General features: G+C 40.1%; 2 protein-coding genes across 2 annotated transcripts; both read left to right on the forward strand.

Annotated features, from left to right (window-relative positions):
• The first annotated feature begins 4,394 nt into the window (after positions 1-4,394).
• Positions 4,395-9,487, forward strand: IL22 (interleukin 22). The gene is made up of 6 exons (XM_045555239.1): positions 4,395-4,416; positions 4,524-4,755; positions 5,157-5,222; positions 5,347-5,490; positions 6,400-6,465; positions 8,864-9,487. Exons 2-6 carry the CDS (start codon positions 4,570-4,572, stop codon positions 8,939-8,941), a joined length of 540 nt encoding a protein of 179 aa, XP_045411195.1. The 5' UTR covers positions 4,395-4,416; positions 4,524-4,569; the 3' UTR covers positions 8,942-9,487.
• Positions 9,488-27,123: 17,636 nt separating this feature from the next.
• IL26 (interleukin 26) lies at positions 27,124-44,920 on the forward strand. Its single transcript, XM_045555240.1, has 5 exons — positions 27,124-27,324; positions 27,410-27,466; positions 27,637-27,771; positions 44,677-44,742; positions 44,833-44,920. The coding sequence occupies exons 1-5, from the start codon at positions 27,154-27,156 to the stop codon at positions 44,917-44,919; spliced, it is 516 nt and encodes a 171-aa protein (XP_045411196.1). The 5' UTR covers positions 27,124-27,153; the 3' UTR covers position 44,920.
• The last annotated feature ends 27,169 nt before the right edge of the window (positions 44,921-72,089 follow it).

Here is a 72,089-nt window from a genome sequence, read left to right on the forward strand (position 1 = left end):
AAGGCTGGCAAAGTTAAAGCTGGCTAATACCAAGTGTGGGTGGGGAAGTAAGGAAACAGAAAAAGCTTTATTCACCGATGTGAGAGAGTAGATTAATGCTGTCTTTCTGGGGAGCAATCAGGCAGTATTTAGTAAATGTTAATACACTTACCCCTATGACCCAGTGGGTCTACTCCTGGGTAACTATTCCAAAAAGATTCTCAAACAATACCATTACAATGATTCAAGTGAGGCTGCTTAGTGCTGTGATGTCTGTAGAATGGGCACTTGGAGGCAGTGGAGGTGCCCATCACTGGAGGATGAATAAGTAAAATGTGATGGGGACACACTCCAGAATGCCATGCTAGAAGCAAGGGCTACACACTGCTACACCGACAGATTGCAAGACCATCATGCTGAGTAAAAAAGTAAGAAAGAGAACTAGTTCTATAAAATAAAAATACGTATACACAGTAAATAGCACTTCCTGTTTCACAAACATGCATACGTATTCAGAAATATATATCCAACATTATAGCCGTGGCCTATGACGGGGTGGTAGGGATGGTGATGAGTGTTTGGTGGGGAGGGAAGGAGAATAATGAGGGTGGGATCTCACACACACACACACACACACACACACACACACACACACACACACTCTCATATGGAACAATGATCATGTGTATTGGACTGAGGAGTATGATGAATACAAACCTTTTTGCTTGAGATACAAAAGGTCTTCCTTCTCCTAAGGAGATATGTATTTTAAAGAATGCATTTCCAGTCATGGATTTTCAAGCATCAGCCAACAAATTGGGAAGTAGTTTTATTCAAGCAGTCAAGGAATATTTATTTTGCTGCTATATGCCAGGCACTGTTCTAGGTGCCAGGGGTAGCATAGTGAATGAGACAGCTAAAGCCCACCTCCTGGCTGGGGATTCTTGTTAGCCTTTCCTGGCATTAGACCAGGTAAATTGTTGCATATATCTAAGATCAACCATGGGTACAATCTGTCTGGGTCCTGGGAGGATGGTGCTAGGGTTACCCTTCATCTGAGATGGCTTTGGGAGACACTTGGAAATTCACAAGGAAACCACTAAAGAGAAGGCCCGTTATGATCTGAAATTATTTAGCACACATATGTCTCTAGTTGCTTTTTCCCAGGAGCAGCTTTATGCTATATCCATAATCTCTCTTTTGAGACTTCTGATATGACTGTTCAGAAATCCACTCATGGTCCCAGAGCGGGTTTTCACTTTAGTGAGTTTTAGTCAAGATCACTAAAACCTAAGATCGTGGTTTGGTTAACACTATCTTATTAATAGTTGGTCCATCAGGAGCACGTATTGAGTAAGAGACATAGTGTTGCCTTGAAAGACTACTTTGCACTTCTCTGGCATTCTGTTTTTATTTCACAGATATTTATGTCCTGTTCAGGAACAATAATGAAACTGGTAAGTAGGACTGGATCAAACTGCAGCTTTAGAAGTATTATGAATGCAGTCCCCAAATTACCTCCATCCATGTTCCCCAAGATAACAAATTATTTATCTATTTACCTATTCATTCAGCATGCTTTTATTGAATCCTTTCTAGTGTGTACTACCGTTTTACATGCTAGAATGACAAAGATGAAAGAGACAGAGACTCTTCCTACAAAAGCATATAATTCGTGATGTTAAAACTTATTTTTCCATGGGAACAAAATTATGTATGCTTGTCAGGTTTCCAGGCAAAGCAACAAAAGCCATTTAATCTATAGAATAGCTTAAGTTTAGTGCTGGACAAAAATGGCCATATCTCATATAATAGAAAATCGGGGCCAGGCACAGTGGCTCATGCCCATAATCCCAGCACTTTGGGAGGCCTAGGCAGAAGGATCTCTTGAGGCCAGGAGTTTGATACCAGTCTAGGCAACATAGTAAGACCCCCCCTCCGCCCCCATCTCTACAAAAATTAAAAAAAAATTAGCCAGGCTTAGAGGCATATGCCTATACTCCTACCCTGAGCCCAGGAGTTCCAGCCTGGGCATCAGAGCCAGACCCTGTGTCAAAAAAAAAAAAAAAAAAGAGGAAAAAAAAGAACTTGGATAAAGAAGAGTTTCCTCATCTTTTCTTGGGCTTATGAACAACCCCAAGTAAACATTTGAAATAGGTCATTTTTTTTTTCATTTAGAAAAAATTTCTTTATTTTTAATTGGCAAATAAAAATCATATATATAGCATTTATGTTGTACAACATGATCTTTAAAAATTTATTTAATTGACACATTGTATTATAATAGTACATATTCATAGGGTTCAGTTTGTTGTTTTGATACATAACAGTGTAGTTATTGTATCCATCATCTCATGCATTTATCATTTCTTTGAAAGATTTCTTTCCTTGTAAGAACATTCAAAAGCCTCTCTTCTAGCTACTTTTTAATATGCAATATTTTATTGTTAACTATAGTCACCCTACTATGCAACAGAACACCAACATTTATTCCTCCTATCCAGTTATAACTTTGTATCCATTGACCAACCAACCTCTCCCCATCCTCCTCTCCCTCCTCCCATCCCCTGTCTCTGGTAACCACTATTCTACTCTCTGCTCCTATAATAATCCATTTTTTATTTTTTTGTTTCCACATATGGGTGAGATGATGTGGTATTTGTGTTTCTATGTCTGGCTTATTTCACTCAACATGATGTCCTCTAAGTTCATCCATCTCACCTCAAATGACAGGATTTTCTTCTTTCTTATGCCTGAATAGTATTCTGTTGCATATATATATATCACACCTTCTTTATCCATCCATCCATTTTTGGACACTTAGGTTGATTTCATATATGTTTTGATGTATGCATATGTCATAGAATGGCAAAATCAAGCTAATTAATGTATGCATTACCTCACATACTTATTTTTTGTGATGAGGACAGTTAAAATGTAGGCCCTTAGCAATTTTTAAGTATGCAATATATTGTTATTAACTATAATCACCATGATGTACAGTAGATCTCTTGAACTTATCCTTCCTGAGAGCTTGTGTCCACATTTCCCCAACCTCCCCACCTCCCTAGCCCCCGACAGCCACCATTCTCCTCTTTGCCTCTGTGAGTTCAATTTTTTTAGATTTCACATATAAGGATGATTATGTGGTTTTATTTAGTCTCTCTAATCTCCTCTTTTGAAGCTTTCTCCATCTTCCCAAATGCTCAGTGTCTTCACACAGTTCTGATCCTTTATTGTGGCACCTCTTTTATGTCTGTGCCATCTCATAAAATGGTTCAGGTTCTGTGATTATTCACATTCCTTCTCCCAGTTCCTCAACACCCCTGATCTTAACTAGCTGTGAGAAGAAAAATCTGATCAGACAAATTTGCACTAACTCATATTCCTTCCCCCAGAAATAGATATTTGCATTTTGATAGTTGCACTTGCTCTCTGCCCCCACTCTTTGGGAGGGTTTCCAGTTTAGTTTTTAAGTGTTTTTAAAAGATTCAAGGCATTTTTAATAATTTAAAGGCATACAGCCGCTATATTTCTAGATTCTCTTCTTCAGATATCCATATGTATCATAAAATTGTTATGAAATTATTTGGAAATATTATTTTGAGATTTTTATGTTGTTTAGAGTTAGATAAAATTTCAAGATGAATTACTGTCTTCACAGAATTCTTTTATTTAAAAAAAAGCTTGCATGTTAAGAAAAATGATGATCAGGTTGTTTATCATTAGTATTTCCAAACTTAAATTGATATTCATTATAATTCATGAACAAAAATTTTAAAATATATTTGCTTCTATCACAATTATTAATACCACTTAAGAATAGTCCCAGAATGGGAAGAAAACAATAATTAGGTTAGCCAAGATTGTTATTTTTAAAACATAAATCTGGTTTAGGATTCAGCATGTTTTAAAAAATGAGCTTAAAATTATTTTAAAAAATAGTATGCTCTCTAAGTCATAATTACCATTTATTTTAAAGTGGAGGATATGGGACAAGGGTCCTTTATTTCTCTGATCACCTCTCGTGAGATAAGAATCTATGAAGCTGGTAGGAAAATGAGTCCGTGACCAAAATGCTTACTCAGTTACTCTGGGAGATCAAAGAATATTATACCAAATCTGGACTCTACTTAGACAAAGCAATTGTTTTCTTTGAAAAATATGTAGGGTTTAGAAAATTTCTGGGATTTGTCTGCAAAAGCACCCTCGGCCCTAACAGTGACGTTTTAGGAAAACGCATGCATCTCAAGGTAGGAAGGACAGGAGGTGGTGCTTGTGGGCTCCTGTGGTGGTTAGGTAGTTCTCAGAAGATAGTACTGGAAATTAGATAATTGCTGATGTCATATTTTTCACAATAAAAAAAAATTGGTATACTGGGGGCTATAAAAGCAGCAGCTTCTATCTTTCCCATCACAAGCAGAATCATCCGAACAGGTAAGTGTTTCGGCAAACTTGGTAGAATTAGTTTGTTTGGTGTGATGCTTCTCGACTAATTTTTTTCCCCCTCGTATTGTCTTTGCCTCTTGTTTTCTTGATACCAGATTCTCCTTTCTCAGTTGCCACTTGCTCGAGTTAGAGTTGTTTGCAATGGCCGCCCTGCAGAAATCTGTGAGCTCCTTGCTCCTAGGGACTCTGGCCGCCAGCTGCCTCCTTCTCCTGGCCCTGTCGGTGCAGGGGGGAGCAGCCGCGCCCATCGGCTCCCACTGCAAGCTTGACAAGTCCAACTTCCAGCAGCCTTATATCGCCAACCGCACCTTCATGCTGGCTAAGGAGGTACTCATCTCGATCTCATTGCATCTACTTGTTCTTAAACTTTTCTTCAGAGCACCTCTAAGGTCTTTAGGAACCCATCATTTATGCCCACAGGTGGATAAATCTTCTAGGTCTCTTCAGAGACTCACTGGAGATTGGGTTTTTACCAAAACTCCTTTCTTCCATTTTGGCCTTTACAATGCATATGTTGAGCTTTATCCAAAGAGCAGCCATTCAGTAGCCCATCTGATTATTTTTTCTTTCTCCCATTGGGCATTATTCTAAACTCATGTGTGCATCTGAATTCTGTCTTTGGCCTTTATGAGGTTGCTCTGGGGAGAGGGGCTGGAGTACATCTCCACTTACAGTGTTTGCTTCTATCTCCTCGATGTCCAGGCACTTAGCCTTTTCTTCTGTTCCAGGCTAGTTTGGCAGATAACAACACAGATGTCCGTCTCATTGGGGAGAAACTGTTCCGTGGAGTCAATGTAAGCTATAGCCATGATGAGCAGGCAGCGTGCCATTTGTGGTTCCTTGGAGTGGTGGTGATGCTGGTTTAGGTCTTCTGGAGGTCCCCTCATGTGACCCCTGCTGTTTCCCTTCCACCTGCAGGTGAGAGAGCGCTGCTATCTGATGAAGCAGGTGCTGAACTTTACCGTTGAAGAAGTGCTGCTCCCCCAGTCTGATAGGTTCCAGCCCTACATGCAGGAGGTGGTGCCCTTCCTGGCCAGGCTCAGCACCAAGCTAAGCCCATGCGTGAGTTCTTCCCTCGGCCCACGCCCACCCACCTGATTCCCTCCTTCTTCCCTTGAGATCAGGTTCCCCCAACCTTCACTTCTTCCCCCTACACCTATGCTGGCCGTAAGAACTGCCTCTGCAATGCCATTATTGGGAGGCATTTGGAGTCGCAGGGTGTTGGTTTTTGCTATAACTGAGTCACACCTTGAGTTTATGGTGGTGAATGGGCTCTGGAAGCCTCATTTGTTTGTTCCTAGAAAAAAAAGCAACTCAGCGTATGCAGGATGAGAAAGTTGTTGGGAGCTGTGAGGAAAAATGCCTAGCTGTGGAAATGGTGGAGAGGAGAGAAAGACAAAGAGAGAAAAGTGAAAGAGAAAGAAGGAAATGGGAAGGGTTAATGTCGGTGGTGGGTGGGAAGAGACTGCTGCTCCTTTGATGTCATGGGAAGTGACAAAATCAGAGGTGTGTGGAGTCAATGCCTCTGAATATTTGAAACCATGAAGAAAGGTTTGAGTGGAGTGAGGCAGAGTGAAAGCGACCTAGTATTTGCTGAGGCTGAGGAGGGCTTACTTTTCAAGTGAGGGGTTTTAGGTATGTTTCTTGTTCTGAACAAGCAATTTCGATGAGGGTTTTATTCCTGACAGAATTTGCATAAACCACCCTACTCTTTCCACAAGTGCAGACCTCAGTAGGATTTCTCAAAGATGAAGACAGGTCCCCTGTAAGGGAAGTGACTGGATTTTGGTGTCCCAGGGAATTCAAGAGCTTGGGAAATCTAGGTCACTGGTGAAATCTAGGTCATTGTGGGCAAAATTGCTAAGAGCTTTAATTTCAGGTGCGTTCGTAACATAACTCAGATGGGCCCTGAGGTTCATGAAGCTTCAGCACAACAACGTTAAACTAGTTACTCTTGTTTTTATTTTGTAGCACATTGAGGGTGATGACCAGCATATCCAGAGGAATGTACAACAGCTGAAAGACACAGTGAAAAAGGTATACTGAGAACTATTAAATAAATATTAATGCTAAGTCATTCAATAGGAAAGACGAATGTTTTTCTTTCCTTTCCTTTCTTTTTATTCCTCCCACTTTGTGATGTTTCACTTGATTCTCCTACCATTGGGTTGATTACTTAGGTGCATGTGTATGTAGATGTGTCTACATATCTATAAATCAATTTCCACATTTTGGAAATCATAGAATTCTAGAACTAGCCGGGAACTTAGGTCATCTAATCACATTACCCCACCGTCTGGGGATGGCCGGTGGCAGAGCTAGGGCTAGAATGCAGGTCTCCTGAATCCCAGGCCTCTACTTTTTCCAGCAGTAATACATATTAATTTTGGTATTACTAATTATTAGGCAAATTTCAGATCCCTATTGACTCATGTTAATCTGAAGAAGCACTTGTTCAAAAACAGAAAAGTGCCTGGGGATGAATTTATTTGAACTGATTTTTGAAGCCTTTAATTTGATACTTTAAAACTAGGAGAAATAAACTCAGAACAACAACAAAAGAGCTGGACTTGCATATAGGGTGAACTTCTGGAATGACTGATACTTATATTTAATCATCATGATATAATACCCAATGGCTATTGAATTTAGTTTAAAAGCAAGAGCAATCACTGACTTCTTTTACACAGTGTCAGATAGAGTGAAAATATTAATAATGTTTTTGTTATAGTGAAGTGGAGTCTGAATTGTTAATCTTCTTCTCTTCTTTTCTCCCTTCATCTTCCTCTCTAATTTCCGCCTTCTCTCCCTCAACAAATCCTTAGTGGGCATCTGTTTATTGTAAACTAGGGTACATTTCTACAGTGAATGATACCATTATGTGGCCTATCTGGTGGAAAGAACAACAGTGGAAGGCTCAGACTAGCAATTGTGACTCACCCCAAAACCAGAGGAATGATTAATAGCAGTGAAAGTGATGCTCTTGCAAGCAGGTGCAATGAAATACTCAAACACAAAGGCTCTTGTTCATTGAAGGAATTTTCAGTAACAAGCTTAACCTCATTTCCTGCTTTTTTATATCTTGATTTTTTAAAAAAGTGTTTCTTCCTTGGCATAATTTAATGAACGCGACCATTTCTTCCTTTGATAATTGAAGGCTTTGGATTTTTTTTTTTTATTGTGAAGTTCAATTTCCTTGTTATAGAACTATTACCTAGAGGCGCAGGGCTGGATGTTAGCATGCCATAGACAAGATGTGCTTTGCACTTCTTTACAAGATTCCTGATGTCAGCTTACTTTGTTGTCTTTAGAAAAGTAAAGAGTGAGAGAGAAAAATCTCATGGTGATCTGTGTGGGAAGACAGAGATTTTTAAAGTCTTTAATCCGTGTTGAGAGAATCCACTGTCATGTTTGCGATGGGTTGCCACGTGGAAGAGTGATGACGCTTTTTTCTCTGTAGGACAGGCAAGAGAGGGATGTTATTCAGAGGCAGCTCCGCAGGAGGAAGCATTGGCTGAGCTGTCTGAAGCAGGAGGGCAGTCTTGGGAGGTGTGAGTTCCCTGTGGCTGTAGCAGAATACACGACAGACAATAGGGCAACATAAGCCTTAAAATTCTTTAGAGTCTTGGGAGTCATTGAGAGATATAAAAAAATCTTTTCCACATTATGTTAAGAGAACAGAAAGGTGGGAGTGTGGAAGAAAGCAGGAAGAGAAAGGAGAACAACGCACTGCATAGAAGATGATGATGACAGGATTTTTCCTGAAATAATGCCAATGTAATAGATTAGATGAATTTCAGTGGGTGATGATTTGGGCTTGTATGTGGGTTTTCTCTCCCACTGAGTTTGAGAGCCTCCGCTGTGAACTACTTGGAAGGAGGAGAAAAAATGAAGGTTTGGAGTTTATCTGGCGTTCTATTAATTAAAGCAAGTGGAAAGGACTTAATTTGGTATTTTTCTCACAAAAGTGACAATCTGTTCTTTTTTCCTCTTTTGTTGAAAACGTGGGAACAGAAAAAGCCCCAATGTATCGGTAATTATATGGTTCAAGCCTACGTGAGCTGAGTTGCTGTAAATAATTGCTCATAGTCATGGGGCTATGAAGCCCTAATGGGTGGCACTTGGGACCCCCCAGATCCTAGCATTGCTTCAATCCGCTTGCTCTAGTTAGGGAGGGTGGTCAACGCTCCGCCCAGCCGTTAAACAGCTTCATTAGTCTGAGGTACACCTGAGACTGATGCCTGCAGGTGCCCAGGTAGCCATCGTTTTAAGGTCTTTGGCAAAATCATATTATACTCTTGCTAAAAGGATATTATTAATCTTTCGCAAATGGCTAAAACTGGGTTTCTCTCTCTAGTAACCTTATTATGCCATTTCTCTTCTTTATAAAACACATTATAAATGCTCAAATTCTTTTGTGTCCTTATTTTCACAGCTTGGAGAGAGTGGAGAGATCAAAGCAATTGGAGAACTGGATTTGCTGTTCATGGCCCTGAGAAATGCCTGCATTTGACCAGAGCACAGCGGGAAAATGAATAACTGAAACTTCTTGCCTGTTAGAAATCACAATAAGATCCCTGAAGGGTTTTTTTTACCAAAAGGAAAATGGGAAGCCAAACTCCACCATCATGAGTGGATTCCAAATAAGCCCCTGCTTACCTTAAAAAGGAAACTGATGTCACTTCTGTTTATGAGACCAGAAGGTAGACCTTCTAAGTATAAAGATATTTATAACATTTTATTGTACCTAGTGTTTGATGCACAGAAAATAATTTATTTTTTAAGCAATTGTCTATTTCCATAAAAAAGATTACCTCCCATTCCTTTCGGGGGAAAAAAACCTAAATAACTTCATGCTTTTATAATCAATACCTTATATTTATAAATTTATTTATTGTTATAAGTACTCATTTTATTTATGCTATTTTATTAATATAGATTTATTTATAGAAACATTATTTGATATTGCTACTTGAGTATAAGTCTAATGTTAATATTTATAACAATAATTATGGAGCTATAACATGTTTATTTGACCTCAATAAACACTTCGATATCCTAAGTCTTGTAGCTTTGTGATTTTTCTCCTTCGATATCATCATCATCATCTTCATTGTCATGTAATCATTCCCATGACTTTATTCTTGACTCTAAGCCAATGAGGTAGCTATTAGTATTATCCTATTTTATAAATGAGAAAACTGAATTAGAGACATGTTAAGAAACCTTTTATAGCTATAATTTGTTGACCACTATTGAGTCAAGCCTATCTGATTTCGAGGCTCTCTGCTATGCTGCCTATACTGATTTATTAGATTGGTTCAGCACACATGTAATTCTGAAAGAAAAAAAGGTAAGAAATTGAAAAGAATCCATCTGCATCATTAGCAGTTTATGAATAAAAGAAAGGAGAGTATTGCTGGGGAGAAATACATGTGGCCTCTCTATCGCTGTACATGAACTATTTTAGTTTCAGTTCAAGCCTATTAGAAAGTGCATTTTCCAGTCTTCCTGTAAGTAAGGCAATAGAATATCAGGGAAGCTGTGTTTCGGGAGTCTTTCTTATGAGATGAGTTTAGCACTGATAGAAAAGTCTTATAGGTGGAAGATGGCAAAATATGAAACACACACACACATACACACACAGAGGGAAAGTTGTACATCTTTAAAATCTGTACAGTGCTAAAGAGAAGAGAGAGCAGAGGTAAAGGCTGGATTTGTTCTACTGAGAAACATGAACAAAAGGATGCCAGCACTGAAGGCCCATTCCTTGCGGGGAAGGGATTTCGAGAGATTGTAAAAGTCTTTTCATAGAAGTTCAAAGTCAATGATCAGAAGAAGTCAGTGGTCAGCTGTTTAAAGTGTTTCCTTCTCCAATCAGAAGCCATGGCTTTATTCTGCAGGTCACTCACCAGTTGTTTGCCAAGTTCCTACAGGATTAGGTCACGCCTAGTGGTGAGAGGTGAGAACACATGTGAAACTGCAGGTTCATGCACGGATAAAGTGGAGTCGATATTATACTCTCGGGTTTGGTCTCTAAGTGCTGAGAGGTACCAACGTTGAGTTCCAGGATGATAGAATTATTATTTCTGGGGTTAGCTGGGGTTTAGGACTCTTTCCTGTCTTCTTCCAAATGTGTCTCAATGTAATGACTTAAGCAAAATTTGATATTGTACTTGTTTTTGGCCAATCTTCTAGAAATTGAGCCATAAAGTGGAAGACTACCCCTAAAATTGGAAGATTTTTCTAAGAGACATTATAGGTTTTCCATCATGTCAGATATATTTCAGAAGCAGGTAGAGTCAGCCTTGGGTTCTTCCCCAACCCTGTACACTGAATGTGTCAGAAATCCCCTCCGCTTTAACTCCAAAATATTGGCTTAATCTGATCAATTCTCATTCCCTCAATGGCTAAAGCCAACCCAAGCCACTGTCCTCTTTCTTCAGAATTACCATAATATTGTTTCAAAACATCCTCCTACTGTCTGTTTTTAACTCAGGAGCCAAAGTTAACTTAAAAATCAAAAACATTAGGTTGGGCACTTCCCTGCTTCCCCCAGTGGCTTCCTTCACATTGAGAATGAAATCTGAGGCTTGGTCACAGTCCTGCCTCCTGCCCAGCCTCCCAGAGGGCCCTTCCCTGCGCTGACACAGCCACAGCCCTCCTGGCCGGGCCACTGACACACCAGCCTGGCTCCTGCCTCAGGGCCTTTGCACTTGCTGTTTCCGATGCCCAGAACAATCTTCCCACAAGTATTCCATGATCATTCCCTCCCTTCAGTCAGGTCCGTGCTCAAATGTTACTGTCTCAGAAAGACCTACTCTGGCCACCCTGTCAAATATAGCCTCCTCCCCGCCCTCCACACCCTCCCCTCTCCCTCGCCCTCTACCACTTAATTTTTCTTTGTTGTACTTACGATACATGGTGGACATTATTTATGTACTTTGGCCATTGATTTAATTTTCAGTGTGTACTCTCTGGGTGTTAACTTTGTGCCGGGGGACATGGTGGTACACGCCGTGCAGACAGAGCCCCTGGCCTCATGGGACTCACATTCTCACGGAAACAGAGCAGAGGACATGCAGTACAGTAACAGGTGCCGATAAGTGAAGAGAAACAAAGGAGGCCTGGGTAGAACTCCATGGGGGTTATTTCAGGTAAGGAGACCAGAGAAGGCCTCTGGGAGGGGCAGATATCTGACTGGAGTGAGGGTGTGAGGCGAGTGAACACCTGGGGATCCTGCCCTGAGACGGGGCAAGTTTGGGGTGTTCAAGAAGCAGTGGGGAGCTTGGGACTGGAGCAGACGGGGTGAGGGGCAAAGCTGGAGATGAGCCAGAGAGCTGGCTGGGACCAGGCCTGGGGGGCTTTGCAGGCCAGAGCGGGACTTTGGAGCCTGTTCTAGGCTGAGGAGAAGCCACCGGAGGGTTTGGGGCATGGGGAGACTTGATATGGCTCGTGCTTTATGCAGCTCGCTCTGGCTGAGGGTGGAGCGTGAATCCAGGAGGGGTGAGGGCAGAAGCAAGGCCAGGGCGAGGGTCTAGGACAGAAGTGACGGTTGCGCTGGAGTGGACGGGAGCAGAGCCAGAGCAGCCGCGTGTGACTGTCACAGTGGTGCCCCGCGTGGGTTGCCTGGGAAATAGCAGCTATGTGTGGATCATACATAACAGCAAAAGGAATCATTTGGTTTTTCGTCTGGTTCTCCATTTATACTGTGTTATTTCCTAGCAGAAAATGCTTCATATAGGAATTGAAGTAAGACAGGAGGCTTTGTTCTGAAGGGAGGTGAAGATTTGAAGATTTGAATGAAGACACGTCAGATAAGGAAAATGACACGACACCAATGGTTGAAGGCTGAGGTCTTCTTATCTCAGAGGCAACCACAGCCACAGTGAATTTATCTTTAAACTCTATTTTCAAGGAATGTTTATTATTGAGAACAGGTGGGGGAGACTGAGATGGCTGATCTCAATCAGCAAGAGGAGCAGGTACCACGGCTGCACCAGGAGGGCTGGGGGGACCGAAACCGGCCAAAGGGGACTGCTGGGGTGTCTTACAAACCCGCTGGCCCAGGGGTCTTGTCAGTGGAAAACCGCATCAACTCAGAGGGGCGGGGTCGTCAAGCACTCCATGTCTGTGGGAACGAGGGTTTAAGTCGCTTTACCAGGTAAGGGACTTCATCCGACTGAGATGCAGGCAGAGGCTGGGGGGCGGGGGAGGAAATGGAAGGGGTGGTGGAAAAGGAAGACCGTGATTCTTAAATTAGATCTTGTGAACAGCTACAGAAGTCAGAATCGCAGCAGATCTGATTTCTGTCCATTAGTCGTTTGTCCTCTCTTCTCCCCCACCCCCCCGCCCCCTTGTATGAAGAGCACTTGTGGTGGCTGATATTGCATCTTCCAGGTGGGAACACAAACCTGTCATGGCAGCCGGTGAGATGCTATGTGTTTCCTATGTTGGGGACACACATTTTCACCTGGACAAACACAAGAGTGGATACTGAGGACAAAAGGGATGGAGGCTGCCCATCCGGCCCTCCAGACCCATGCTCTGTCCTTTCCCACTCTACTGTGTGCCCAGAGAGGCTGACATACATGGATTGCCCCACACACATGTTTGCTTTCTGGTTTTGTTTTGTTTTTTTATACAGAGTCTTGCTCTGATGCCCTGGCTAGAGTGCCGTAGTGTCAGCCTAGCTCACAGCAACCGCAAACTCCCAGGCTCAAGCAATCCTCTTGCCTCAGCCTCCTGAGTATCTGGGACTACAGGTGCACACCACCACGCCTGACTAATTTTTTTTTTTTCCATTTTTAGTTGCCCAGCTAATTTTTTCTGTTTTTAGTAGAGACAGGATCTTGCTCTTGCTCAGGCTGACCTCAAGCAGTCCTCCTACCTCGGCCTTCCAGAGTTGCTCTCTGGCTTTTGATAGCATTGGGCTAATGGGAGAAATTAGCTGGAGATTGAAGGATGGGAGGAGAATAAGGTCAGAGGGTTTGTTCCCGCGAGCGCCCTGCCAGGTTTTCGCGGGCTTGGCTGTAAACCTCTCTTAGAAACTCCTTGCAGACAGCCCTTCTCCATCTAGGCCCCTTTCCTAGTTGTGAAAACTGCTTTTAACCCTGGCCTCAACAGGCTACCAGCTAATGTCTTTCTTAGCCAGTTACACTATTTTTTGTTGGCTTCCTTAAACTCTTTTCCAAACCTGTTATGGTTTGAATGTTTGTGTCCCCTCCAAGATTCCTGTTGAAATTTAATCTCCCATGAGATGGTATTGAGATGTGGGTCTTTAGGAGGTGAGGAATGGGAGTAAGGTCCTCCTAATAGAAGCTTCACACAGCTGTAGGTACCCTTTTTGCCCCTCTACCTTCTGCCTTGTGAGGACACGGCATTTGTCCCCTCTGGAGGACACAGCAACAAGCTGCCATTTGGGAAGCAGAGAGAGTATCAGACACTAACCCTGCTGGTGCCCTGATCTCGGATTTCCTAGCCACCAGCACTCTGAGACATAAATTTACCTTCTTTACAAATTACCTAGTCTGTGGTATTTTGCTATAGTAGCTTACGTAGACTAAGACAACACCTTTAAAGAAATCAATCTCTAATTAGACTCTTCTCCATTGCCCAGTTTGCGTGTGCCATGTGCTTTCTACGGGGATTCTGACCTATTTACCCTTCTTTCCCCCTCTGCCCCCCCACCCCCCCCCCCGGCCAGCACCAGGATGGAGTCTGGGAATTTAGATGAGATCATTTATGGAGAAAAAAATAAAGTCAGTTTTTGGTATGTCTGAGTTGTAAATTTTTGACCTTGTAATCAAACAAATTCAGAAACAACAATATTTTGGTTTCTAAAATTAAAACACCTTGTTTAACATAATTTTTTTTTTCTGATTTCTCCAACAGGTTTTTCCACTGAGAGGTAGAGGTGCTTAGGCCAGTGTGCACTAGCACCCAAAGGAAGCGCGAGGTTTCTTCTCCCCTTTGGTCCCAGAAGCGCCCTCGGTCCTTTCTGCAGTTTCTTTTTCCTTCCTGCTTCTTCCATACGCAGGAATCTGTGTTTAAATTGGGCCACTACGTCAGCTAAAGCATGGGAGAATTATTACACCTGAAGAACTCGGACTCCTCTCAATCTTGCATGTTGGCCGATTCTCTTGTGTGCGGCCCTTTTTTCCTTGTAACAGCTGCTAAAAATATTCAGGGCAACCCAGCATGTTCCTATGAGTCACAGTCCTTTCGTTATGTCTATGGGGGCTTAATCATCTGGGGCCGTTCTCTGCATCTTGTGTCTTATTTCAGCAACATACGTGCAGTTTAACCTCAATAGCACCTAGACGTTGGCCAGCTGTGTCCTTACTAGTAGGCACTGTTTCCTTTTGAAGTCCACGTGCTGTGAGATGCTTTTGTGAGCTGCTGTTTCATCTGTGACATTTTCATCTTGCCATCCCTGCAGATGCTATATTTAGGCACAAAGACTTCCCAGGAATTTTATACATCATATTGCTGCTCGCCTCAACGACACGCGTAGAAATTTCAATTCAATTTAATTCATAAACAGCTATTTAGATCATAGGGTATAAGAGATCCTGTGCAAGGGGCCGTGAAAACACAAGGTCAGGTTTTATTTGGGTGCTGTTCTTAAGGACCCTGCAGTCTTGTGAGGAAGACAAACACACAACAGCCTAGGGCACAAGTGGACTGACAGGCACCGACTGTGACAACAATCACCCTTGGGATTTGAGCTGATCTTTTGAAGGACAAGAAGGATTTCAACAGGTTCAAATTTCCTCCTGTGAAATTTCTCCCTTTTCTTCCCCTTTGCCACTTAGGCATAGTTAATCCCTCCATCTTCAGCACTCGCAAAGCATAATTGCATCTTTCTTGGCGTTTATCACACTGAAGTTTAATTCCTTGTTGTGTCTATCTAGAGAGCCTGTCAAGGACAGAAACTGTCGTTCACATTTGTCCTCCCAGGGTCTAAAGATGCCTCACACTTTATAGGTGCTCAGTAGATGCTGGGGATGGATGCACAGAGATTGAACGACATTCCGGGACAAGGAGCCAGTTGAGCAAAGGGTTGACCGTGAAAGGGGACAGAGTGCTCAGGGGAAGGCCAGAGGTCCAGGGTGGCCGGAACTCTGTGTGGGCTGATGCAGTGGGAAACAGGGGGCAGCAGGTAACATTAATTCTATACAATCCCCTATTCCCTGCCTCTGGAAACGCAGTCGTCCCTGGCACTTACGAAAAGGGAGCTCAGTGGACAACAGGATTTGCGTTCACATTGTGCCCCCCGCCTAACCTGCTACAGACCAATACGACAACGACGTCAACACTCTGGACTTTGACTTTCTCTTTCGTGAGTTTGGGCGGCTGATGCCCACTGACCCTTCCTGCCACCCAATGCCTCACAAGAATTACGGGAAAGCGATGCTGCCGATAGTATAGAGTCACATTCATTCAAAAAGCTAAATACAAAACAAGCAGTTTTCGACACAGCTGGACAAGAGCTGCTACCACAAGGGGGACATTCACACAGTAGGAGACCCCTCCACAGCCTACTTGGACCACGTGTGGTGATGACCACTGACGTCCGAAGGCTGCGGGAGCCGCCTGGGCTAAAGTCGCGGCAGCTTCATCCTGAGTTCTCTTCCCACGGTTTGGCCAAACCGCTTTCATCTTCAGCAAGTGTTTCCAGTGTCTCTGGGCTTGTCCCTACAGTGCATATGACCTGCTCTTCCCTGCCTTGTCATCTTGGAATGGCAGATTCCTTGTCCTTAAGAGGAGGAGAATGACACCTATCCTCATGGAAGAATTAGATCACTCGATGTTGTCTAGCAGCAGAATTTTCTGCACTGAATTTTAATGATGTTCAGAAAAGGAAAGTAAGGTGCAGCACCCCAAGCCTCTCCCCTCTCCCCAAATGTGGAGCCCAGGGAGGTGCCTGCTTGCCTTACCCCCAAACTGCACCTGCCCCAGGCGGGATTCCTCTCACATCTTTTTGGCCAGAAATGGCTCATGACAATTATTAGCTTAGATTAGGGATGGGAAAATTTTTTTGTAGAGGGCAAAGTAGTAAATATTTAGGTTTTGCGGGCCACATATGGTCTCTGTTGTATATTTCTTTTCCTTTCCCTCTTCTTTCTCCTCCTCCTTCCCTTTCTTCTTCCCTGTCCCCTTCTCCTTCTCTTTCTCTTCATTCCTTTCTCTCCCCTCCTCCTCTCCTTCGCAACCCTTTAAAAGTATAAAAACCCTTCTTAGCTCACAGGGCCTTACAAAAACAGGCTGTGGGCCAGATTTGGGTCACCATTTGCCGACTTAGATCATTCGCAGTTCATTTTCTGGCACTGGGCATATCGACACCCAAACAAAATTTTGTGAGCAAAATGAAAAGCGAATGGTTTTGCGGGCAACTAATAAGATCTTCCCTGGGTGGCAGAGTGGCAAATGTACTCAGCACCCAGTGTGGCTCAGCGTTAACAAGCACTGTATTACAGTTCCCGATCGACCCCAGTTGTTACTGCAGAACAATGAACTATAACCATGACTATAGTACCATTTTATCTCGTTAGCAATTTTAAAAACAAACCTTATTTTTTAGAGCAGTTTTAGGTTTACAGCAAAATCGAACAGCAAATACAGAAACTTCCCACGTACCCTCTGCCCCCACACAGGCATAGCCTCCTCCATCATCAGCATCCCTCATCAGGGTGGTATGTTTGTTACACGGACGGACCTACATTGCTGTTAGCCATTTTTTGACAATAATATTTTTATTACAGTGGAAAATAAATCTCTGTATTATCACAGGAGCCATGCCAGATTCTCTTGCTCTGTCTTGCTCCCTTCTGCCACTGCAGTGATCTTCTCTGGCTCCTTCTGCCACTCTGGACTCAGATAAAATGCTGTGGAGTAGGTTATGGAATCCGTCTTCCTCTTGGCTGCTGAAAGGGCCAGGTAATACCCAGCGGTGAGAGAAGTTAACACCCCCTGGGGCAAACCTTCACGGGAGGAAGCTGGTATATAGCTTTCATCCCCTCTCCCCTTCCCTTGGGCTGACCCAAGGCATGGTGTCTCTGCACAGCCTGTCTGGAGACTGGCTGTCTCTCTGCACAAAGCACCAGCCGGATCACTCATGCAACTGCCATGAATTTGCCTCCCATCCTGGTTGGCCTCATTTCTCTTTTCTGTCACTCTCACTGTTCCCTAATGGAGTGTTAGCCTACAAGCTTATCCTTACGCTTGATTTTCTGGGGAACCGAGGGTCAGCCAACGTCCTACACAAATCTAAGTTCCATGAAGGTAAGGATTATTGAGTAGACTAAAACAGATTTCATCTATTTTTCTCACTGCTTAGAATATCTCCTGGCACCTAGCAGATGCTCAGTAAATATATATACATATTTTGCATTTTGAAAGACTTAATGAATGCATTGATTCAGGGCAGAACCCTTGGAAGACATGAACACCGAAACAAGTTTGCAGGAAGAATAGGAGACTCCTTCTGAGTTGATTCCTGCCATCAGAGAGCACCCTAGGCCTCCAAGATAAAGAAACACAGATGTATTTAATTGAAGCGAAGAGAAACGCTGGTGTGTAGGAAGATAGGAGAGAAAAGATACAGAACAAAAAAACAGTAGTCAGCATCAGCCAACGCAGAGGTGCATTAGAGAGGTTCCTATTTAGCCCAGATGCTCAGCTGATCTGACCCTCCTACCCTTCTGCTTTGGTTTGTAATGCAGCGGAGAGACAGGAAAAGGTGAAGACGGCAGGGGAAGGGATGCCCACTGTGGGTGCTATTGATCTCTTAGGCAAAATCAGAAGATAAAGAGCTGCTTGCTTGTGGCTGCCCAACATAGCTCAGAAGTGGGTTGAGAAGAAACTTGCAGAGGCCCTCTCAAAGCGGAGGTTATCATCTGCATGTCAAATGCCCCCACATTTCTTCCTCCCCCTCATCTGAGCCCTGACTGCCCTCTGGTCTGTGCTCACCCCACAGGGCACCCTGTGCTGATTACAGGGCAGTATCTCCAGTCATCCAGCAGTATTTGTTGTGCACGTACCACATGCCCCTCACTGTTTGTAACTGGGGTAACAGCAGTGAACAAGCAGACAAAAGTCTCTGCCCTGACAGAGCTCAGAGTTTAGCAAATGGAGATAAATAGCAAACAAAATGCATGAGTAACATTGCTTCAATTCTTGTTAGATAATGCTAAGGGCTTTGGAAAAAATGAAACAGAAAAGAGAGAGAGAGGGAGCAGGAGTGGGGTTAATTCTAATTAGAGCATTGTATTAGATTGCTAGGCTGTCATAGTAAAGCACCACAGACTCAAACGACAGAAATGCATTTTCTCACAGTTCCAGAGGCTAGAAGTCTGACAGCAAGGTGTCAGCAGGCTGGATTCCTTCTGAGGACTCTCTCCCTTTGTTTGCAGATGGCTGCCTCCTTGCATCTTCACATGGTCTTCCCTCTGTGCCTGTGTCCTAATCTCATCTTCTTATAAGGACACCAGTCATGTTGGATTAGGGTCCACCCTAGTGACCTCACTGTAACCTCTTTACAGATCCTATCTCCAAATACAGTCACAGTCACATTCTGAAGTGCTGAGGGTTAGGACTCCAATATATAAATTTGGGGCAGGGATGATGCAATTCAGCCCCTAACAGGCATCCAGCAAAAGCCTTCCTGGGAAGGTGGTACTTGAGCAAAGACTTGCGAGCTGAAAGAGCTTGCCATGCAGATATCGGGGGGAAAAGCATTTCAGGCAGAGGGAACAGCAAGTGCAAAGACTCTGACGCCTGCTTGATGGGTTTGAGAAGCAGCGAGGAGGCTTGTGGCTGGAAGAGGTGTAGGACAACAGGCCAGGGGGTAAGGAGAATAGGCATGGTAAGGTATAATAGGTCCTTAGGTCACGGAAAGGACTTTGGCTTTTACTCTGAGTTGGAGGGGGATCCTTAAGGGAGAATTCAAGTTCAGACTCAAATGCATTGCTCAGCCCCAGTGAGTCTATCAGGTGCTTATGCTGACTGCCCCAGGGACACAAGGCTGAAGAGAAGGACCAAAAATTAATACATTTGGAAGACAAGATATATCTATTTCTAGGGTTCTCACTATTGTGACCTCTAAACATTGCCTCAATTCATGATGTTATTACTGTGAACCTTGTGATGCACCTAGAAGATGAGATAGAAAGGTTATTTTTAAGTCACATGTGCTTTGGAGTATGCTTGGATTTGTGCATTTTCTCCTTTTCCTTTTGCTAGGCTAAGAGTCAAAAGGAGAACAACAGAGGTCTATTTTATGTCCCCCTTTGTGGGGGCTATTCTGGGAAATCTGCTTCTGACTTCTTATTTTTGAAATTATGGTGAGGGTACCATTTTCTTTGCAGGTTTTGCAGATGATGCACTTTTCCTTTCCAGAGAATGAATGGCCAATACGTACTATAGCAATTTGTCCAACCTGAAAATGCTAAAATAACCAAAACCTAGAAAGCTATGAAGAGTGTTGATATTGCATAATAAATATTGAAATGTATAAAACTTTTTTTAAAGGTAGATTTATTCTCACACTGTCCATAAGAATATTTTGGAATCATACACAAATTATGTTTATTTATTAACTAAGAGGCAAGAGGGTACAGTGGTAATACCGCTGGGTTTGTTGTTCTGAGATGTGGGTCAAGGCCCAGGGTGCTATTTTCTGGTTTTGTGCCTTCGAGCAAAGTCATTTAACTTCTTTCAGTATCAGCTCTCCTACCCGTGAACTGGAGAAAACAAGATCTCGCCTAACACTTACAGAAGTATTGGGAAGACTGAGTAAAGTATCTTTGTGAAGTACTATATAAAGTGAGATATTATAATGTATATGCAAGAGCCATCGAATACCAGGGAACATTTAAGTTGTGCTATTTCCTAGGTTTTTCCTTCTTGTTCCATTTCTCCCTTTTTCTTTAGGCCATTGTCCCGTCTTTTCTTTTCTGCTGTCTGCCACAGCTGCAGACATTCCTTGCGTCCTGCTCCCCCACGTGGTGGCAGGCTGCTCAGAGAGTGGGAAACTCCTGGACTCTGCAGTCCCACAGACGCAGACTGGAATCCGCTGCCTCCTGCGGGCTGTGCGCTGCAGGGCATGCAATGAGTCTTCCCTCCGCGGAATGAAGCAATACCAGCTGCTTTGAGGACTCACCACATTCTCATTAGAACAGGAAGCCCTTGGTTATGCCTGTATTTTAGGATATAAAATTGTCTCCTTCCAGCTGCCTGTGGAACATCAAGTTGTCACACAGGATGCTCAAGGCCTCTCTTAATTCCCCTGATTGCTGGTTCAACAGACAAACAAGGTCATGATTTCACCTCTTAAGAATGCATTTAAATGGATTTAAATATATTTTAAAAGTTGGATGAGGTAGGATCCTTTTCTTAAAAATGTTTTTCTAGAGCTACTAAAAAGCTTATGTTTACAACAGTTGAGAAAATACTTTTCTGGATTGTACAAGAAGGGAAGTACCAGGACCACAGATGACGCTCGATACAGATGGCACTAAGATATGGCTTCTTCCTCTTCTGCTGCAGCAGTGGCTGGGCTCGCTCGCCTGCCTGCCTGCCTTCCTTCCCCTGTCCTTCCTTCCTTCCTTCCTTCCTTCCTTCCTTCCTTCCTTCCTTCCTTCCTTCCTTCCTTCCTTCTTTCCTCTTTCTCTCTCTCTGTTTCCTTCCTTCCTTCCTTCTTTCCTTCCTTCCTTCCTCTTTCTCTTTCTCTCTCTTTCCCTTCCTTCCTTTCCTTTTCTTTCTTCTTTCTCTCCCTTTCTCTTTCTTTCTTTCTCTCTCTTTCTTTTCTTTCTTTCTTTCTTTCTTTCTCTTTCCTTCCTTCCTTCCTTCCTTCCTTTCCTTCCTTCCTTCTTTATTTCTCTCTCTTTCCTTCCTTCTTTCTTTCTTTCTTTCTTTCTTTCTTTCTTTCTTTCTTTCTTTCTTTCTTTCTTTCTCTTTCTTTCTTTCTTTTCTTTCTCTCTCTCTCTTTCCTTCCTTTTTCCTTCCTCCTTTCCCCTTTCCTCCTCCTCTTTTCTTTTTTTTTCTTATTGAGGTGAAATTCACATAATATGAAATTAACCATTTTAAAGTGAGCAGTTGATTGGCATTTAGTACTTTCATAATGTTGTACAACCACCACCTCTATCTAGCTCCAAAACATTTCTGTTGCTCCTAAAAAAAACCCCTAAAGAAAACCCCAACCCATTAAGCAGTTTCTCCCCATTCCCCACTTCTCCCAGCCTCTGGCAACCATCTGTCTGTTTTCTGTCTGTTTTCTGCCTATTCTGGATATTTCATATAAATGAAACATAGAACATGTGATCTTTTGTGTCTGATGTCCTTCATTTAGCATACTGTTTTCAAAGTTTACCCATGCTGTAGCCTGTATCTGCACTAGTTTTTTTTTTTTTCATGTGGTTGAATAATCTTCCAATGTACTTATATACCACAATTGTTTTATCCATTCATTCCCTGATGGACATTTAAGTCCTATCTTCTTTTTAAAGAACGTAAGTCAAATGGTGGAGCCCCTCTACTCAAAACCCCCCTATGACATAGAGTAGAAGCTGAAGCCCACCAATAGCCTAAAAGGCTCTGCGTGATCTGGGTCCTTGTTTCTTCTCTGACCTGACATCCTCCCCACCCACTCACCTGCTCTAGGCCACCCACACAGGCTCCCAGCTATACTGGACATGCGAGGCATGCTCTTTCCCTGAGGCTATTGCATCCCTGTTTCTTTCCACTAAAACTGGCATCTCCATAGCTAACTCCCTTATTCGTTCAAGATGTTGCTTAAATGTTAAGCCTTCTATGACCACCCTGTTTATAGTCATCCCATACCTGTCTCAGCACCCCCATCTTCCTTGCTCTCTATTCTATATTCTATTTTTCCAAAACATCGGTGATTTTCTCTCTGTATCTTACTTATAACATATAGCTTTTATCTATTATGTTTATTTATTGACTGTCTCTTCCTCCCCCTGCTCCTGCCTCTAGAATGTTTTATGAGATCAAAAATTTTGTCTGTTTCATTTATTAATGCATCGGAAGCCCTAGTACATCCTGGAAGGTAACAAACACTCAATAAGCATTGGATGAATGAATGCATCAATGACGGAGCACGCAAATCGACTGAGTACAAGTCACCTAGCACAGGGCAGGACACATAGCTGAGGCTCTCAGGGAATATTCGTGCACTTTTCCTCTTCCTGCTTCTCCAGTTACCCAGTTTTCACATCCCCTTTCTTCGCCATCCAGTCCATTCACAGCACTCTTCATTCCTTCTCTAGCCATTTCTCATCTATCTATCTGATGATGACAACAGGAGACCAATGGGTTCCTGGGTAGAACTGTCCAATAGAGACAAAACCAAGATATCATTATATTGAACATACCTATTTAACTACAACTGTTTCTTTTCTGCCTTCCCTTTCTTTCTTCCTTCCCTTCCTTTTCTTCTCTTCTCCTCTCCTCTCCTCTCCTCTTCTTTCTTTTTCAGGGTCTCACTCTGTCACCCAGGCTGGAGTGCAGTGGCCTGATCATGGCTCACTACGACCTCAAACTCTTGGGCTCAAGCGATCTTCCTACCTCAGCTTCCTGAGTAGCACCGGGGACTACAGGTATGCCCCACCACGCCCGGCTAATTTTTCTATTTTTTGCAGAGATGGGACTTTGCTATGTTGCCCAGGCTGGTCTTGAACTTGTGGGCTCAAGTGATTCTCCCACCTCAGCCTCCCTAAGTGCTGGGATTACAGGCATGAGCCACCAAGACTGGCTCCTAACTGTTTCTTATCTACATCTTCTGGCTCTGTCCTGGAATAAATATGTTGGATTTCAGTTTTTTTTAAGGACGATTATTTAAAAATACGTTCACCTACTTCTTATGTACAGTTGCATTGCTTTTAGGATTTAAGATCCTAAGGAATTATGCCAATTACTGAGGTCATTAAATGTCATATTTAAGATGCTATATATTGGAAGTCGCACCATTATTTTATGTTACTACTAATAAAGGAAAAAAGGTGCTACTGATGAAACTATGATGTAACACTTTCTTAACATCTAGCACTTGTTTGTTGCTTTTCACGTAGATATATAATTTTGGCCGTTCCCCCCAAAACAAACATTTGCTTCTCTAATATCAAGTCTGTGCCCCGCTGCTGTGTTGCATCTTTCTGTGAACATATTAACTTTTGTTTGAATGCTGAATCATACAGTAATCTTTCTGAAGACATTGTAAGTAGAAATTAAATTGAACACCTGTAGTAACAACCAGGCTCACAGGTCAATCGGAGTGATGACATCATCAGTGGCTGTGACCAGGTTCAAGCCTGCGCAGGAAGGGACAACTGCAAATGGACTCAGGACTCTGTGGATTATAAGACACATTGAAACTTCAGCAACATTAAAATGTGAAACAGTGTGTGCTTTGGAGTCAGCTAAATGGGTTAGCAATTTAGACATCCCGTTAGTTCTTTTTTCCTCATGGAAATGACGCAGATCAAGAGTTGTGCCACTGAGGGGTCCAGGAGAGCTGTGAGTCTGGGGGACTTGGCGAGCTCATTTTGCTCACTGGAGATGCTGGGCCGTCGGAGAGGACAGCTGGAGTTCTTTTGGGTGGGAGAGAACTTAAATTTTAAGGAAAATGACCGCCATGCGGGCATTTGGGATGTGGGGCCATCAATTACGTTTTTGGGCAGATCAATTGTTTGAATGTCCTCCTGCACATTATGAAGGAGTGGCCTTCCCAAGATAGTCACTTAAGGGTCCTAGTCTGGCCTCTGGATGCGTGTGAAATTAATCAAATTCCTCAGGCCCACCCGCTCTTTGAAATACTGTCAGATTGTTGCTTTTCCGTCACTTTTCTCACTCTCTTCAACATTTCTCAAAGCTTCTGAAGGCCCGTGATAAATTTTAACATTACTCAGAGTATTACACATGCATTTGTTATTTGATTAATAATAATTCCGTAGCTACCACTTCCAGAGTGCCTCGACAGCTGTCATTGTGTTGAGCGTTCTATTTGTATTCTGTATTTTGTGTTCACAAGAACCCTCTGAAGTAGGTATAATTATTGTTCCATTTTAATCATGACCACAACTGACGCTTAGAGAGCATTACTAACTTCCTCAAGGCCATACAACTAGCGAGTGGTGGATCAGACATCAAAACCAATGAGTATGTAATTAGTAGTAATTTTTATACATTTCTGTATAAGAAACTTGTGAAAGTGATACAGTAAATACACATCCAAAGGAGCAGAGAATTACCTTTTAAATTGGTGCCCCAATAATATCATGCACTTATTCTAATGGTTATTCTGTTACTTAGGAAGCTTTTGGAATTCCCCTTTAAAACACTGTTCTGAGTATCCTTTATAGTGGGCACTGTTCATCCTTTGGGGTCAGATTTGACTGCTTTTTAAAGGACCCTAATGAGCAGGTCTGCTGACTGAGGTGGGGGTGACTATGATTCATGGGGTGACATGGGTGTCAGTCATAAAGAAATGGCCACCGTTTTCTTGAGCTGGCTGTAAACCAAAGCAGAGGCACTCTTGGAATCTGTGTGATTTTCCTACAGTGATGATGATTTGAGGGATATGAGACATTTATGGAAATTCAACTACCATTTCCATAAAAAATAGCCAGAATCCACATCAACTTCATTTATCAGTAATAGCAATTTGAGTTGCACATAAATTTTGTTGGCACACACTGGGGATCTCAAATTGGCAGCTCAAGGCAGTGTGTGGCTTCTGGAAGTATATTGTGTGGTCCTTTTCTTGCACCCACAGAGTGTGTTAATAGGCTATGCAATTAGACAGATTTTAGGCTTGGCAACAATACAAGCAATTTCGCTCCCATTGTCCTGTATTCACGCACTCAGCGTGTATATATTAATCCCACACCCTCCAAAAGCATTTGAGCTTTCAACCCCTGGCGTTCACACTCTTTCTTTCTAAGGGAACTTTGAACACTAGGCATTCCTCTGCTCAAAAAAAAAAAAACCTTCGGGTATTTCACGTCCTACTTCAAATACCCCTTCAGCCACTCCCAGCTAAAAAGATTTCTTTTTCTGAATTTTTATAAAATTTGTGAACTCCACTTGGCACTCCCTGTCAGCTGACTTCTGCTGTGCTTTCTGTGACTGGGTCTTCCTCACTGGATGGGGACTGTCCTTTATCAGCAAAGTGCTCCCAGGGAAATGAGGCTCCGGCTCTTCAAAGAGCCAAAGATCCAATCACTTTTTGAAACAGCAGAAAATACTCCCAAGGTTTTGAACTTCTAACCTTATACTTCTTTTCTTTCCCCTTGCTGCTTTGCCAGTCCAGCCAGCTTAGATTTAGAATTTAGTCTTGGGTTTGGGGTGTGGGGGATGCTTGCTATTGACTCTGCCTCATTTTGATGAATCTCTTACTCCCAACCAGATCCCCAGTGTTGACTTGCCCCTGTTACTACATTAGCTCTGTTCATGGCGGGCTTTGGTGATCTATATACATCTACTTCTCAGCATATGACTCTGGGCTAGGTCCTCCTCTTATGTTGGGGCTGCCACCCAAAATGAAGCACACTTATGGTCATAGGAAGAGCCAGGACAGAATTGAGGGTGGAAGTCCATGGAGCATCCACCTGGGTGGTCCCCTAGTACCTAGTACTGTTTTTTGTATAGGCAGGTCCCTAATAAAAATTTGTGATTAGAATAAATTTAAAAAACAAAGCAGCTATAGTAGTAGCTCATGATGTCGAAAAAGAAGTATTTATTCAACTAATATTGGATGTGCTGCTTCTTTAGATGAGGCATCAGGGTAGATACTGAGGATTCAAGAGGAAAAGGTCTGGTCTCTTTCCTCAAGGAATTTGCACTCTCCTGGAAATCTACAGGTACAGGGAAGGTCTGGGAGATAAATGTGGATAGAGATGCTAGAGAACTTATTAAATTGTGGCCCTTAATCCCAGGTGCAGTTTCAAACAAATCTTGAATATTTAGGGCTGTTAGAAAATCTGAGCTGGAAAATTTCTTGCTGCTCACTGCAGGAAAAGGGCCTCTGGGGGAGCCAGGTGAAGAATCTGGCAAAGGATAAATATGAAGCCCACTCAGGTCATGAGCAGGTTTCCCAGGGATGCCCATTCTACCCCTTGGTTAAATTTTGGGGGGATTCTGGTTAGGAAAGGAGATTTTCAGGCTGGGTGCAGTGGCCCATGTCTGTAATCCCAGCACTTTGGGAGGCCAAGGTGGGAGGATCACTTGAGCCCAGGAGTTCAAGCCCAGCCTGAGCAACATAGATCCTGTCGCTCTATAGATATTAAAAAAAAAAAAAAAGATTTTGGTTTTTCCACATAGGGTTTAAAAAAGTTATTACACAGCCTCCTGGAAATCATCCTTTTCTGTATTTGCATGGCATGGCTTTTAAAATAATGAAATCTGCTGTGATATGCAACTAAAGTTCTGAATTTTTTTTTGAAACATTTTACCAGTAAGCTTGTGCTTTTACATAACGTCACAGAGGCTGTGGTCAACCTTTTTTGATTATGAAGCAAGCTCTAAAAAAATAGAACAGCCAAAGTGATCTTCCTCTGTATGAACTGTATGTTATCTTTCACAGCATCTCATTGGACTGGTGGCTTTGAGGGCTAAAGTAAGTAGGTTACCCTCTCATCTAACCAGCACTCGTGTCTCCTGGGCCGCTGTGAGTGGCATGCGCCCAGAAAGGGGTGGAGGGAAATGTTGGTGAATTGCATTTTGAGATCTGGGGTGCTGTTTGTCACTCTGTCTCTTGCCATTGCCAAGCACAACCAATCTTCCTTCACCGAAAGTTGTTACCCAAGGGGAATACTGTCCCAAGCTGTTGACATCCTCTACATCAAGGCAGCATGTCTCAAAGCAACGATTCCCGTAAGTATTAGGCTTTGGTTGAAACGATGACCTAAAGGACATTTGTAATCCTGGATGCAACTTATTTCTTTTTGTTTTATTGCAGGAAGACCGCATTAAAAATATACGATTATTAAAAAAGAAAACAAAACAGCTATTTATGGTAAGCCAAAAAGTCTTTTTCTTTTTCACATTCCTACTTGTTTGATGCTTTTTTCCTCTGCATTTTAATTTTTTCCAGATGGTCATGAAGTAATGATCGGGGGATATTTCAGTGACATTTAAAAAAAATGCATGGTTTACCTTATGCGATTTCTTGTATCTTATTTGTAGAAAAACTGCCGATTCCAAGAACAGCTTCTGTCCTTCTTCATGGAAGACGTTTTTGGTCAACTCCCATTGCAAGCTTGGAAGGAAATACACTTTGTGGAAGACTTTCATAGCCTTCGGCAGAAATTGAGCTGCTGGGTAAGTATGCACAGCAAATGTGGGTTTTGTCCTAGAAACCTGTCTAGAAGACAGGGTGTAGGATGCTGTCTCCACACCAAAGGGGAGTAAAAGGAGCTTTGTAATCATTGGCTTATAGTCTAAGTGGAGAGTTCATCACCAGGGAAATAGCATCAGATAACCACGCATAACGCATAATGCTACTATTTATTATTTCTCAAAGAATGGCATGACACATAAAATATATCGAAGAGAGCTAAGATAATGTGCAATGGCTTTCAAATAAATATTTAGTTTTTAATTGTTCCTTCATTATATGATTTCCAAGTAACTCATTTATTCATTTAACAAATATTTCCAGAGGACCCACTTTGTGTCAAGCACTATTTCAGGCTGCCTTTCTTTTCTTTTCTCTTTCTCCCCCCAGCTCTTCTTTCCCATAACGATGAGAGCATTTATATGGCCTTTTTCTTATCTATTTAATTTTTTATGCTTGTACCCTTTTTAAGGCACAGTCTCAGTCAAAATTTAAAAGGGGAGGGCATGTGTTTTTTGTACTTAAATGATTTGATGCCTCACTATGGTCACAGAATTCCCCAAAGTAAGCAGTGTGGAATTCACTAAGAAGGTAAAAGTGACCAGATTTCTACAAAAACATCCACAATAATAAAGGCCAGTGCAGGAAACATAAACGAAAAACAAAACAAAAATATCAAGGCAGCATCTATGCAATGTTAGTTGAATTGCCTCTGTGGGAAGTTTTGAATCTTTTCTGTGCCGTTGGTTAGGGTCCAGGTATGCTCTCTCCAGCCTGTTGCGGTTGTACCTTGCAGATGGTGCAAAGGGGAGCGGGATTAGTGATCATTATCACAGTCCTTGGGATGTCAGATGGAAAGAGCTCTCTATTCTGGGCATTGTGGTCACTGAGACTTAAACTCTGGGAGGCGGGTGTTTATTTTTTAAGAGTTAGGATGTCTTTTTCTTGTGGTCTATTAAAGTGCTCAGTAACCCAAGTTCCATATAGTACAGAGGCATTTCATGAGGGTGAGCTGATCAGTTAGGTAAAAAAATTCAACAAATTTAAGTTCTTTTTTTCTTTGTTTAGTTCATGTTTGTTATGCCTTTGTTTGGGACTTGGGCTGCATGGTTTTTCATAAATGCTTATACTCTCTTAAAGTAAAACAATGATAAAAATTACAAATTGGTACCTCTTTATAGAACACAAGGATAATTCTACGGGCCAGCTCACTTACCTGAAATAATGGGAAAGATTATTACTTATCTTTGGTTTATTCTATAACTTAACCTAGAAAGGTCATTTTATTAAGACAGTTTCTTAAATTCAAGTTGCATTATTATACAATTTTATATATCATGCACCACCAGTTGGTTACATTATTATCACTCCCAGTAAGAGAGATTTTACCACTGAAATACTTGAAGAGGAGGAGAATAATTCATTAAAAGACTTGATACTGGGGGAAATAATGAGACCTATGGCAGTCACTGTAGGCTAGAGGGGAGTCATCCACAGGGACAAAAGAGTCTTTCTCTCTTTTTGCAGAGTGGCCCTCTGCAGTCTTTAAAAATGAGGATTAAAAAAAGTACTTCTGTTTCCCTTTTTGCTGGAGTCCTTGATCCCTCTGTTTAGGTGCAAGCCATTGTACTGACCTTTAGATTTAATTTAGTGTTATTCTAAATGCAATTTGTTAATGGTGGTGAGGCACTAGAAAATCCTTGCCCGACACAGTACAGAGCATCTGGATACCTAGAACCCCCAAATCTATGTCAGTTTTTACCACTCATTTGGTTTTGTTGGCTCAAATAGAGAACACGTAATGATAGTTACAGCCTAAAACAAGCAAAATTGTAGATACAAAGCTTATAAAACCTAGATATGTCTAGGGACTCAGGTTTTTGTTTATTCGTTTTTGGAGAAATATTATATTTTCCTAAAGGGACCCAATCTCTCAGTAGAGATGCTTCTTTCAGAGACTTGACCTAAGCAGGGCAGTGTCGCCTCGCCGGTGGGTTGGGCGGCTTAGCAAAGCGGCTGGCTCCCTCTTGTGGCCAAATGCGAGCACATCATCCAGTCAGCCTCCCCAACGCGCCACCTGACCGGATGCATTCCTTGGTCTCTCCTCCCACCTAGCCCATGTCATCTTTGTCAGCTTCAGTTACTTTGTCTCACAAGCTATGAAGTTCATGTTCTGGGATAACCCAATCTCTTCTATGAAACAGAGAGTGATAGGATTAGCCTGAGCTTTAGAAAGACTCCACAAACATCGATTTAGTGAAATACATACTAGCCTTGTGTCTAATCTTTTGGCCAATCATAATTTTATATTTTGGCAAAAGAAGTTAGTATCTGTTTAATATAAATTTACTGATCATCTGCTCTGTGAGGAATTCTGAATTAGTGATTGGGGCAGGGTTTAGCAGGGAGAAGTTGTAAAACATGAAGTAGGCAACATTAATTTAAATATGATACTTTCAAAAATGTGATATGATACTTAAAAACACTCCATTTTTAAATATGATACTTAATAAAAAATGGATACCAAATATAATCAATATATAAGTAGCCAATATACAGAAACCAATCACACTTTTGTAATTAGTTATGCATTTTCTCTACGGTCCCTACTATTGAGGCTGTTGTGGGAAAAATGAGTAAAACACAGACCTTGCCCTCCTGTAGTTGTGTGTGTGTGTTTGTGTGTGTGTGTGTGTGTGTGTGTGTGTGTGTGTGTGCGCGCGCGCGCACATGTGTGTTGGCAGGAGGGGAAGGGGGAAAGAAATGGGAAGGGAAGGCAAGGTGACTTCACAGACAATTCTCATAGGAGGAGGGAAGTAAAAGTACCTTAATAGCAGTACTAGCAAAGCTCTGGGGATTCAGAGTCTAAGTGGTCAAATCAACGTGGAAAAGGCCCTGCTTCAAAAGAGACACCCTGAGGGTGTCCTTGAGTTCCGTGAGTTCTATTTCTGCCAAACCTTGGCATATTCAAAACTGGTGTAAGCCTTCTTCCATGATCAGTAATGGCCCACCCTCTGTTTCCGCGACCTAGAACTCTGGAATCACGCCGAGGTTAATGTGATGTTCTGGGCCAAATAGGATAATGAGGGTCTGATTCAACAACAGGCATGCAGGGAGTGAGACTCCAGACAGAGGAAACAACACAAAGAGCATGGCAATAGTGTGCCAGGACTAAGGGGTGGCACACCAGTGTCATGGGGAGAGCGAGGAGAGCCTGAGGGAGAGAGTAGTCTGGGATGAGCCCGAGGTTCCTACTGGGGGGCTGGCTGCACGGGAGGTGGTGTCATTTGCTAAGAACACAGAAGCAGAAAGCTGGCAGGAGGGAAATAGACCTGCTAAAAGTCTGAGACCCATGCATGAGTGTCATCATAACTCTGTAGTATGTAGCTCTCCATATATATTTTGTGTATATTTAAAATTTATTAATGTATTTATGTATTGTATCTATTTACAGATGTATTGAAGTATAATCAACATACAATTAACTGAATTTAGTTAAAGTATACAATTTGAAAATTTTGTCATATGTATACACTTGTAAAACCACCATTGCGATTAAGATAATGAACAGATCCATCACTCCAAAAGTTTCTTTGTGTCTCCCTGCCCCATCTCTCTGTCCCCAAGAGATCGGCGATCTGCTTTCTGTCACTTCAAGTCAGTTTGGATTTTCTAGAGTTTAATGTAAATGGCATTATATATGTTATACTCTTTTTTGTAGCCTGGTTTCTTTCACATAGTCATTCACCCATAATTATTTTGATATTGATTCGTGTTATTGCATGTATCAATAATTCATTCCTTTTTTATTGCCAAGTAGCAGTCCATTGTAATTATATGCCACAATTTGTTTATCTATTCACCTATTGATGGACATTTGATTCCTTTCTCCCCCACTTTTTGGCAATCATAAATAAGGTTGCTATGAATACTCATACAAGTCTTTGGAGAAATATTTTTATTTCTCTTGTTTAAGTATCTAGGAGTGAAATGGCTGGATCATAGTTTACATATACTTTTAACTTTGTAAGAAACTGTCAAACTGTTTTCCAAAGTGGTTTTTACCATTTTACATGTCTAGCAGTAACATATGAGAGTTCAAAGCACTTAATATCCTTGCTATCACTTGGTATGGTCAGTTTTAAAATGTTAGCCACTCTAGTTGGAGAGTAGTGGTATCACATTGTATTTTCAATTTGCATTTCCTCAATTATTAATGATGTTAAGCATTTATTTATTTATTTATTTATTTACATTTGAGGAAGTGCCTGTTCAAATATTTTGCTCTCCTTTTTAAACTTGGGTTGATTGTTTTCTTATTATTGGGTTTTGAGTATGTGGGTGTTTTAAAATATGTTCTGGGTACAAGCCCTTTACCAGATATATAATTTGTAAATATTTTTCTGACTCTATGGCATCTTCTCACTGTTGTAATGATGCCTTTTGAAGGGATGACATTTTAAATTTTATGATGTCCGATTTATCCATTTATCTTAATGGACCATGCTTTTTGTCATGCTTTGCGTCATATTTAAGAAATCTTTATGTAACCCAAAAGTCACAAGAATTTTTACTGTGTTTTCATCTAGAAGTTTTCTGGTTTTGTATTTAGGTCAATGCCTTTTTTTTACATCTATTGAGATGATCATATACTTTTAATTTTATTTCATTTTATTTATTTATTGTTATGGTGATGAGGTCTTGGTCTGTTGCCCAGGCTGAAGTACAGCAGCATACAATCGTAGTTCACTGCAGCCTTGAACTTCTGGGCTCAAGTGATCCTCTTGCCCCAGCCTCTTGAGTAGCTGGGACTACAGGCATGCGCCATCATTCCTGGCTAATTTTTTCTATATATATTTTTAGTTGTCCAGCTAATTTCTTTCTATTTTTAGTAGAGACGGGGTCTCGCTCTTGCTCAGGCTGGTCTTGAACTCCTGACCTTGAGTGATCCTCCTGCCTCGGCCTCCCAGAGTGCTAGGATTACAGGCGTGAGCCACTGCGACCAGCCGATACTGGTAATTTTTATCTTTATTTTGTCTTTCTGATTGGTCTGGCTAGAAATTCATCAGTTTTATTGATATTTGAAAGAACTAGTTTTTAGTTGCATTGATCTTCTCTATTGCTTTTCTGGTTTTCATTTCAGTGATTTTTATTTTGAACATTATTATTTCCTTTCTTCTATTACATTCAAGTTTAATCTGCTCTTTTATTTCTCGTTTTTTAAGGGGGAAGCTTGAGTCATTAACTTGAAATCTTATTTTTTTTTTAGGTGAAAGCTAAAGTTATTAGTTTGAGATTTTCCAACTTTTTATTATAGGAATTTAATGTTATAAATTTCCCTCTAAGTACTGCTTTAGCTACATTCACAATTTTTGACATGTTGTGATTTTATTTTCATTTACTTTAAAATGCTTTCTAAGTTCCCGTCTGATTTTTTCTTTGATCCATGGGTTATTTAGAAAGGTGCTATTTAGTTTCTGTATATTTGGGGATTTTTCCAGACATGTTTCCAGTTTTGATTCTTGATTTCATTTTATTCAGAGAGCATATTTTGCATGACTTTTATATTTGCTGATCCATGTTTTATGAGCCAAAATTTCATCTATTTTGGTAAACATTCTATGTATATTTGAAAAGAATATGTATTCTGCTGTTGCTGGGTTGAGTAGTCTATCAATTTCAATTAGATCTAAGTGTTGTGACTGTTTTTCAATTTTTTTTATGTCTTTACTAACTTTTTTCTACTTTTGTTCTATTAATTATTGACATCTCTGACATTAATCGTGGATTCTTCTGTTTCTCCTTGAAGTTCTATCAGATTTTGCTTCAGGTATTTTGAAGTTCTGTTATTAGGTACATAAATGTTGATGATTGTTAAGTCCTCTTGAGGAATTGACCCTTTTATCATTACAAAATTACACTTATTGTCTGTAATAATATTCTCTGTTCCAAAAACTACTTTTTCTATACTAAGAGAACCACTCCAGCTTTTTTTTTTATTAGTGTTAGTATGCTATATATTTTTCCTTTTTTTAATTGTGCTTTTTATTTAAAATATGTTTCTCATTAGCTACATATATTTGGGTTGTGCTTTATAAAAAATTTACTCTGACACTCTTCTTATTGGTGTATTTGGACCATTTAAATTGAATGAAATTATTAATATAATTGGGGTTAAATTACACTTTGCTATTTGTTTCCTATTTATCCTGTCTGTTCATTGGTCCATTTTCCTCTTTTTCCACCTTCTTCATTAATTTTTAATGATTTCATTTCATCCCTTTATTGACTTACTGGTTATAACTCTTCTATGTTTTTTTTTTTTTTTTAAGACAGAGTGTCGCTTTGTTGCCTGGGCTAGAGTGAGTGCCGTGGTGTCAGCCCAGCTCACAGCAACCTCAAACTCCTGGGCTTAAGCGATCCTCCTGCCTCAGCCTCCCGAGTAGCTGGGACTACAGGCATGCGCCACCATGCCCGGCTAATTTTTTCTATATATATTTTAGTTGGCCAGATAATTTCTTTCTATTTTTAGTAGAGACGGGGTCTCGCTCTTGCTCAGGCTGGTCTCGAACTCCTGAGCTCAAACGATCCGCCTGCCTCGGCCTCCCAGAGTGCTAGGATTACAGGCGTGAGCCAGCACGCCCGGCCTACTCTTCTATGTTTTGCCATTTTTGAGACTTTTCATTCTTTGGTATAGGACCAGGTTTCCACCTAGTATAATTTTCTTTCTCTTTTGAGGATTTCTTTTAACATATCTTATCTTGTAGTTCTACTGGTGATGCATTCTTTCAGATCTTCTATGTGAGAAAAAGAATTTATTTCCTCTTTCTTTTAGAAATATTTTTCTACTTATAGAATTCTATGTTGATCATTTTTTTTTTCTTTCAATACCTTAAAGATGTTGCTCCACTCCCTTCTGGCTTGCTTTGTTTCTGACAGGAAATCTGCCTCCCATTCTTACCTTTGTTCTTATGGTTGTCATATCTTTTACCATGACTTAAAAAAAAAGTTTTTCTTTTTATTGCTTGTTTTAAGCAATTCAGTTATGATGTGCATTGAAGTAGTGTCTTCATGTTTCTTGTGCTTGGAGTTGATTGGGATTCTTGTATTCATGAGTATAGGTTTTTATCAAATTTGGAAATTCCTCAGCGATTATTTATTCAATTTTTTTCTATATCTCCTCTCTTATCCTGTTGAGACTCTAATTGTACATATATCAGCTCATTTGTGGTTTTCTCACAGCTCACAGATTTTGTGTTTTTTTCAGTCTTTTTCTGTTTCATTTTAGGTAACTTCTATTGCTACATCTTCAAATTCACTAATGTTTTCTTCTGAAATATCTAAGTCCCATTCAGTATAGTTTTCATAGCAAACATTGTAGTTTTATCTCTGTAAGTTTGAATTGAATCTTTTAAATATTTTCCATTTCTCTACTTAATATACTCAATCTTTCCTCTAACTTCTAGAGCATATGGAATAGAGTTATAACAACTTTTAAAATATCCTTGTCTTAATTTTAACATTTGTGTCAGCTCTGGGTTGGTTTCAATCAACTGATTTTTCCCACTTATTGTGGGTCATATTTTCCTGCTGCTTTGCATGACGGGTCTCACTATGTTGTCTAGGCTGGCCTTGAACTCCTGGGCTTAAGTGATCTTCTCACCTCAGCCTCCCAAGTAGCTGGGACTACAGGCACATCCCACTGCACCCAGCTTAGTAAATTTTGATTGAATGTCAAACATTATATACTTTACCTTACTAGATGCTAGATATTTTATATTCATGTTAATATTCTTGAGCTTTGTTCTAGGACAGTTAAATTATTTGAAAACAGTTTGATTTTTTCAGATCTTGTTTTTTAAGTTTTATTAAGCAAGAGAATCAAAGCACTGTTTAGTTTAGAGCTAATTTTGCCCCTCATTGAAGCAACACACATCTGTAAACTCTGCCCTGTTCCCTGCATTTTCTGTTTCCTTTATTCTTCTTTCTCTTCTTCCTCTTCCCCCCTCCCAATTATTTATTAAAGAATTGAGCAATTTGTCTTACAGAATTTCTCATAGTCTACATTTCCTAATTGGATTTTCATAGTGTCATTTAATATATTCTTCTCTTTATTTCCTACACATTGGCAATTATATAGAGAGACTTGCTCCAATATGCACGGTTATCCCTAAGAAGACATTTTAAAGATGCTTGTGAAACTCAAATAACCTCAGTCTTGAAAGGGAGTCTAACAGTTGTCTCATTGCATTCATAAAATAATTTGTCTAACTACTTGTGATCAGAATTGAAACTGAAAAAAAATCTCCATTAGTTTTCAGCATATTTCATCATCTACTTTAACATTCTGAGAGCCTGAATGGTAACTGGTAATTAGAGAGACACATTTCTTCATATTGGTTGTGTGAAATTAATTTTAAAGTCTGATAAGTCTTGGCAAATAGAATATTTGTGTCTTCATTTCTTATGGGCTGTTTGATAAGTAATTTGTATAATTAATTGCAACTAGCTTATCAAATTGTGAAACATCGCCAATTATTCATCCTTATAATTTCAGAGTTTTAAAATTACAGTTGGTTGAACTGATAAAGCAAGAATTGGAAGTGAGACCAATCCTGTCTTATTATTTCAGTAACTGCAAGCCTATGTCTTCAATAACAACAACAACCTCATCTTGAGGTTGTTGAGAGAATTAAGTGAAATAATACGTCAAAGTACTTATCATGTAGTAGTTCTGCAAAATTGTTAGTGTTTTTCTTATTGCTTTTTATATAGAGAACATTGACTGTAGCCAATTACATTTTCTCAACAGTTTCCAAAGGAGTGTTTCTCTTAAGCAATCAAATACCTTTTTTATTGCCTAATGTCAGTGTTACAATGTATCATGTGGATAATTTATAATAGTACTTTAATTTAAAGATTAATAGATTATTTATGAGTAATTGGTTTTATTTTTGGTAAATGTATTTTCTAATTATGTTATAGAATCTTCTTGCTGACAAACTCATTCCTTGGTGAATGATATATAACCTCTCTGTCAAAATTATGGGGCATGAAAAGTGGCACAGTAGAAGTAAGCTGATTTCACTCCCCCCTACACAAAACCAAAAACAAATATACAACAATAAGATTATCACCAACAGTATCCAAGAACTCAAATATGAGGATGAGACAGTTCCTGAGGCCACAGAGAAGTGAAAAACTTTGTGAAGATGGTAAGAGAATTGAACTTTTATATCTGTGACACTTCCCTCAGGCACCAAGCATAGGAAAATTCTCCCCCAACTCATGATTACTGTATTGGATAAAATGAGATCAAGTTGGATAACCAGCTTCCCCACCATCTTGGCTTCCCTGGCAGGACTCCTGTCCTTGCTTCAATGCGTGGGACACATCTTGAGTGCCTGAAGGGAGAAAATTCCTGAGGACAGCTAGAGACAAAAGAGGGATGCGGGACTATCACCCCCAGCCTGGGAAACTCTGCTCTGTATCTCTGCCAAAAGAGATGCCAAATTAGAGTGGCTTTTCAGCAGCACCACACTGTAGGAGGTACATTACACAGGTCCCCTGGGCATAAACCCCTAGCCAGCCCTTCCACACTGCCGGGAGATCCTTCTTGGGATCTCCCCCATCCAGGATAAGCAGTGTTCTGAATGTTTGCAAGAGCTGAGGCAAACTGGGCTTAAGGCTCCATCTAGTGTTGAAAAGCAGGCAGTGACCTAGCAAAAAAGATGATCAACAGGTAAACTGCAAAGGAATCTCTAAGCAAACATAGCCAATAAAAAACAAAATAAGCCAGACAGAGAAGACTGGAATAAATTGCCAATCTTTCAATGCAAAGACCTAGACATACAATAGCAAACAGGGAACCATGATCTTCCCAAACGGAAAAAAGCAAGGAGCTAACAACCAACCTTAATGAGACAGTGGTGGGTAAGCCCTCTCATCAGAAATTAAAAATAGCAGTTTTAAGGAAACCCAGGGATCTCCAAAATAACACAGAAAAGCAATTCAGAGATTTATCAGTGAAATTTGACAAAGAGATTCAAATAATTAAAAAAACCCCAGAAATCTTGGAACTGGGAAATATATTTACTGAACTGAAAAATTCACTGGAGGCTCTCAACAGCAGAATGGATCAAGCAGAAGAAATAATCAATGAGTTTGAAGACAGGCTATTGGAAAACACAGTCAGAGGATAAAAAAGAAAAAAGAATAGAAATGAATGAAGAATGCTTACAAGATATAGAAAATTACCTCAAAAGACTGAATCTAAGAATTATTGGTGTTCAAGAGAGAGCTGAGCAAGATCAAGGGGTAGAAAGCATATTAAAAGAAAGAATAACAGTAAACTTTCCAAAACTTGAGAAAGATATAAATATCCAGGTACAGGAAGCTCAAAGATCACAAAGCAGATTAAACCCAAACAAAATACCCAAAAGTCTATAATAATAAAACTCTCAAAAGCCAAGGACAAAGAGAGGATCCTTTGTCCTAAATCAGTAAGAGAAAAGAAGTAAATAACATATGAAGGAGCTCTAATTCGTCTGGAAACAGATTTCTCAATGGAAATCATACAGGCCCGGAGGGAGAGGGATGACATATTCAAAGTGGGGGAAATAAACCTGTTAACTGAGAATACTGTACCCAGCAAAGCTATTCTTCTAACATGAAGAAGAGATGATCTTTTCCAGATAAATAAAAGCTGAGGGAACTCATCACCACCAGACCCATTTTACCAGAAATGTTAAAAAGAATTATTCAAGCTGAAAGAAAAACACCACAAATGTGCAAAAAGAAAGCAACCATAGGTATAAAACCCACTGGTAAAAGTAAGTACACAAACTCAGAATACTCTAACAATGTCATTGTTATATGCAATCCACTCCGAGCTGTGGTATGAATTTACAGGCAATTCACTTTTGATGATGGTGCCAAAAACATACATTGGGAAAAGGACAGTCTCTTCAATAAATGGCTCTGGGAAAACTGGGTATCCATATGCAGAAGAATGAAACTATACCCTTATCTTTCACCATACACAAAAATCAAATCAAAATGGATTCAAGACTTAAATCTAAGACCTGAAACTATGAAACTACTGGAAGAAAACCTTGGGGAAACACTTCAAGACATTGGTCTGGGTAAAGATTTTTTGAGTAAGACCTTAAAAGCACAGGCAACCAAAGCAAAAATAGTCAAATGGGACTATGTTAGGCTAAAAAGCTTCTGCACAGCAATGGAAATAATTAACAAAGTGAAGAGACAACATACAGAATGGGAGAAAGTATTTTCCACTTATCCAACTGAAAAGGGGTTAGTAAGAATATATAAGGAACTCACTCAATAGCAAGAAACCTCCAAATAATCTGATTAAAAAATGGGTAAAAGATCTGAATAGACATTTCTCAAAAGAAGACATATAAATGGCCAATAGGCATATGAGAAAATGCTTGACATCACTAATAATCAGAGAAATGCAAATCAAAACCAAAATGAGATATCATATCACCCCTGTTAGAATGGCTTTTATCAAAAACAAAGGGAACAACACATGCTGGAGAGGAGGTGGAGAAAGGGGAACCTGTACACTGTTGGTGGGAATGTAAATTAGTACAGCCACCATGGAACACAGTATGGAGGTTTCTCAAAAAACTAAAAATAGAACTACCGTACAATCCAGCACTCCCAGTACTGGGTATATATCCTAAAGAAAGGAAGTCAATTTATTGAAGAGATATCTATATTCCCATGTGTATTGCAGCACTAGTCAGAATAGCCAAGCTATGAAATAAACCCAAGTGTCCATCAATGAATGAATGGATAATGAAAATGTGCTATATACACTCAATGGAATACTATTCAGAAATAAAAAATGAAATCATCTTATTTGGAGCAACATGGATGGAACTGGAGGTCTTTATGTTAAGTGAAATAAGCCAGGCACAGAAAGACAAGGGTTGCATGGTCTCACTCATATGTGGAAACTAAAAATGTGGATATTTGTGGTTATAGGAGGTCAGGAAAGGTGGTGGAAGGAGAAGAAGAGAGGTTGATTAATGAATGCAAAAATAAGGCCGGGCGCGGTGGCTCACACCTGTAATCCTAGCACTCTGGGAGGCCGAGGCGGGTGGATTGTTTGAGCTCAGGAGTTCGAGATCAGCCTGAGCAAGAGCGAGACCCCGTCTCTACTAAAAATAGAAAGAAATTATCTGGCCAACTAAAACATATATAGAAAAAATTAGCTGGGCATGGTGGCGCATGCCTGTAGTCCCAGCTACTCGGGAGGCTGAGGCAGTAGGATCGCTTAAGCCCAGGAGTTTGAGGTTGCTGTGAGCTAGGCTGACGCCACGGCACTCACTCTAGCCAGGGCAACAAAGCGACACTCTGTCTCAAAAAAAAAAAAAAAGAAAAGAAAAAAGAATGCAAAAATACAGTTAGATGGAAGAAATAAGACCTAGTGTTTGATAAATTAGTAGGGTGACTATAATAAATGATAACCTGTTATATATTTCCAAATAGGTAGAAGAGAACAATTCAAATGTTCCCAGCATAAATAAAAGGCAAATATTTAAGGTGATAGATATCCCAATTACCCTGATTTGATCATTACACATTATATGAATGTATCAGAATATCACATGTATCCTGAAAATATGTACATCTATTATCTCTCAATAAAAATATTATGGGGCGCAGCTCCATTGCTCAGTTAAAAATTTTCTTCACATGCTAAATTATGTGAACTCATTCTGATAAATGGTAACTACACTGAGAATTTTTAAAAATCTACAAGAAAGTTTACTTACCCTAGTATCTATTTGTATTTAAGGTATTTTAAAACTTTCTGATATATTTTCTATTGTTGGAATGTGGAGAAATGTTTTGTGAGGGTCTAAAATTATTTTAGGTAAGCTAGTTTATCTATGCTTATCTACACTGGATGATCCTTGTAGTTATAGAGAATATAAAAATTGAATAATGTTTTACAAACTCTTCTGTTAAATATTTACTGAGTTCTTGGATATTTGTTATGTTAAAATTAAATGTTTGATTATGAATTTTGTTCTGTAGAGAGACACTTGGCCAATAGTTTAATCTTTTCTCATTTCAAGAAAACTTGGTTATAAACATAATCATGCTTTCTTCAAATAATGCCAATTTTGTTATTTCTTTCTAAGTTTCGTCTAAACCTTTCTGGTCTCAGTAGTTTTGTGTTGTTGTCCTAGTGTCCATGCTTTTGCCAAACTGATATTTATTTATTTAGCCTATTTTTAAATCAGGCTACACTGGCACACTTTTCTCAACTATTGTTATTTATTTATTTATTTACTTATTCATTTTAGAGATGGGGTCTCATTTTGTAAACCAGGCTGGAGTGCACTGGCTCAGTCATAGCTCATTGCAACCTCAAACTCCTGGGCTCTAGCGATTCTTCCACCTCAGCCCCCCAATTAGCTAGCACTACAGATGTACACCACCACACCCAGCTAATTTTTAAATTTATTTTTCTTTTGTAGAGATGGGGCCTCGCTGTGTTGCCCAGGCTTGTCTCAAACTCCTGGCCTCTCAAAGTGCTGGGGGTAAAGGTGTGAGCCATCCTGCCTGGCCTAAACTGTTATAGTTTTAAGTGCATCTCAGATAATATTTGTAGGAGGACCTCACGTGAAAAACTGTGTCAAAAATCAGGGAATAAGATTTGCTTAAAACTCGACATCTGCTGTCATACAATAAACTTAAATAATTTAGTCTTTAATCTAATCCCTTATCTATCATTTGTATTTTGGGAAAAAAAAGTTTCAGGAAACCAAAACCATGGCCAGAGTAGGAACTATTTTAGTATTAAGGCCAACTAAAAAACCCTCCCCAAACAAACAAATAAACAAACAAAGCAACAAAAAAGGTGGTTATGATCCAGTCTGAAATTGCTTGTTGAGTTAAATAAAAAATATAAGAGCTTATGTATGGTTTTTACTCCCACAATGGCCATGTGTTTATAATATGATATGGTACAATTGTGGTCCCCAACCCCCCAGCCACGGATGGGTACTGGTCCGTGGCCTGCTGGTCCCAGGCTGCAGAGCTCCACCCCCCACACCACCACCCCTTTCATGGAAAATTGTCTTCCATGAAACCCGTCCCTGGTGCCAAAAAGGTTGGGGTCCACTGTCAATATAAATCCTTTTTGTAGAGAGAATCTGAGGCTATTCTTTGTGAAAATACAGTGTGGGCAGTTAATTTTCTGAGGGACGGCCACGTGTAGCTGCCCACTCATTATCCTTGCGTCTCAATGCCTCAGAATTGTTGGCATAGAGAGATGTTCCAGGTTTGTTTTAGCCATCATACATAGTATAAATTTGTATGATTTTTTAAACACAGGAGGATATTGGGGACACACAGACCGAGGATTGTATTATTTATCTGATTGTTTTAAACAAAGTCATAATACTCACTAATGTCTAGGCCATGCTTCAAACTATTATCAATCCCATAGGTTTATGGACCTTGAAGCAGTAAGCTGATGCTTGCATTTTATTTGTTGTTTTATTCATTCAGCAAACATTTATTATGTAGTATGTAACTCAATGCTATGTGACAGAGGCACTGTTCTCTTCCTAGCATACATAAATACATGTTGATCTTATGGTGAGTAATTAATCTTTCTTATTACATGACTATCTTACATTTTTCTTTGAGCTGACCTCTAATTATTCTAGCCCTACTAATAAATTGCCTCTAGTCTAGATCACATATGTTTCAGTTGACTGTTAACACTTTTGTCATGCATTCCAATTTCAGCAACTGCAATTCTACTTTAAAATATAAAAGAAAGGAAATTATTTTGTAAATTCTTCTTTCCAAGCAAAGCAATCTGAATTATGCCAGTGAAATCTAGCATCCTACTAGATCTGTGGACACACAACAGTTAAGAAAATAAGAACCTTCTAGATCAGATCTTTACTAGGGGTTATTTGCAGTAAATGATGTTCAAGGCATCAGAAAGCATCCCATAAACCAGACTGTAGCTCTAGTGGCAGCACTGGCATGGTTAGTTTTTTTTTCCCCCATCAAACCCTGTTTTTCTCCTTTTCAATTCTCCTTTTTCTTCCTAAGGTAACATGTGCCTTTGATGTGAATGAGGTCCAAAGCCTATCTGGTACTTCCTACCCTGCTGCAGGGTGCATTGTACATCAAAGTTCTCTGGGCGGAAGGCATAGTCGACAGGAATGCCTTAAAGTTGAACTTCCGTAATGTTCAGACTTTGGTTGGCTTCTTTGGTCTCTCACCTTCAGTGTTCAATATTTAAATCCTAATACATGACTGTAGGAACATGAAGAATGAAGTTATTATTTTTTAAAAAGACTTATGTGCATTGAATTTAGGACAAAGTTTTACTGAGAGTTCATATATACACTAAGGACAGATTAGAACATTCCACCCATCCCAAAGGGAAGCATCCTAAGTTGCATTGGTTGGTGCAAGTGTACCATAAAATAAACCCAGAGAATAGTCTTAATTCAGGGCTGTTGTCACAGGAAGGTCTGACCCTGCGTTTGTGAATCCTGCAAACTGTACGTTAATCTGACCAGTCTGTGTCTGCAGCCCCTTGAGCACAGACATTTCTGTGCCTAATCATGAAGTCCTCTTTCACATGAAGAGTTCCTTCCTATGCAGGGTCTGGCCTGATGGTAGAGTCCCCGTTTGGGCATAGCCATGACATTGTCACCACATTAAGACCACTGAAGGGACCTATTGGTTGACCTCAGCCATGTTTTATTCATTTTAATAAGTGTTATCATGTAGCCACTTCCATTTTATGATTTTAACTAAGGTTTATCTTTATTTAGTAACACCATTTTGTCACTAGGATAGGAGCTCTCATGGGTGAGTGACTTAACCACTTGGGCCTTGATCTTCCTTTCTGCAAATTGAGAATAATCAGCCAGTACAATCTCTCTGGTCTATTCCAGCACTAGGTTTTACGAGTACAAACTAAGTAGATAAATTAGAAATGCTTATTTTTCCCCCTTCCCTTTTCTTTAATTAAACCAATGAAAATTTGGGGAAAATAGAGGAGGATGTTAATTTCTTCCTATTTGACTCCTAAGTGATTCCTGTGCTCAGATAGGGTTAGAAAACTCACCTACACAAAGGAGACTGGTAGTTTCCCCTGGCCAGGCTACAAGCCAGCATCTTAAGCTATCAGCCTGCTCCTTTTCCTATTTTAGAAACTGATATTAATTTTCTGAGTGCTTTCTCCTGGCAATCTGCACGGAACAGTATGCTGTGCATTGCATACGATAGGCAGAGTGATTTTTCAAAAAGTAAAAATTTTTTGTCATTCTCACATCTCTCATGCTTCCCACATTTCTCTTGCTTAATTGCTCTAGCCATGCTATCTTTCTTAGAGTTTCTGGAAAGCACTAAGGTCTTTAATGCCTCAGGGCCTTTGCAACACCTTTCCCTCTGCCTGAGATACTCTCTCCTGTATTTCCTCCCGAACTCCCTCTCTCCTCTCCTCACTTCACACAGCTGGCTCCTTCTCATTTTTCAGATCTCATTGAAATGTCATTTTTTGAATGAGCCCATCATGACCACCCAATTGAAAACAGGTTGTTCCCATAAAGCCCTGTCATAGAGCCTTGTGCATTGCCAACATAGCTTTAATTGTAATTTGTCAATTTTAATTTTTTGTTTGTTTTCTTATTTTTCATCTGCTTCCCCCATGAAACTGTAAGCTCTGTGAGGAAAGAGACCATGTTTTATTTGTTTACCAGTGCACACCCACTGTCCAGAACATAATTCCTGCTCAATAAATATTTGTTTGAATGGAAGGAAGAGTAATGCCTCTTTAACAATATTATCTGTACTTTCTATTGATTTCTTAGATTTCCTGTGATTCATCAGCTAGAGAAATGAAATCCATTACTAGAATGAAAAGAATATTTTATAAGGTAAGAATTCCAACTCCTTAGTTTTGAATACTTTGTTTTTTAAAATATGAAAAATTTCTGCTGTATCTATATCTATATTTTTTTCTGCAGATTGGAAACAAAGGAATCTACAAGGCCATCAGTGAACTGGATATTCTTCTTTCCTGGATTAAAAAATTCTTGGAAAGCATTCAGTAAATTAAGAAGTCAAGTACATCGATTTGATAGTTACTTTGAAATATAATGAAAACAACTAGAAATGAGTTTATAACACTCTATTTCTTTTAAAAAAATTTTGTCCATCATACTGACAGCAACTTATTAATAGGTGATTCAGAATAGATGAGATGACAATGATTTAATATAATAAAACTTTGGAGATATGTTAATTACCACTAATTTGTACATTTTCTGAATTTTTGAAGAATGTTTCCATCCTGAACATGTTTTGTTATTCTCAAATACTTCATATAAATTTAATTTAAAGGTATTAATATATAACCTAAATTAACTCATGTAATACTTGTAGAGGAAAAATGACAGATATTTTGAATACAATATATTATTTACTTTTTGAGACTTAAATAGATGTTATGTATATGATTATTGTCTACTTGATGTCTTGCAAATTATTAAATCCAGTGTGAACTTAGCTTTTAACAGATTTTGATTTTAATTAAACAAACTGTGTTTCTTTCATGTTCTTTTCATCAGAGCATGCTAGAATTTCACTGAGTGCAAGGGGTAGCAACCAGGTCAGATCAGACAGGATACATAAATCAACTAACTTGGAATGATTTACCAGGGACACTTTCGACAGATAACCCAAGACACAAGAACCACGAGTAACGATGTTGAAATGATGCTGAAGACTGATAACATTCCTTCTGGGTGCTGTATGATTAGGAAAGTAGAGAGAGAAGCCAAATAAAAGTCTAAATCCACCTCAAAGTCCACGACAGTCAACTTTTGAAATGTCTGACAACCTCATTTACACAGTTAGTCCTTTGGTTAAATGAGTAATATGGCTTAACCATGGTTTTGTGTTAAAGGGACTCTGCTTCACTGTTGGTGGCCCACAACCTGGAAGACATGAGAAGTGTCTGACGGTGTGTTCTGAGCAGCCAGTCAATTCACTTCCACCAGGTGGCTGTTATGTCCCTGCTATGCTTGGACAGCACCATGATTTGGTCCCCTGTGGTAGGAACAGGCAGGGCTTCCCTAAGGTCTTCACAGATTGTCCTCAGCAGCTCTTTTCATCAGTGCTTTCCCACCACCTAGTTCTTCTTTCACCTCTCACAAAAATCAACTCATGGTGGATAACAGACTTAAATTTAAGGCATGAAACTATAAGAATTCTAGAAGATAATGTTGGAAAAACTCTTACAAACATTGGCCTAGGCAAAGAATTTATGAAGACGACCCCAAAGGCAATCACAGCAACAACAAAAATAAATAAATGGGACCTGATCGAATTAAAAAGCTTCTGCACAGCCAAGGAAACTATCACGAGAACAAACAGACAACCTACAGAATGGGAGAAAATATTCACATGCTACACATCCAATAAAGGGCTGATAACTAGAATCCATACAGAACTCAAGAAAATCAGCAAGAAAAAAAATCAAACAACCCCATTAAACAGTGGGCAAAGGAAATGAACAGAAACTTTTCAAAAGAAGACAGACTAATGGCTAACACGCATGAAAAAATGCTCAACATCTCTAATCATCAGGGAAATGCAAATCAAAACCACAATGAGATATTACTTAACTCCAGTGAGAATGGCTTTTATCAAAAAATCCCAAAACAATAAATGTTGGTGTGGATGTGGAGAGACAGGAACACTCATACACTGCTGGTGGGACTGCAAACCAGTGCAACCTCTGTGGAAAATAATATGGAGATATCTCAAGGAGCTACAAGTAGAAATACCATTTGATCTAGCAATCACATTACGGGGAATCTCCCCAAAGGAAAAAAAGACATTCTATAAAAAAGACATGTGCACTTGAATGTTTATAGCAGTAAAATTCACAATTGCAAAGATGTGGAAACAACCCAAGTGCCCATCAATACATGAATGGATTAATAAAATGTGGTATATGTACACCATGGAGTTCTACTCAGCCACAAAAAACAGTGGTGATCTAGCACCTTTTGTATTATCCTGCATAGAGCTGGAGCCTATTCTACTAAGTGAAGTATCACAAGAATGGAAAAACAAGCACCCCATGTACTCACCATCAAATTGATATTAACTGATCAACACTTATGTGCACATTTAGTAGTAACATTCATCGGGTGTTGGGCAGGTGGGAGGGGGGATTGGGAATGGGTATATTCACACCTAATGGGTGTGGTGTGCACCGTCTGGGGGATGGACATGCCCGAAGCTCTGACGCAGGTGGGGCAAAGGCAATATATGTAACCTAAATATTTGTACCTCCATAATATGCTGAAATAAAAAAAAAAAAACCATGTTGGCTCTTTCTGCCTTTCCCTTCAATACACTGTTGTCCCATGCCTTGTTTCTATTGGGGACCACATTCCTAGACAAGTGCACAGGACAGGAAAGGTGTGGTGAGCAGCAGGGCACAGGTGAGGGGAGGCTGGAGAACTCTTTTCATCTTGTGCTGTAAACCCAAGTCTTCTTGAGCAGCTTTCTTTCCTGAGGAGCGTCTGGAAGAGCTGGGACCTGGAGGATTAGGGACCTGCTCCCTGGCTTTGCCATGCACCAGAGGGAAGATGGTGCACCCACAGCCCTTCCTTGCCCCGCTTTGAGGGCACTCAGTGTCTTCCAGGAGCAGGTACCCCTCACTGCTGAGTCTGACTGTGCTGGACCTCCATAGAGCCCAGAGTCCCCAGTCCTGGTTACCACCCATTGCTTAGGGTCCCCAGGCATCAGAAGGGCTGGGAAGCATTCATTTGCCAGTCAGCAAAGAAATATTTATCATGTGGACTTTAGGTCCTTAGGGATAAAATTTCATCTGCCTCTCCAATATTTTTTAGTGATTGAATTCAGTGTTTTTGTTTGTTTCTCAAGTTCTTTGGTTTTCCCAAAACAGTCAAGAGGTGGCTAAACTCGGTCAGAAGCAATATAGGAATTTAAAAGTCATCACTGAGTGAAAAAGCAATTTCTACGTGCTGGTGCCTATTCATAAACTTTTTTTAAATTCCAGGAATAAAAAGCACAGTTTTAGTGTGTTTGAGTAATGACTGATATATTGAAAAGGAAGCCGAGAAGACAAGTGCTGGTGAGGACACTGTGTCTTGGTGGGGTCACCATGGGCTCAGGGGCGAAACCCTCTGATACTGACGTCCCACCCTGGACTTTATCAGAACCAGAGATGGTTAAATCTGGGGACATGGCTGTACATCTCTGAGTACCCATGAGAAGCTGAATAGACCCAAAACCCATTTAGCATTCAGAGGGAGAGATCCCTTCTGGTAGAGCCCTCTTGGGTTATACCAAGGAGGCTGAATGTCCCATTAAAGCGTTTTGTCTGTCAACATGTATCAGAAGTGAAGAAGCTGAACAACCATTAGCACAGGGTAGAGCAGGAGGAGCTTGGGTGCCTGTGAGTAGTGTGGAGTGTTGGACAGAACTGTCAGTGAGGTCGAGAGACCTGGCTAACCCTGAATTCCTTCAGGTCTTTGCCCTCCACAGTAGGCCACCTGTCCCACGTCAACTCCTTACCCCTGCTCCACTTTTCTCTAAACCACTCCTCTCCCACTGCCATGCTTGCTTATTGACTGTCCCCACCATATCAGAATATGGGCTGTGTGGGGCAGGCCTGTTGTGTGTAAGCGACCTTGAGGAATGGGATGTGACAGTGCTTCCCAGCTGCAATCCCCAGGAGCTCCTATACTACTATTTGCATAACAATGAATTTAACACATTGTTTTACTTGACCCAAATAAAAGGTAAACAAATAAATAACTCTAAAAATAGGTTACTTGAACAAATACTTTCTTAACTAAAATGCGTCCTACATCCTACGTCTTTGTAGAATCATCTTGCAAACCCCCAGGGCAGAATGTGTCTCACACATTGGGAAACGCTGCATTTATAATGAATTTCCACTGTCTCATTCTGCCTTAAACTTAGAAATACATGAAATTAGAAGCGGATCATTTTAACCTACCCACAGATACCAGTTTAGAAAAAGTCAAGCCACGATGTTTAGGTCTCAAACAGGTTTCAGAGCTCCTGTCATTTTTTCCGAAGGTGGAAGGACGAAAGTGCGCTCACCTCGTCAGTCATCCCACGGTTCTGATGACTATGGCTCTTGGCAGAGGATGCCAGGATGGCGGCACCGTCCTTGACCTTCTCCCTTAGCCCTGGTCAGGTAGCCACGGTGGATGCAGCTTCCGAAGGAGAGAAGCCATCGGAGTCACTGCCTTTCTGTTAGTGAGGCTTCTGGTCTGTTCAGATGTACACCCAGGAGTAGGAACGAAAAGTGAAAGCTCAGTCAGGCTGAGCAAGAGGAGCCGGAGAAAATCTCAAACACAGACGCAGAACTGTGCTGTGAATTACTGTCAACATAAGAATCCATAAGAACGGATGTCGTTCGCTACGGCTGTGAGTTTGAACTGAAATGAAACCCAGTCGATTCTATAAACATCAATTGAATGCTTACAGTCTGCCAGTCACGCTGTCATGGCTGAGGTCATAATAAGTGAAACCCATAGTTTCTCTGCAGCCATTTAGAACCTAGGAAGGAAGACTGATACAAAGACACAATGAGATGGTGTAATCCAAGCAGTACTGCAGTGAGATGGAGACACATACAAAGTGCAGCAGGGTGAGGTCGGCATACAGTTCACTGAGGAGGTGAGGATTGAGATAATTTATCCTGTAAGACTCAGCTCAGGTGCCACCTCTTCCAGCAAGCCTTCCTTGATCCCCACTGCCCTGCACTGTAGGCGGGGTTAGATGCCCGTTTGCATAGCATATTTTCAGAATAGCACTTATCACAGTGTTCTGTAATTTTCTGTTTGCTTGTTTATGTCTTTCATGAAGGCACAGACTTGATCTTATCGTGTCCTCAGTGCTGTGTCCATGGTGCTTGTCAGGTAGCAGGTGTTCAGAAATTATTTTTTGAATGAAACAATGGAAGAAAGCAATGGCAGTCAGACTGGAAAAGGGGAAATGGATTTGGGAGATATTTAGGAGGTAAAATTGATAGATCCTGGTGACCAGCTGGTTAAGGGGGGATTGGAGTCAAGAAAATAGTCTAGGGTGACTCTAGGGTTCTACATTTTCTACTGATTTTTAGTAAATGAGGACTCATAAAAATGCATTGAAATGAGATTCTAGCATTTCATTTTGGCCAAACACAGAAATGCTTTCAAATTTGGACTTCACAGAAGCCTACAATCTCATAATTTGGAAGGACCAATAAGGCCACTTTGTCCAACATCTTACACCAGAATCTTCTTTATAACACTGCCCCATCTAGTATGCTTGGCCACTTACAAGTAAGAAAGACTACCTTCTACAGAGCCCTTTCTATCTGTACATAATCCTGCCTACTAGAAAATTATTCATATTAATCTGAAATCTATCCTTTTGAAACTTACATATTTTTCCTAGTTCCACAACTTGGGGTATAGAGTAATTGTGACCCATCTTCTACAGGACAGGTGGATTAGTTAGGAGATACATTGAGGAAGAGGAGGCCTTGCCCCTTCCTTTTAAAGGGACAAGGTGGAAGTTACATACACCATGTGTATTGTACAGAAAAGGGCCAGACCTTAGTTACATAGTCACTCCTAGCTGCAAGGAAGACAGAACCTGAAGCCACATATCCAGTTAGAAGTCGAGGGCTCTATACTGTGGAGAGAGGGGGAGCATGGACATCGAGTACCACAGCCACATTTTAAATATTAATATTTGGGGACAACCATCATTTCCTCTTGTTTTCATCCCAGGTTCATTATCTCCTCCCACCTAATCTTCTCTTCTCCAGGCTAAATAGCTCCAGGTCCTCACATCTGTTCTTAAATGGCAAGGTTTTGGGTACTTTCAACAGCTAGAACTTATCCTCTTCCAAATGCATCCCCAACTGCTCTTAATAAATCCTTATCGGGGTTGGGGGGGCTATGCTTTCTCATAGTCATTTCTTTGCTTTTCCTTTTCATGCTTTATTAGAGTTTTTATAAATTACAAAAAAATGACGTGCTTATTGTAAAATTGAAATAACATCAAGGCATATAAACTAAAAATAATCATATCTCCCTGCCTCTCCACCTGTACTTTCCCAAGTAGAAACAACGACGGCAGTTTGCTGGGGCTCTTTCCACAATTTGGTATCTTTTACCACCACCACCAACAAAAACTATATGTTCATATAGAGTCTCTTTCCCCTTTTAAGGAACCAAAATGATATCACACCATTTATTCTACCCTTCAACTAGCTCTTCTCACTTAACACATCAGGAATATCTTTCCAGGTATGTATATGTATATATACATATGTATGGGTATGTTCGTATGCATATGTATCCGTATGCATATATATATATACACACAAATATATATTTACATATAAAATATTATATAGATACTATTTATTTTAGTATTTGCAAAATATTCCATGGAATAAATACAGCACAATTTACTCAACCATTCCAGTTTGCTTCAGTTTTTTTGTTCATGTAAAACAGGCTGTAATGAGACTCTGTAAATGTATTTCTTAATCTGTACTTTTATTTTTATGGAAATGCTTTCCAGAAGCAGGATTGTGGGGTCAGAATATATGCTAAATACTACCAAATTACTTTTTATAAATATTTTATCACTAATTTCCCCCACATTCTTGTTAGCTTTAGATATTATCATTATTTGAAAATTTTTACCAGTCTAGTAGTGGGTAAAAATGATATCATATTATTTTAGTTTGCCTCCTCCTTAAAACTTGTTAAATTGATCATCTTTTCATATGTAGACTCTATTTACATGTTTTTTGAGATACATGCCATCTATTTCGTGAGTTTGAAATCTTACCTGAATCTGATTACAAATGTACATTTTAATCAGTGTTTACATTTCAAATAATTTAATAGAGAGAAACACACCTTGGAGAAGCACATTGTGCCTCGTCGCCACCCTAACCAGGCCAACGTCTCTCAGCAAGAGATGGCTATGAGGATGGCTTCTCCTTGCACCCCCCAGCCTAGATTGTGGGGTGCTCCACACAAGCTCTCTGCTGCTCTGGGTATTCAAGGGAGAGGGAGGAACACAGAAATCAACGTAGGTGTTTGCAGCTGCTGTGGAAGGTAGAGGTGGAGACTGGGAAACCTCCAGTGTCAAGGAACACATCACTTGCCTATTCAGGTCCTGTCCAAAGCTTCTCCAAACTCCCTCTGATTCCTTCCACGCCTTGAGAAAAAGAAATCAGAAATCTCAGATGATTTGGGATGAGTAATTCATGCTCACCTTTCCCACAAATGCACTCTGATCCTTTAAGGACCAGGGTTGATGCGCTAGTGTACTCTGGAGCCACACTCTTCCCCCTCCATTAAATAGCTTCATGTATCACTGGCTTTATATTTTTAACTTAGTAGGAAAAAAACTTCTTAAACAAAGGTAGTTGGCATAAATAAACTCTCCTCAAATAAAGGTAGAAAAAAGTGTCAAGAACTGTGGCTATCCTTTTTAAAATTGCAAACCTCTTACCATGACATTCCACATCTTTTTTTCCCCCTCTCTATAACAGGCATCAGCTTCTAACATACTATATAAATTGCTTAATATTATTTTTATTTAGTATTGTCTGTCTCCTACTAGCATTTAAGTTTCATGATTGGAGGATGTTCATATGTTTTGTTCACTGTTGTCTCTCTAGTATCTTAATCAGTTTCTTACATGAGTAAGTACTCAAGAAACTTCTATTGAATGAATAAACGAGTGGATAGCGTGTTCAGAGATACAGAGAAGGAACCAAGAGACCATTGTTGCCAAGGATGTTAAACATCCTAGCCCTGGCTGTTTCCTAACCTCACTGACTGTGGCGGGACAGAAACTCTTGCACAGAGTGGGTGCAATGGCTTCCCAACCATGTGGTCAAGTTGCCTTTAAATAGAACTGTTTCCAAAGCAGTTGATTCAAAATGAGGCCCTGGTGATTTTCTCTTTTCCATCTACCCATACCCTTTACAGTCGAGTCCTTTTAGGTCAGGCTTAGTGCGGCTTAGACTGGGAAGGTATTTTTGGGGTAGAGATGGACAGCCACAAATGTCACTAACTTTTGCATAAGATGGTCTTTTGACACTTCTTTTTGGAACTTGTGAGAAAGCATTCTCTTCACAGAAATATGTTCCTGCTGGTATTTTTTAGTCATGGTAGTTTTCAAAATTCTGGTGATAAATTGCAATGTTTAGTGGATGGTGGAGTCTCAGCTTACGTTGTGAATGGGATCCTCCCTTAGGGCTCCCTGGTCACGGTGAACGGTGCAGAATTCAGGAATGGGCTCACAACCCCAGAAGGCCCAAGCAGAGTGAATGCCAGGATTTGTAGATGGGCCCTAGGTAAAGAGTCTCTTTCTTTTCTATGAACCTTAAGTGTGGATGGTGTAGGCTGTCTTGCCACCATGAAGACAGGGCCAGGCTGAGAATGAAGCCACATGTTAATCACTCAATGTCTGGGAGTCCGCACTCTCCTGGGATTCTTTCTACCTCATTTGGATGCTGCTTCTGGATCTTGCTACTGAGTTTCTTTTCTACCTGAACTCTATAAATTGTGAGACCTAGGAATAGACCTTGAGCCCCTTCTAATCCCTATGTACTCCATAGCTCTAGATATATCTAACTCACCCCCATGGCTTTAAATGCTATCAGTGTGCTAATGTCTCCAGGCTTGAACTATCCCCTGAAGTCCATGCTCAAGCACCCAACTATGTACTTGATATTTCCATGGAAGGCATCTCAAAATAGTATGTCAAAACCAGAAATTTTATTTTTCCTTCTAAAATCAGTTCATCCTCTAGTCTTCAGCCACATGGTAATACAAGACAGAATGATGTCATAGTTGAGCACACAGACTGAAGGCAGTAATGCCAAGGTTAAAATATAGGCTGTAATTTAATATCTGGGTGAGCTTAATCTCTCTGTCCCTTCCCTCCCTTATCTGTACAACAGGTATGATGGTAATAGTGCCTATCTTGTAGGGTTGTTGTGAGGTTTAAATGAGGTAATATATGGAAAGGGGTTAGAGCCATGACTGACATACAGCACAAACCTTATAAGCATAAGCTATTATTATTACATGATAAGTTATCACCTACTCAATTGCTAGGGTCATCTTTACGATTGCAAGGATTCATGATTTCTTCTTTTCCCTCATACACCAAGCCTAATTCATCATTACAGCCCTTCAGTTCTACCTCCAGAACATACCCTGAATTCTTCTGCTCTTCCTACCCCCATCTGCATACCTGGCCTGTGTCACTGCCATGTCTCACCTGGGCATTGCAAAAGCACTTTCTCTAACTGGTCCCTTTGTCTCCACTCACCCGTGCCCCTGAATCCAGCTTCATCACAGCTTCTAGAGAGAACTTAAGACGTGTAAATCAAAGCACATCCTTTTCCTGTTTGGTATCTTTTAATGGATTCTCTTACACTGAGAACAAACCTTATTATCTGGCCAAGAAGGACCTGTAAGAGCTGCCTAGCCTTCCTCTCTGATCTTGTTGCCTTGCTGACCTTTCTGTCTCTGAAACATGCAAGTTCAATTCTGTCTTGGGCATTTGCACTTGCTACTTCTTCCCCGTGGAATACCCTCTTCCAGTTCTCTGCATAGTTGGCTTTTGTAATCAGGCCTCAGCTCAAGTGTCCCTTCCTTTGAGATGACATTTCTGACCCAGCTAAAGCTTCCTCATCAACCCCTAGTAACTCTAATCAAATCACCTTGCTTACTTCCTCCAAATTATCCCCATTCTATGAACTTATCTTGTTGATTTTCTTTGCTTAGTTTATTTTATAGCCTTTCTACTCTCCCCACAACTGTGCTTTCTGGATTCTGACACACTGCATGATCCTCAGAAATATATTGGCTGTGGCCATCTGGTTAAGCGCATAGTGTGACATGCTGCCTTCCCCACATCAGTCTCCAGCTGGGTAATGATACAGATGTCTATTCTTACAGAGCAAAGTGGCTTGCAGAGCACTTTGGGGACGCTGTCTTGCTCATCCTTAAAATAACTGCCGGAGATGGCAAGAGCATTTTCCAACTGTTAGCCTGACGTTCGGGGAGTCCTCAGCAGTCCTGCTGTTCTCACCGGCCCTAACCAAAGCTTCAGCGTAGAGCAGGTGTTCAACAGGAATTTGTAGAATAAGTGAAGAGCGAGTTTACAACTCCATCTCTTGTTACCCTTTGACATGTACGATTCCCTTAAGACCACTCTGTGTTTTCAAAAGCTTCCCGCATGAGACCAGCTTATTTCTGCTCTCACGTCCTTGTGCATGCCCGTCTGTTCATCTGCTACGTCCTCTTCGCTCTTCTATTTCAAGCCAGATTCTATATTTACCTCATAGTCTTCTTTGCTCTATAAAAGGCTTCTGCGGCCACTGGAGCCCACAATGAGTGTTCCTTGTTGGTTAATTTCCCAGTGTGATCCAAGCTTGGCTAAAAATACAGATTGAGCTTTCACTTTGTAGCTGATTTCATTGAAACTATTTCCAATTCTGCTGATTTATTCTAAATAAGTTTATAGCTTTCCAAGTGTTTCCACAAATTTCATCACATTTTACTTTTTATTCATTTAGCCAACCAAGATTTATTTATTTTATTTTTTGTGTGTCAGGCTCTGTCAAACAGGTGAAAATACTATTCTAGATGGGGGTGGGGACAGAAATAAACACAGAAGTAAATATAAAGGATGTCAGATGATGACCAGTGTTAGGAAGAACAGACAAGCTGGGAGGGCGACAGGGATGGGGACGGGGGTTTGCTCTTTGGTGCGCTCAGGGAAAACTCATTGATGAGGTGACATGTTTGCACAGATCTGAAGGATCCTCACAATGACTGAGGAGTAGACTGTAAATGTATTATTGATTTTGTTTTCATAATCTATGTGGATGTAGAAACTGAGGCTTGGGGAGGTTAAGTATTTTTAGAAACATCACATAATTATCAGGAAACAGACTAAAACCATAATCTGGAAGGCTTCACGCTTCCCTGAGTCACATGTGTGCCTTACTTTCTCTCAGGTAAGTTTCTCAGTTATCTGATGACTACTAAATGGCAGAAACAATTTCTTTTTTTATTTTATTTTATTTTTTTTATTTTTTGAGACAGAGTCTCACTCTGTTGCCCAGGCTAGAGTGCCATGGCCTCAGCCTAGCTCACAGCAACCTCAAACTCCTGGGCTCAAGCAATCCTTCTGCCTCAGCCTCCTGAGTAGCTGGGACTACAGGCATGTGCCACCATGCCTGGCCAATTTTTTCTATATATTTTTAGTTGTCCTGATAATTTCTATTTTTTTAGTAGAGACGGGGTCTCGCTCTTGCTGAGGCTGGTCTTGAACTCCTGAGCTCAAATGATCCTCCCACCTCGGCCTCCAAGAGTGCTAGGATTACAGGCGTGAGCCACGGTGCCTGGCCAGAAACAATTTCTTAACAATGGAAAACTATGTGCTCTTGATTCGCCAGATGATTTCTCTCTATATATAGTGAATGTGTTTACTGAATAAAAAATGGGGCCACAAACTTTGAAAAGTTCTGAAGTGCTTGGAGGGACGATGGGACCACATAACTGAAGTTGACACCACATCAAAAATATATGGTCATCATAAAAATACAGATCCCCTGGCCCTCAATGCCAGCACTCAACACAAACTAAGGTGTCTCTGGCTCCTAAGAAAAACACAATCATGTGACTGAAATCAGCTTTTCTCACTCTGTTCCATGGGATACATACCATTTCCCCAATATGTTAATAGTTTTCTTGTTTTAAACTTACAAAAGTATTTATTTAACAAGTTTAAGAAAATGGTACCAACTATTAATATAGTTTCTATATGGGGAATTATAACACACATTAGAATATTAAAAGGTAGAGAAGTTCCACACTAAAACAACTCTGTAACTTTGTTTCACCTGAGTTTCTAGATGATTGTTCCAAGCATGTGTTAGCTTTATAAGCACTTGGTAACATCATGTGTCTTTGTTTCACAGAAAATATCTTGGAAGACACCAATTCCTACAAGTGATAATCTTGAGATGAAGCAGAGCTAGAAAAGACTTAGTACTTCTGACTTATCTCTAGATGTCACTCAAGGGAAACAAGATAAGGGTTAAAACTGATTTGCTTCGCTTCTTAAAGTATGAGATGGAAGTCAATTTGTTCCTCCAGTTACATTACATTAGGAAAAGAGCACGCGGCTCGAATTTCAATCTCTCCCACCCTGAATCTCTTTCTTCAGCATATAAATGTGTAAAAACCTCTGTGGCAGAAAGAAACCTTGCCTCAAGCTCACCTTCAACCTCTAGCCATAGCCCTATTCTTCTGTTTGCCACTGATTTTCCTGAAAGAGTTGCCTGTGTTTGTCCCCTACTTCCTCAGTCATCGTTCACTGCTCACACTACTGCAAATCATTTAACCAATAATTACTTGTGCCAGGCGCAGTTCTAGGCACAGGAAACAAAAAAAGTCTCTACCCTTATGGGGATTATGTTCTTTTAATGGGAAATAGGCAACAAATTAGCAAACACAAGTATAAAATGAGTTTAAAACAAGTATAAAATGGGAGAATGTCCTGGAGTGAGAGCCCCTCTATCATCACCTGGTCTCCTGGAGTAGGCAGTTTTGACTTCCTAGAATGTAGAAGGTGCTAAAGCGAAACAAAGAGCTCACAGAATGCAACTTGCCTCATCCGGTCACTGAGGTTGTGGGTTGGTCTTGATGATTCAAGGCTTGGTGAATGGAGCATATTCTTGACAAAGGTATAGTCTTCACTCAGAGATGCTCTTGATGACTAATATTTCTCCTTCTCCCAGGAGTTTTGTGGCCTCTACTGAATCAGCTTTTTGGGTAATTGTTTTCTTACATGGTTGCAGGAGGTGGGATACTGCTCAGACGTTGGGGAACAGTAGATCAGAATTTTAGGCTTCCAGCTCAGGCCTTTGTCTCTTAAGAAGCTCTGTTACTTAAGAAAAACGAAAAGACACATAAAGGATAAAAGGGGAAAGTTTGTATCATTTCATTAATAACTAGATAGCTTTCCTGTGTCCTCAGGACTCCTAATTCAAAATTTTCAGCATTTCATCTGGTATTCTGTTAATATCCTTCTATATCGAATGAGTTCTACCTCTATGGCCTCTACCGCAAAACCTAAGAAATACAGATGTATCGTCAAAAAGAACTTCTCTGCCCTGAATTGGAACAGCAGCAATACACAAAGGCATAAGTATAGAAAACTTTCCAAATTTAACTATAGGACCTAAATATACAAATAAACATGTTCCATTCAAAATAGGGGTAATAGTTAACTGATCTTAGGTTGATGATCAGTTTTGTAAATATAAAAATAACAGTCAATATCATAGAAAAATAGATCAATGGGTCTTATTTAGTCAAAAATTTTAAAAAGAATTTATTTGAAACTACTTTTAACAAATTTAAAAAGCAAAAAAATTGGAAAAAAATTATGACAAATGCTTAATATGTTTAATATATAAAGAGCTTTTATCAATAAGTAGGTGTAAAAGGTAGTATAGATAAATGATATAAACCTAAAATAATTTTTTAAAAAGCAGATAGAAAAGTATATCAGTTTGTTATGTTCAAACATCAGCAGCACACAGTAAGTACTCATTTAGCTCTCTATCTGGGGGTGTGTTACCATGTGAGGGTGTGTTAACCAAGGCTTGGCTTGACTGGATGGCACTGCCCATCTTGGCTTGGTTCTGCTCCCACTATCTCTTACCCTCTTCCCAGGACCTAAGGGGGTGAGTGTAAACACCCAAGACCTCTTAAGGCCTGAGCTCTCTCTCAAAGCCTATGCTCAGAACTGCCAGATTGTCATGTTTTCCTTATTTGATTGGCCAGTGCATGTCAAATCCAAAGACAAGGAGCCAAGGAATATTTCTGTCCCTTTAGCAGGAGGAACTGTAAAGGCACGTGACAAAGGGTGTGGATGAAACGTTGGGTGAAGAATAAGGGCCACAAACATAATCTACAATAGGAAGTCATAGCTTGGAAGCTGATTCTAGGAAGTAATCTGTGAGCTCTGAGTAAAGATGCTTTGCCTCCATTTACAGTGGCTGTAGGATCCGTGAGCTGGAGAACACTGGAGAACGTGGAAGGCATAAGGGGTTTTTTGCATTTTCACTTTGGGTAGTAGTCAGGTTTGACGTGGATAATGCGTCAACTGACAATAGTATTTGTAAAAGAACTTTAATGCAACCTGCTTTGAAGTTATTGGGTTATCAGTGAGAACCTGTTCTGATGCCACCAACATAAATTCTTGACCGGGTGAATCAAGAATAATGTAGGTTAATTCTCGAGACCCTTCCCTCATAGTGAAATAGTAGCAGCTCCCAAAAGCAAAAATACATAAGTCTCTCTTGATGGAGATTTACAGTCTGCATTAGTTCTACTTTGGATAATTGGGGAATTTTCATTGGCTGAAGTCTGGTTCATCACACAGTGGGCTGCTGGTGTGGATGAAACCATCCTCAGTCCAACAAATCAATGACAACTTCATTAATGATGGGGACAGAAGGAATCATTTCACTGAGGTTTGAGCTCTGAATTTCCATGTTGAGGATTAATATGTCCTGTGATAATGCTGCATAACAAATCATCTCCAAATCTCAGTGTTTTCAAATGACGTCTTGTTCATGGATCTCTGGGTCAGCTTGGGCTGCTCTGCTATACGCTTCAGACTGCTGGCCCAGTTACAGGTATATGCCACAAATCATTCTACAGCCAGTGACAACCTAGGGTATGCTCTTTTCATGCCATATGGAAGAAGAGCAAGAGGCCAAGCCAAATCACACAGCATGCTTTAAGCTTCCGTATACATAATATTTGTTAACATTCCATTGGCCAAATCCAGTCAGTTGGCCAATCCCAACATCAGTGGGGCGGGAAAATAAACTGTCTAATATAGTCGTAGTAATATGGCAAAGGGGCATGGATGAATAGCTCTAATAGGATGATAAAGAGTAGAATTGAATCAATGATTTAATCTACTTCAAGGGCCTCACTGAGCAGCTAGAGTTTATATGCATTCACTTCCATATTACCTCACCGGACTGGTCCATTATATGTAACCCTTTGGTGACCTGGGAGATGGTTTTAACTTTGATTTATTGTGCCAATGTCATCTGTGAGCCTTCCTGAAGTTGTCCTGTCTGCCATGAATGTGCCAGAGTTGTTTAGCTGGCTTGTGATCTTGGGAAAGGCATTCTCAGAGCAGGAAGCCAGAGAACTGTTGTTTTATTAAGACTGTGACTCTGTCATAGTCTTGGAATACTCACCCTCAGGTCAGGAATCCAGGTCCCAGGTAAGAAGATGATCTCAATGTTGAACTCAGATCAGTTTTCCAGGAGGAAGTCAATAAGAAGCTTTGGTTACACGTTTGAAGCTCTGACTCAGGGGGCGGGGCGGGGGGACTAGGGCAATATATGTAACCTAAACTTTTGTACCACCACAATATGCTGAAATAAGAATCATAAAAAAAAAAGAAGCTTTGGTTGTGGGTCACATTCCCAAATCTCACCCGGTAGTATTTTTAAGGATAAAAACAACAGGAATGACTACCATGTTGATGTGTTGATACTTTCTCTTGCTCATTCCTATCCTAGTTTGCTTTGGGGAGTTCAGGCGTCCATGAATCTTAATCTCTCAGAGATCCATAATTTCATGTACCTCTAAGAGGGGTAAGGATTGAAGGAGGGAGGAGTGATGTGAGTTTGGTTGTGGTGGATCTGCCCCCACACCACCTTTTGACCTGGTGAAGTTGTAGGGGCATTCATATATTTAGACACCGTCTACTACTCACATCTAGCCATATGGTGACACCACTACTCTGGAAATCCCAGGTTTTATTAGAGATGAATCATCTCTGGGCCAACAGAGAGAAACATGTTAGATCACTCTGAGGTTGTGCTTCTACCTCATTTCTGTCCAGGGAATCTGGACACTCCATGTCTGACTGTCTAGGCTTTTGGTTTGAAGCAGTATTCAGTTAACTCAAGGTCTCTGATATCAGTTCTCTTTCCTGGTTGTTTGTTCATTTTCAACAAACCTCTTGTTTATTCAACATCTATTTGTTGAGTGTTCATTGCATGCCAGGAACTTTTCTGATATTGAGGAACAGCCATGAAAAGAGACCATAGCCTTATTTTAGGCTCATGGAGGCTTATTAATAGATTGTAAGCCACAATGTGCTTATGATCTAATGAGGAGGCAGAAAACAAACAAGAAAACAACAATAGCAAAACAGATAGCTTCATAATGGGGTAAGTGCTATGAAGAAAATTATCAGGATAATATAATAAAAAGTAATGGGGAGGTGGGTATGCAAGGAGGTATTTTAGGTAGGGTGCTCAGGACAGATTTCCAAGATGAAATGGCATTTGTATTTGAGCTGAGACTTGAAAGTTGAGATAGCCATGTGAGTTGCTGGAGAAAGGGCATTTTAGGCAGAGGAAATAGCAAGTGCAAGGGCCTTGAAGTGGGAAAGACCTGGAGTGTTCAAGAAACAGAAAAGGGGCCAGGGTGGCTGGAGCACAGTATGCAGAGAGGATGGGACAAGACTGGGTTGGAGAAGCAGGAACTAGATCATGCATGACTATCAGGGTAGGATGAAGAGTTTGTATTTTATTTTGATAGTAAAGGAATGTCTTTTAAGGGTTTTCTTTCTATTACTATCTTTAAATCTTATAAAATTTTGAAACTTACAAGAAAGTCAAACAAACAAACAAACAAACAACAAACAACAAACAAACAACAAACCCTAATATACTTAGCACTCAGCTTAAAAAATTATCACCATCTGGCAATCTTGGTTCACCAACACCTCTCACTCTCCCATCCCAGATTATTCTAAAGAAAATTCCAGATATAGTTTTATCCATAAATACTTCACTATATCCAAGAAATAAGGACTCTTAAGAAAACACAATAGGAATATCATTATCACACATAAAAAGTTAACAATAATTTATTAATACTATCAAATTGGACATCTCACGTATGTTTTCTTATAGTTGGTTTGGTTGGATCAGACTTCAAAATGAATGGATAGATATATTTCTGAAATCTATAAAAGTTTCCACATTCTTCTCTCTTCCCCCACCCTCCATTTATTTGGTGAAGAAACCAGGTCATATGTCCCATAGCATTTCCCACCTTCTAGATTTTGCTGCTGCTGTCTTCATGGAGACATTTAATATCTCCCTCTTCCTCAGAATTTCCTCTAAATTGTGAATTATATGTAGAAGCATAAGAGATTCAGTTTCAAGCTTTTGGCAAGAATATTTCATGATGGAGCTGTGAACTGCCTATCACATCACTTCAGAAGGCACATAGTACCTGCTTGTTTCTCTGTCCTTGACTTGATGTTAAGACAGGTTAGTGGCTTCAGGTGTTGTCAGCCAGGTAAAACCAATATAATCAGGAGCGTGGCAAGCCATGATTTATGCCACAAAGATCACTCTGGCTATTATGTGAAAGCATGGTAGGTAGTAATGGTAATTAAAATATTTAACAAATTGTACAGTGTGGTCTCTGACCAACCACAGAGGACGGTAGACATGCCTGCTGAATCTCTGCCCTGATTGGAAGGTGGAAGCTTTAATGGCAATTAAAAGACATTTGCTATGATTCATGTGAGAGAGGATGGTGACTTGAGCCAGAGAGGAGGTAGTGGAGATGGAGAGAGGGTTGGATTCAGGAAGGTTTGCAAAGATCTAGGGACGCCCAATGCATGGGCTGTCCAAACTAGATCTATCATTTCAGCCCAGCGACCACGTAATTAAGGGACTTCTGATTTGAACTCCACTCACAATTATATTTACTGGGTTCTCCTATCATGGCCCTAGAATAAAGCCTGATTCTAGAAACAAAGAGGTTAGTTCTCATAGTCTCTTTGAGATACCAACTCAATGTATCATTGATGAAGTGGAAAAAAAAACTGCTAGATTTCTCTTTAAAGAAAAAGAAAAATATTTAAGGAAGCAAAACAATGATACAGTGTGTGTCTTCTGAGGAGGTTATAAAGAGGAAATTTATTAAGTATATAGACAATACCTTTTATGTTTGCTATTTGTATTTATTGAAACAAAGTGAATATCGTAAGTGTGAAATTCTCTAATGAGATATCTAAGGTTGCTTCTTCCTGCTTAGCTACTCTCCTGACGAAAAAATGGTGTGTGTCGTCACAGTGACTTGTCTTTACCCACAAGCGAGGAACTCAGTTGTATTTCCTAGACAAAATGTAAGAGCCAACAATATTCACTTTTTTTCTGTTCCTATGTAACATCTTGGGAATGACCAATGACACTTTCCTACTGAGAAAGAAAACTTTTCATGGTAGTAACCGCAGGTTCGGTTGATTACTTACATTATTACATTAGTAACATCTTTTGTTCTATACTTCACACAAGGAAAAAAGCGCTGAATGCAAAACCACAACCTCAGCTGTCGGTGGAAATGATGGTTAATGGCACCTCGCTGCTACATCAGAGGGCCAATTCTTGGTAGAGAGGATTATCTTGAATGTAGTTTCCAAATCGATGGATAAGGGTGAGTTGTGGCAAAAGTTATGTGATCCTATTGCTTATGACACTTTAAAAATAGATTGATTCTTTTTGGTAAGAGAAATTGGTTACAAATTACATAAATGAACATAAAAATTACATAAATAAACACACACACATATAAATTACAAACAAAAAGGCCCTAGATATGAAATCAATTTGTGCTTTCTAAAAATTGTTTCCAATGCTACTCTGAGTTATGGTGGGAATAATTTTGGGCCTTAAAGTATCAGTGTGGAAACCCTAAAGCCTACACTGGAGAGTTATGGTCATTATAATAGCCAAGACAAGTTCTAAGAAATAGTATTTAGTGGAGCACCTTTGAGAAAATCTAGATTTATCAAATAGTTGATCAAATTGCACAAATGACACTGAAACAAAATATATCTAAGACTCATGCAGGTTTTCTGTAACTGTATCTACACTGGTAAAGCATAATTTCTAAAAGTCTTGGGATAACTTTTTTTTTTCCTCACACTCCACTTAAAAGAATGCTTTTAGACATATAATTCACTAGGATTTTAAATTTATCAGTAGTTTTTCAAAGAATTTTCTCTGGAGCATTGTAATGGTAAATTCTAAAATTTATTATTTTAAATTTGTCATGTAAAAGGACACATTGGTGACCATAATACTAAATGTAAAAGAAAAAAATCAATTACAACTATTCCATAATGTGGATTTATTAGTGCCACCATTGGAGCAGCTATGGATAATAATGCCATTAACAGAAATTTTAGGCAGATTGTGATAACCATTTTAAAGCAAATTTTGCCTATTTCTTAATGAATACTCCTTTAAGTGGCCCATTGTTTTCTTTTTGGTTAATACTTTTTGAAGAGGAGCTTTCTGAGTTATATTACATAAGTTATTCCTCATAATGGAGTCACTCTACTTCTCTGAACTTTAGTTTCCTCCTCACTGAAATGCATACATTCAATTCAAAGACTCCTGAGTTCCTCATAGTTCTCATATCTCCTACTGGCTCTGGGCATGCTGGGCTGTGAGCACAGGTTGCATTCCCTTCTTTTTTCTGTGCATTCTTTTCCTTAGGAGCCCTTCCTTCTATAGCTCCATCTATCCGCATTCATGCAGATGTGGACAACCTTCTTTCCCAGCTGGTCCAGAAGGATCCTAGAGCTCCTATTCTTCTGGGAAATTAGACCATTGCTCCCTCAACCTCCTGGTAACCACTGGCAGGAGTGAAGAAGGGACCCACAATTCTGTGTAACCTTAGTGGGGTCTTCAATGTTCATACCCTCCCTACCACTCTCAGCTTTGAGACCACCAGTGATAACCTCATGATGCTCTTTATTCCTGTTTAAGACAGAGGCCTCAAGAAGCCCGGGACTTCTAGGGGACCCTTCATTCTCAGGCTTTCATTTCCACAATGGCTCTCCACTTCCTTTTCCATGACCCCATCTCCCACCTGTCTCCAACTTCTGAAACCCTTCAATTGTGTCCTCTGGACTCATTGTCACCGGCAAAATCCCTCATATCTTTAACACTTTCCCCAAACTTTGCCTTCTTACTGTCACTGAGTAGCCCCTGGGAACCTGGATCCCTTGCAGCTCTCCCTAGATGTGGCTGCTCCCTTTCCCTTTCCTCCTGTACCCCTGAGCATGGAGGTGAAGGTGGTTTAAGTGCCCATCTTGTGTTTCATTGGGGTCCTCCTCATTCTCCCTCTCTTCTTCTTAAAACTCTTAGCTTCTTCCTTCTTTAAATATCACATCACCAGACTATATAAATCCCTAGTCCCTGGTGGGCATTGTCTTCTGATCCCTCAATCACTCCTCATTCTAGAAAGATTTTACCCACTGGTTCACTGTCACTCTCTCTAACACCATCCCTCCCATAAACTTCAATATCCATATTGGTAGTGCTTCCAGCATGCTGGTCTCCCCATCCATGATCTTCCTTCCATTCAGGTCTTGCTCTTTCTCTCATTTTAACCAGTTCTTCCCATGGGCAGATGCAAGAACTTGCACTATAATGGCAACAGCCCCAACTCCCACATTATCTCAATGTCAGGAATCCTACCAGTTTTTCCCTCTAGAATCTCTCCAGCAACCATTCAACTTCAACGAGACAGAAAAATCCACTAATCCTGGCATCTTTTTAACTGTCCTTCCCCCTTTATGTCTCTGCTTCCCTCATTATCCAGCCTAAGTTCCACGATCTATGCCCTTCTCTTCCTTCATCATATTCTCCTGGCAAAATCCCAATCATGGATAAATCCAGCTCTCTGCTGCCTACCCTGGGCTCTGCACTTGGCGACAGTTTCCCAAGATATATCAGAAATATTTTTTAATAGGACTCACATTACAAACTATATCGATCAAGTCCTGGCCAATGCCCATAATAATGATCATGAATATCATCATTATTATCATCGCCATTGTCAATATCAATATCCTAGCTCACTCTATGCCTGGCAGGGTTCTGAGTGTTTTAAAATTAATATCAACATGTTTATTCTTCACAGTAACTCTATGAGATAGGTACTATTATCTTCTCTATTTTTAATTGAGGGAAGTAAGGACCTGAAAGGCTAAGTAACTTGCCTACTGTCACATAATTATTGACAGTGGAGCTAGAATCTGAACCAGGGTTCTTTGGGCTTTTAATTGCCACCCTGTACAGCTGCTTGACTTAGAATCCACTCAATAAAAAACATGAATCAAACAAAAACAAAAGAAAAGAAGAGAAGGAAAGAGAGGTAGATATGTTTATGCAGCAATGTTATGTTAAGTGCAACCCCTGTAAGGATCCAGCACACCAAGTGCGTCAAACAGGCTCCATGAAGATGGCTTCTCGCAGATATCCTTATGTGTAGCCAGCGTGAAGTGCTCCCCAAACTCACTGTGCAGATGCTAAGATGGCTTTTCTATTGCTTCAATTTTGCCCTCATTGTTGGGATGGAACTTCCTCCCCACCCTGCCATACTCTCGCATGACGCTCTCGGCCTCTCTCCACCCTGTGACTCCTCTCTGACTGCTGAGTTTTGGAGAGCAAATAGGGGGTATATATCTCAGCTGCTTCCTCTTCTCTCTGCTTTTCCTCCTGGGAGTGACTGCCTGTGGGGAGCGTGGACTCTGTTCTGCTCCCACTCAGGCTTGGAGGGGGTGTCCATGCTGTCCAGCACCACAAATTAAGTTTCTAATTCTGAGGTTCAGTTTTAGGATTCCTAGTTGCCCACAAATTTGAGCTGCATTCACTGTTATCCACTTTATCAGCAAAAGGATAATATTTTGCTTTTCCATTTGTTTCATTTTTTTTTTTTTGTCTTATCTTTCATTTGACACAGAACCAGGGAGAAAAGAGGGTTCTTATTTATTGGGTGTTCAATTGAACTCTGAAATTTGCTTACCTTTCAGGAAGAAATCAAGCAAGCATTTCCTTCTTGAAGTTTCTTCAAACCATGCCTTACAAAAACTCTGGGGGCTTGTAAGTCCAAAAAGGTAGTTGAAACAGTCCTCTGTGGCCATTTCGTCTGCTGCCACATGGTGTCCTTGCTGAAGAGTGGCCCTACATGGTATGACAGAGGAGGCTGGCTCAGTCCTTGCACAGACCACCGAAGCTCTAAGGCAAGAAATTTCAGTCTCCCTTTGATGAACTGCCCAGTATGACCCAACTTCGTCACCCAACTTTGCTGCTCTTAACACTCAGCTCATTCAGTCTCCACATCTGGCCACCTCTGGAGTACTCCTGGGCCTAGGAGCACTTCTTCAAAACTGATTCCAGTATCTGTCTTCTCATGCACTCAACCATTCTCTGTCCTGAGATCCATTCCAGGGAAAAGACATCTTTTCCCTTCTAAGTCATCAAAATACAAGAGGACTGCTTATTCTCCTTGTTTTTTTCCTTCTGGGTAATGGTGATATTTGCCATATATAAACTCTCTCTGCTCATCTGCAAAATAGAGATAAAATAGCACCTATTTCATAGACTTGTCAGAGGATTAAATGGGTTAATAAATGTAACTGGTATATATTAATAGTAAGCATTCATTCAATAATTTGACAATAATTATTATAATTTCTTTTTTTTCTTTTTTCTTTTTCCTGTTTCTGAGCCAGAGTTTCACTCTGTCACCCAGGCTGGAGTGCATCATAGCTCACTGCAACTTCTAACTCCTGGGCTCAAGCAATCCTCCTGCCTCAGCCTCCTTAGTAGCTGGCACTACAGGCATGCACCATCACACTCAGTTAACTTTTTTTATTTTTTGTAGAGTTGGGATCTCGCTGTTGCCCAGGATGGTTTTGAACTCCTGACCTCAAATAATCCTCCTACTTCAGACTCCCAAAGTGCTAGGATTACAGATGTGAGCCACTGTGTCCAGCCCCTGTTATTATAATTTCTTGTAAGGGGAGAGGCAATGTCTCTGCTACTCTGTAAAATGTAATTGACATGTAGATGAAGGGTAGTTCTACTGGGTTGAATAGGGTCCTCCTAAAATTCATGTCCATCTGGAACCTGTGAATGTGACCTTATATGGACATATGATCATTGCAGATATACTCAGATTAAGATGAGGTCATTCTGGTTCTTAGTCCAATGACTGGTGTCCTTGTAAGAAGAAGGAAATTTGGACACTTATACACACAGAGGGAAGTACAGAGGGAGATTGGCCATGTGAAGATGGAGGCAGAGAGTAGAGTTAATGCTGCCACAAGCCAAGGAATGCCAACAATTATGGCAACCACCAGAAGCTAGAAGGCGAAAGGAAGGATTCTTCCCTAGAGCCTTGGGAGTGAGCATGGCCTTGCTGACACTTGATTTCAGACTTCTGGCCTCTAGAACTTAGAGAGTAAATTTCTATTGTTTTGAGCTACCTGGTTTGTTGTAATTTGTTATGACAGCCATAGGAGAATAATACAGTGATAAACACAAAGTATCAGAAATGAAATATTTACTAAATAAGTCCTTAAATCTCATCTGATATATGTATTACCCTAATACCACATCCACAATTAGTTTGGAAAAATAGCACAGGGGGCATATTTTAAATCCTTCTGCTTTAAGCAGAATATTATAAAGATCATCTTTCTAAATCACTCCTGTCTCCAGCATGGCTTCCAGAAAATTAAGATCTTCAGGAAATAATTTCTGGAGTAGGGAAGAAAGATGGTTGAAAATAGAAATGTGTTAATCCCATTCAGACGGACTGAACCATATAGGTGGATCATCTGTGCTACATCCACACCTCAAAATGAATAGATAGCTGCTTAGGTTCCATGCTCTGAGATTCCCTTACTGACAAAGCAGTTTCCTGGGGAAAAAGAGAGATGCCAGATGGAGAAGTATCAGAGCATGGGGTGCCCCAGAAGTGGCCTAACTCAGCCAAGAGAAACATGAGGACATGGAATGCCTGAAGGGTGGGTGAAGGGCATAAAGAGAGACAAGAGCCAAGAGGGAATGGGCTATAGATTTACCAGTGGGCTGGGATCCTAAAAGGACAGGGACTGAAAGGGGAAGGGTCAGGAGGCTTACAGAAGATGTGTCAATAGCAATAATGAAACAATATATATGTACTTTATTTTTTGAGCAGTTTTAGGTTTATAGAAAATTTGAGCAGAAAGTACAGAGTTCCCATATACCCCCCCTCCCTAGTTTCCCCTTTTATTAGCATCTTGAATTAGTGTGGTACTTTTGTTATACTTGATGAGCCAATTTTGTTACATTTTTATTAACTAACGTGCATCATTTACATTAGGGTTCACTCTTTGTGTTACACATTCTATGGGTTTTGATTAATGTATCTACTATTATAGCATCATACAGAATAGTTCATATCCTAAAAATCCCCTGTGCTCCCTCGTCAATCTCTCTCCCTCCCCCTGACTCCCTGGCAACTGCTGATCTTCTGCCTCCATTGTTGTGGAGGGAGGTCTGTCCCTGGAGGCAGAGTTACAGAGGTCATCAGCATTTAGAAATAGTAAAACCAGGAGAATGGAGGAGCTTGGACAATGGTTACTTTAAGAGGAATGATATGTGAATATTAAAAGAGTTACAAATGGATCTTCAAAATACATTAGTGCTGGTGACAACAAAAAAAGATAATCAGTGTTCTATGAACAAATAAAGTTGGAGTGTGAAATGAAATTGAAAGAATGAATAAGATGGACAAGTATGTAAATAAACAAATTTTATTTGATAAATGCTATAGTGAAATATATTTACTTGTAGGAGTACGTTTTTAAAAAATTTTATTTTTAATTATTATGGCCACATAATAGTTGTACATATTTATCAGGTACATGTGATGTTTTGATACAGGCATACAATGTGAATTAATCAAATCAGGGTAATTGTGGTATTCATCACCTCAAGCATTTATCATACTTTGTGTTAGGAACATTCTATTTCTACTCCTTCAGTTATTTTAAAGTATACTATAACTTAGTGTTGACTATGGTCACTTAGTTGTGCTAACAAATGTTGTTCATTCTATCTAACTATATTTTTGTACCCATTAACCATCCCCACTATATCTCCTTTCTCCACACTCTTCCCAGCCTCTGGTAACCATCATTCTACTCTGTCTCCATGAAATCAATTGTTTTAATATTCAGTTCCCACATATGAGTGAGAATGTGTGAGATTTGTCTTTCTGTGCTTGGATCATTTCACTTAATATAGTGTTCTCCAGTTTCATCCATGTTGTTGCAAATGGCAGTATTTCATTATTTTTATGGCTATATAATATTCCATTGTGTATATGTACCACAATTTCTTTATCCATTCACCCAGTGATGGACACTTAGGTTGATTCCAAATGTTGGCTATTGTGAATAGTGCTGCAATAAATATAGGAGTGCAGAACTTTTCAATATACTGAATTCCCCTCCTTTGGATATATACTCAGCAGTGGGATTGCTGGGTCATATGGTAGTTCTATTTTTAGTGTTTTGAGGAACTTCCATAATGTGCTCCATAGTGGTTGCTCTAATTTACATTTCCACCAACAGTGTATAAGGGTTCCCTTTTATCTGCATCCTCTCCAACCTTCATTATTACTTGTCTTTTTTGATAAAAGCCATTTTAACAAAGGGGTGAGATGATATCTCATTGTAGTTTTGGTTTGCATTTCTCTGATGACTAATGATCTCAAGCGTTTTTTTTTTTTATATACCTGTTGGTCAAATGTATGTCTTCTTTTGAGAAATGTCTATTCAGATCTTTTCCCTCTTTTAAAATTAGATTATTTGCTTTTTTTCCTATTGAGTTCTTGGAGCTCCTTGTATATTCTAGTTATTAATCCCTTGTCAGATGGGTAGTTTGTAAATATTTTCTCCCATTCCATGGGTTGTCTCTTCACTATTTGATTGTTTCCTTTGCTGTGCAGAAGCTTTTTAGCTTGATGTGATCCCATTTGTCCAATTTTGTTTTGGTTGCCTGTGCTTTGGGGAATATTACTCAAGAAATCCTTGCCCAGACCAACATCCTGAAGCATTTCCCCCAGGTTTTTTTCTTTAGTAGTTTCATAGTTTCAGGTCTTATATTAATCTTTAATCCATTTTGGTTTGATTTTTGTATATGGTGAGAAATAAGGGTCTAGTTTCATTCTTCTGCACATGGGTATCCAGTTTTCCCGGTGTCATTCCTTGAAGAGACTGAAAGTGGGATATTGAGGTCCCCAGTCATTATTATATTAGGATCTAGCTCTCTCTTTACCTCTGATAATATTTGCTTTATATATCTAGCTGCTCCAGCATTGGGTGCACATATATTTAAAATTGTTATATCGTCTTGTTGAATTGACCCCTGTATCATTATATAATGACCTTGTTTGTCTCTTTTTACAGTTTTTGTCTTGGCATCTATTTTATCTGATAGTATTATACCTACTCTTGCTCTTTTTGGTTTCCATTTGCATGGAATATCTTTTTCCATCCCTTTATTTTAATTCTATGTGTGTTTTATAGGTGAAGTGGGTTTCTTATAGAAAACATGAAGTTGGGTCTTTTTTTTAACTGTTCAGCCACTATATGTCTTTTGATTGGAAAGTTTAGTCCATTTACCTTTGATGTTATTATTGGTAGGTAAAGACTTACTAATTACATGTTGTTTGTTTTCTGGTTGTTTTGTGGTCCTCTTTCTTTTCTCCTTCCTTCCTGTCTTCCTTTGTGTAAAAGTGATTTTCTCTGGTAGTGTGTTTTAATTTATTGCTTTTTATTTTTTTTTTTTGTGTGTGTATCTGTTATAAGTTTTTTGATTTGAGGTTACCACGAAGCTCACCAAAATACTTTGTAACCAATTATTTTAAACATATGACAACTTAACTCTGTTTGCAAAAAACAAACAAGTAAAGAGAAATCTAAAAGAAAGTCTACCCTTTAACTTCATATCCCCAGACTTTTTGACTCTTTGTTGTTTCCATTTATATATTTTTATACTATCTATCTCACAGAAAGTTTTGATAGGTTTGTCTTTTAGTCTTCCTATTCAAGATATAATTACAGCATTAGAGTAGTCTGTATTTGTGTACTTACTGTTACCAATGAGTTTCATATCTTTAGATGATTTCTTACATTCATTAAAATTCTTTTCTTTCAGACTAAAGAATTCCTTTTAGCATTTCTTATAGGACAA

The sequence above is a fragment of the Lemur catta genome, chromosome 6, assembly GCF_020740605.2.
Source record: "Lemur catta isolate mLemCat1 chromosome 6, mLemCat1.pri, whole genome shotgun sequence".
Classification (NCBI taxonomy): Eukaryota; Metazoa; Chordata; class Mammalia; order Primates; family Lemuridae; genus Lemur; species Lemur catta.

Bases quoted from the DNA above. Each gene is read 5' to 3' on its own strand.
- IL22 (XM_045555239.1), top strand. From the start codon at position 4,570: ATGGCCGCCCTGCAGAAATCTGTGAGCTCCTTGCTCCTAGGGACTCTG. The intron at 5,223-5,346 runs GTAAGCTATAGC...TTCCACCTGCAG, and splicing joins AACTGTTCCGTGGAGTCAAT to GTGAGAGAGCGCTGCTATCT. The intron at 5,491-6,399 runs GTGAGTTCTTCC...TTTATTTTGTAG, and splicing joins GCACCAAGCTAAGCCCATGC to CACATTGAGGGTGATGACCA.
- IL26 (XM_045555240.1), top strand. From the start codon at position 27,154: ATGTTGGTGAATTGCATTTTGAGATCTGGGGTGCTGTTTGTCACTCTG. The intron at 27,325-27,409 runs GTAAGTATTAGG...GTTTTATTGCAG, and splicing joins GTCTCAAAGCAACGATTCCC to GAAGACCGCATTAAAAATAT. The intron at 27,467-27,636 runs GTAAGCCAAAAA...TCTTATTTGTAG, and splicing joins AAACAAAACAGCTATTTATG to AAAAACTGCCGATTCCAAGA.